At 36.7% G+C, this 72,089-nt stretch overlaps 2 protein-coding genes and 1 non-coding gene across 8 annotated transcripts; all 3 read left to right on the top strand.

Moving 5' to 3' along the window:
* Positions 1–766: 766 nt before the first annotated feature.
* On the top strand, positions 767–1,522 carry LOC140877862 (uncharacterized). The gene has a single exon (XM_073281455.1). The coding sequence runs from the start codon at positions 767–769 to the stop codon at positions 1,520–1,522; it is 756 nt and encodes a 251-aa protein (XP_073137556.1).
* A 19,588-nt stretch (positions 1,523–21,110) lies between these two features.
* LOC140881243 (pre-mRNA-splicing factor ATP-dependent RNA helicase DEAH1-like) lies at positions 21,111–50,891 on the top strand. 6 transcript variants are annotated; one of them, XM_073286400.1, is made up of 30 exons: positions 21,111–21,206; positions 24,164–24,235; positions 24,956–25,059; positions 25,400–25,471; positions 34,420–34,515; positions 34,695–34,825; positions 35,005–35,187; positions 35,303–35,371; positions 35,921–36,007; positions 36,827–36,860; positions 37,881–37,935; positions 38,650–38,709; positions 38,817–38,888; positions 40,542–40,608; positions 40,771–40,850; positions 40,959–41,026; positions 41,114–41,171; positions 41,387–41,444; positions 41,527–41,592; positions 43,476–43,544; positions 43,620–43,709; positions 44,171–44,257; positions 44,617–44,732; positions 44,805–44,871; positions 45,310–46,356; positions 47,263–47,325; positions 48,288–48,512; positions 49,408–49,470; positions 49,570–49,642; positions 50,566–50,891. In XM_073286400.1, exons 5-30 carry the CDS (start codon positions 34,425–34,427, stop codon positions 50,616–50,618), a joined length of 3,132 nt encoding a protein of 1,043 aa, XP_073142501.1. In that variant the 5' UTR covers positions 21,111–21,206; positions 24,164–24,235; positions 24,956–25,059; positions 25,400–25,471; positions 34,420–34,424; the 3' UTR covers positions 50,619–50,891. The 6 variants fall into 6 exon arrangements, with proteins under 6 accessions (XP_073142501.1, XP_073142503.1, XP_073142498.1 ...); XM_073286401.1 differs by lacking the exon at positions 21,111–21,206 and adding an exon at positions 21,270–21,389; XM_073286402.1 differs by lacking the exon at positions 24,956–25,059 and having other exon boundaries at positions 40,542–40,605.
* A 16,397-nt stretch (positions 50,892–67,288) lies between these two features.
* Positions 67,289–67,364, top strand: TRNAD-GUC (transfer RNA aspartic acid (anticodon GUC)). Its single transcript has one exon. It is a non-coding gene; the product is annotated as a tRNA-Asp (tRNA).
* The last annotated feature ends 4,725 nt before the right edge of the window (positions 67,365–72,089 follow it).

Here is a 72,089-nt window from a genome sequence, read left to right as displayed (position 1 = left end):
ATTCACCTCAGTAGCAGCTTAGCTTGAAGTCATGAATAAGAGGATTGAAGAGCTCACTCTAGGGCAGTCTGCGATGCGTATTCAAGAAGTGTGGTGTGAGAAATGTGGTACTGAACAATTCACAAAAGATTGTCAAACATGCAATCCATCATTTCAGCCAGAGGGAGGAATGGTAAACCACGTAGGAAATAAAAACCGCCCTAGGAATGATCCATTCTCGAACACATATAATCCAGGGTGGAAACAGCATCCGAAATTTTCGTGGGGAGGACAGAATAATTGGCCATATAGGAATCATAACTATGGAAGAGAGCCTCAAGAAGAGAATTCAAGCATGGAACAGATGATACAGAAGTTCATATCATCCACTGAGATCCGAATGCAGAATCAGGATGCATCGATTAAGAACTTGGAAAATCAAATAGGGCAGTTAGCTAAAGCGTTGTCCGGTAGAGAGCTGGGTACTTTGCCAAGTGACACGGAAAAAAATCCAAAAGAGCAGGTCAAAGCAGTTGAATTGAGAAGTGGGAAGATAATTGAGGGTGAGAAACAAGGCGAGAAAGAATCAGAACCAGCTACACCAAGGAAAACTACAAGTAAGTCTTTTGATTCTACACAACCACCCACATCACAATCAAATATTGTTATTTCACCACCTTTTCCTGCAGCTCTCAAGAAGGCCAAGCTAGATTCTTAATTTGCGAAATTCCTAGAAGTATTCAAGAAATTGAATATCAGCATCCCCTTCGCTGATGCATTGATGCAAATGCCCAGTTACGCGAAATTCCTGAAGGAAATTCTCTCCAACAAGAGAAAATTGGAGGAGCATGCAATGATCAGTCTAATAGAAAATTGTTCTGCGCTAGTTCAGAACAAGATTACACCGAAGCAAAAATATCCAGGGATTTTCTCTATCCCTTGTGTTATTAATGATGTGCATTTTCATAAGGCTTTGTGTGATTTGGGTGCGAGTATAAACTTAATGTCATATTCTGTCTTTAGAAAACTGAGCTTGGGAGAGCCGAAATCCACCAGGATGTCATTGAAATTGGCGGACAGGTCTATCAAATATCCAAGGGGGATAATAGAAGATGTGTTGGTGAAAGTCGACAAATTCATCTTCCCGGTGGATTTTGTGGTGCTTGATATGGAGGAAGATTTGGACATGCCACTTATTCTGGGAAGACCTTTCCTGGCAATAGGGAAAGCACTAATCGATGTCCAAAAGGGAGAGCTACATTTGAGAGTGGGAGAGGAGAAAATCTCTTTTGATGTGTTTAATGCACTTAAATTTTCACAAAATAATGAAGAGTGTTTTCAGATTGATGTTGTGGACTCACTTTTATATGATTATGTGCAGGATACATTTCAGGAACCACTAGAAGCTGCACTTTTATCTACTCCTCGTGATGACTTAATTAATGTCGAGATAGAAGAGATGACGGCTTACTTGAATGATAACCAGTCATGGCGAAAAGGTGGAAAGCTCAAACTCGAAGATCTTGGTGACCAAAGGATTTAGTCCTCCAGAAACCAAGCCTTGAAGAACTACCAACTGTGGAATTGAAACCATTACCTACCCATCTTAAATATGTATTTTTAGGTGAGAATGGAAATTTACCTATCATAATTTCTTCTTCTTTGACAGATGAGATGGAGACCAGACTGCTGGATGTTCTCAAAAGTCATAAGAGTGTGTGTTGCGTAATTTTGTGCCCGCAAATGCACGGTGTCAAGTTTTTATATATGATGAGTAGAGTATCGTTCCCACGAGGATTGAAAATTTATATTCACACCAAGTCCTGTAATTAAAATAATCTCAACTTTGTTTAGAAAATCAAAGTTTTAAATTTCAATAAACTAAAATAAAATAAAGAATCTAGAATTTGAAGGATGGCTTTGGGTACACGATATGAGACGGGTTCTAGATTCAAAATATCACTCGATTTTCATTCATGCAAATCATATCAATTGATTATATCATCTATTCCAATTTATAGGCCAAGAACCCTTAATTGTTATTTACTGCCTCTCCCGAGCACCGAGTAAATGTTATTATTCTAATGCTCATTTTGATATCCCTATCAGAAATCAAACAACAAAATAATTTATCAAATTCTATGGTTCTCTTTCAATAACCTCAAAGGAACTTGTAAGCCTCCCGACTCTACAAAAATCCTAGGTTGTGTTTCCTATGATCCTATTCAAAATCTCCTCTCCCGAGCGCCAGATTTCAAATAAATATAACAATTCAATTAGTGATCAAGTAATTGAAAGACAATCAAATCAAGAATACACAAATAAATTGTTAAGAACAAATAATAGTAGGCAAAATAATAGTCAAAACATGAAACTCCAATCAAGATCCGTCAATATCTAGAAACAACTAATAAGTTTATAATGAAATAATCAAATACATAGACATATCCAAAAATCTCATCATAAATCAAGGCAAATAATAAAAATCACAGAGTAGAGTTGATTCTCCATCCCCAGATGAATTTCCTCTGTCGTGTGATTCGATTATCCCTTGTCGTTCGCTCCCACGTCTCAAATCCGTGTCCCAAGCCTACTTGAATGCGTAGTTGTGTGGTTCTCTTGTTTGGGTGCCTCTTCTTCTATTCTCAAATCTCTCAAATTTGTGTGTGTTGTTGTGGGGTGGCTCTCCCCTTGATTGTGTCCTTGAAGTCCCTTTTATATGTCCTCGAAGCCCGTCAAAGAAAGCCCGACAAATCGAGAGTTTTAAAGTTGCAAAAATCTGCCAATTTCTCGCACAGAGCGGCGCGGGCGCGCAATAGAGTAGCGAGGGTGCGCCTGAGCCTCGAATTTACTCTTTTTTTCACGTCCAGGGACGGCGCGGGCGCGCCTGAAAGCGGGGCGGGCGCGCCTTCCTCTCGCATGAGGAATTCTGCAATGCGCGACAATTTTCAAAAAACCATATCTCCCAAACTAACCGTGAGATTGAGCTGAAATTTGGACAACAACTTTAAAACATCCTAAACTCTAATATGAACGGTGGAGATTGGATTTTTGAGCTTCAATAATTCCCAGTAATTTTCTAAAGTTGCTGCTCCATAATTCATCATTCCGCTTTTTCTTGCTACTTTTGCGCCAATTCTTGCAACTCACAAAAACAACAACAAATATTCATAATACCCACTCGATACATCACAAAAGTCAATTCAAATTATATATAAATTAAGTGCATAAAATGCACTTATCAGTGTGTTTGCTTGGAAGGTCGCAGATATCAAAGGCATTAATTCATCTATCTACATGCACAAGATATTAATGGAAAAGAACATCAACCCAATGGTCCAACCACAGAAGAGATTGAATCCCAAGATGCAAGAAGTAGTAAAGGCTGAAACGATAAAACTTTTGGATGCAGGTATCATTTATCCCATTTCTGATAGTGCATGGGTGAGTCCGGTTCAATGTGTACCGAAAAAAAGGGGAATAACTGTCATTAAGAATGAACAGAATGAGTTGAATGACGCAACCCGTAAAGACCATTTTCCCCTCCCCTTCATTGACCAAATGCTAGAAAGGCTTGCTGGGCATGAGTTTTATTGCTTTTTAGATGGGTATTCAGGATACAATCAGATTGCGATTGCACCTTAAGATCAGGATAAAACAACTTTCACTTGCCCATATGGTATGTTTTCCTATAGACGCATGCCTTTTGGTCTTTGAAATGCTCCTGCGACTTTTCAGAGATGCATGACTGCTATATTTCATGATATGGTTGAAAATTTTCTAGAAATATTCATGGATGATTTTTCCATTTTTGGTCAGTCATTTGATGCATGTCTGAATAATCTTAACACTGTTTTGATGAGATGTGAGGAAACAAACTTGGTACTCAATTGGGAAAAGTGTCACTTCATGGTGACTGAAGGTATTGTATTAGGATACCACATATTAGAGCAGGGAATCGAGGTGGACAGGGCCAAGGTGCAAGTCATTCAGAATCTACCTCCACCGACGACGATCAAGGGAGTCAGAAGTTTTCTAGGCTACGCCGATTTTTATTGGCGGTTCATTAAATATTTTTCAAAAATTGCAAAACCTCTGTCTTCGTTATTGATGAAAGATACACCTTTTAATTTTGATTCCACTTGTTTGCAGGCGTTTGAATTTCTAAGAGAAATATTGGTGATTGCACTAGTGCTGACTTCACCGGATTGATATCTTCCATTTGAGGTAATGTGTGACGCCAGCGACTCGGCTGTCGGAGCTGTACTGGGCCAGAGGATAGACAAGGTATTCCGTACTATTTACTATGCTAGCAAAACACTGAATGAGGCTCAATTGAATTATGCTACCACTGAAAAGGAGTTGCTAGCTGTAGTTTTTGCACTGGACAAGTTTCATTCATACCTTGTACTCTCGAAAATCACTATATACACTGATCATTCTGCAATTAAACACTTTTTGGCTAAGAAAGATGCAAAACCTAGGTTGATTAGGTTGGATTCTACTCTTACAAGAATTTGACTTAGAGATAAAGGATAAAAAAGGAGTAGAAAATGTTGTTGCTGATCACCTATCTAGACTAAAATGCATTCCTGATTGTGCACAGAATAATACTGAGGACATAGATGATTGGTTTCCGGATGAAAAGTTGTTTTCCATAGAACACTCGCCGTGGTATGCTAATTTTGCAAATTACTTGGTCACGAGCACACTCCCACATAACTTGTCTTTTCATCAAAAGAAAAAGTTTCTGTCCGATGTGAAGCATTATTTTTGGGACGAACCTTTCTTGTTTAAAACCTGTGCTGACTCTATGATCCGGAGATGTGTTGCGGAAGGAGAGATGAAAAGCATCCTCAGTCATTGTCATGACCGTGAGGTAGGTGGCTATGCTGGGCCCATAAAGATGGCAGCTAAGGTACTTGAATGTGGGTTTTATTGGCCCAATCTTTTTAAAGATGAACGTGTTTATGTCATTGAGTGTGATAGATGTCAGAGGACAGGTAATATCTCAAACCATCATGAAATACCTTTGAATAATATTATTGAGTGTGAGATATTTGATGTGTGGGGAATCGACTTTATGGGACCATTTCCAAACTCTTTTACAAAAAAAATACATTTTGGTCGCCGTCGATTTTTTTAAATGGGTAGAGGCTGAAGCTTTGGCAACTAATGATGCATAGGTGGTCCTAAAATTTTTGAAGAAAAACATTTTTAATCGGTTTGGTACACCCCGTGCGATTATTAGTAATGGTGGAACCCACTTTTGTAATAAGCTCTTTGAAAAACTTTTGAAGAAATATGGTGTCAAGCACAAAGTTTCTACAGCTTATCATCCCCAAACGAGTGGCCAAGTAGAAGTGTCCAATCGAGAAATTAAGCAAATTTTAGAAAAAAGTGTGAGTACTAATAGAAAGGATTGGGCACTTCGACTTGATGATGCATTATGGGCCTATAGGACTGCTTTTAAAACTCCTATAGGCACCTCTCCTTATAGACTGTTGTTTGGAAAGACATGTCATTTGCCAGTTGAGTTAGAGCATAGAGCATATTGGGCTATCAAAGCATTAAATTTTGAATTTGCTGCTGCAGGTGAGAAGAGATTGCTTGAACTAAACCAATTGGAGGAATTTCGAGATCAAGCATACGATATGGCGGTATCGTACAAAGAGAGGACCAAGAGAATACATGACCGACGCATTCGTCATAGAGAATTTAAGGAAGGGGAATTAGTTCTTCTGTTTAACTCCAGGTTGCGGCTTTTTCCTGGAAAGTTGAAGTCTCGGTGGTCCGGCCCTTACAAAATCACTAAGGTGTATCCATCGGAGGCTATTGAAATAAAGGATGCAAGAAACGAGTCTTTTAAGGTCAATGCTCATAGGCTGAAACACTATGTAGGGGTGATGTCGACTCAACGCCAATCATCACCACACTGACTGACCAAGACTAGTTTGGGGAGGAGAACAGTCGAGCTCTAGACTCTGAATTGAGAACTACTCTTTTTGCTCTATTTTGCTTTAATTTAATCTATTTTGATTTAAACTCTTTAGTTTCCCGTTCGTTTGATTTTTTATAACATTCTGATTTTCGTTTGATTTTTTTTTACTTTTGAAAAAAAAAAGTTTCAAAAGGGGTTGCGCTCGGTCTGCAAAATTCAGCAGACCGAGCGCCCAACAAAACACGAACTCACTGTTTTGCTCAATAGGGGATGCGTTCGGTCTGTAAAATTCAGCAGACATAGCGCCCACAAAATTCCCAACTTACTGTTTTGATTAAACGGGGGTGCGCTCGGTCTGCTCTTCTGCGCATCGCGCAGGATCAGCAAATAAAAAAACCCGATCCCCTTTCCCCTTTCATTCTCTCTTGTTCTCTCTCACTCTTAACCCTACGCCGCCTCCTCTCCCTCCTATTTCTAACTTTTTTCCCATCAAATTCGCAGGTATCTACCATCTAATTCCCAAAGTCGGCTAAAGATAAGTCCTAAACGAGCCAAGATTGCCACCTCCCGTGCTTCTTCTTCATCTTCCCAAATTATTGATGGCAAGTTCATATCCATGGAGGCCAAATCACGATATGAAGCTGCGAGGATCAATCGAAATCCGATTCCAGAGCGCGACATCGATCTATCCGAGAATCTCACGCTCGCCCTCGGCATTTCGGAGCATGGATGGGCTGAGTTTTGCCGAACACCACAGGCAGTCGTCGTCCCGTTGGTACGGGAATTCTATGCTAATGCCCCGGAACGAACGGATAAAAAAGCATTTGTGCGGGGTAAGTTCGTCTCTTTCGACCCATAAGTTATAAATGCTTTATTGAAAACCCCGGAGGTAGACGATAGAATATTCCAAGAATTCAAGACTAATCCGGATTTTAATCTAGTCTCTGCTGCACTGTGTTATGATGGGAATGTTTGGAAGGATTCGGCTAGATTTATATCTTTTAAAGAAAAGTTTTTGACAATGGAATCGGCATTGTGGTATGCGTTCCTAACACACAGGATGATGCCGATGTCCCACACACACGTCGTGGTGATGAGCCGAGCTTTGTTGTTGTATGTCTTGCACAAAAAATGGCCAATCAATGTTGTCAAGAACAAGAGTATGTAAGATCTTATGGTTGTATGTCAAGTTCCTTGTTTAGTTACTTGGTTAGCTCATGGATTTGCATGTTTTCATCTAGATTTTGATGTTAAATTCATGCTATATATGTTTGTCAATGTTTGAGAATCAAAACAGAGACAAAGAAACCATTTTTCAGCTCTTTGGAAGCCAAATCAGAGGGCCAGGCGCGCCCGCCCAGCCCAGAGGCGCGGCCGCGCCTAACCAAGGCACCTTGGGTGCCCTGGACCGAGCCCTATGCGCGCCCGCGCGTCAAGGTCTACTAAAAAAAAAAAAAAAAAATTTGTTGATCTTTTGCGACGAGTTTTTGCGTCGCCAAATGTATGGTTTTGCGTCGCCAAATGTCCTGTATTATTTATTTGATTTTTAAGCAGATTAATATTCTGATTGAATATTTCTTATTATTAATCGCCCTATAAGATGAGATTAGCACCCGAGGTCCCCACAATGTTCCTTACCAATGAAACGTGGTACTCTGCATCGCAAATGCTAGTCTCTAACTCGAGCGATCCTTATCCTTATTATCGGACGGCTCAATCGACTAGGAACAGTTTAGAATATACAGTGACTATAAGATGTGTTTCATGATAGACATCTTCATGTTCTACCACATCTTACATACACTATAGTATATTCAAGGTCTTTATCAAAACAACAATAGTATATCACAATATAACATTATGAAGAAAGATAAAGTCATTGCCATTAATAAAAGTGTAAATTATATTAAACAAAAGATTGTTTATACAAAGAGTCATCAAAGCCCTTAGCCACAAGTTGGCTCACCGGGCACCTACTCTTTCAATCTCCCACTTGCCCTAAAGCCAACTAGTCATACTACGTAGACTCATTGCTTCGCGATGTTTGTCAAATAATGGTCCTGGCAAGGGCTTAGTAAGTGGATCAGCGATATTGTCTGCAGAGGCCACTCTTTCGACAGTGATGTCTCCTCTTTCCACAATCTCCCAGATGATGTGGTATTTCCTCAGTACGTGTTTGGATCTTTGATCAGACCTTGGTTCCTTTGCCTGAGCAACGGCACCCGTGTTGTCACAGTACACCGGGACTGGACCAACAACTTCAGGAATTACGCCCAACTCTTGGACGAAATTCCTCATCCAAACGGCCTCTTTAGCAGCAGCTGATGCTGCAATGTATTCTGCATCAGTGGTGGAATCCGCTGTGGTGTCCTGCTTGGAACTTTTCCAAGAGACAGCACCGCCATTGAGCATGGACACAAATCCAGAGGTTGACTTCGAGTCATCCACGTCACTTTGGAAGCTAGAGTCGGTATAGCCTTCCAATTTTAGTTCTCTTCCTCCATATACCATGAACATATTCTTAGTCCTTCGTAAGTACTTAAGAATGTCCTTCACGGCTTTCCAATGCATTTGACCGGGATTAGCTTGATATCTGCTCGTGACACTCAGAGCAAATGCTACATCCGGTCTAGTAGATATCATCCCATACATGATACTACCTATGGCTGACGCATATGGTACATGTGTCATTTTCTCTATCTCTTCATCCGTCTTGGGACACATAGACTTGGATAGAGAAACTCCATGACACATGGGTAGATGTCCTCTCTTGGACCCATCCATTGAAAACCGTTTCAATATGGTGTCGATGTAGGTTGATTGAGTGAGTCCTATCATTCTCTTAGATCTATCTCTATAGATCTGTATCCCTAGAATATAGGATGCCTCACCCAAATCCTTCATCAAGAATCTACCTGATAACCATATCTTTGTTGACTGCAACATCCCTACGTCATTCCCAATGAGTAGGATGTCATCAACATAAAGTACTAAGAATGTCACAGCATCCTTAACTACTTTCTTGTACACGCATGGTTCCTCCGGGTTCTTGATGAAACCAAAATCCTTTATTGTTTCATCAAATTTCTGGTTCCAACTTCTTGATGCTTGTTTTAGACCATAAATTGATCTCTGAAGCTTGCATACCTTATGCTCGCTTCCCATGGATGTGTACCCCTCAGGCTGCTTCATATAGATTTCTTCCTTAATGTCTCCATTAAGAAAAGCAGTCTTCACATCCATTTGTCATATCTCATAGTCATACCAAGCAGCTATGGCAATAAGGATTCTTATGGACTTGAACATTGCAACTGGTGAAAAGGTTTCATCATAGTCAACTCCTTGTCTTTGAGTATAACCTTTCGCCACCAATCGCGCCTTGTAGGTCAATACCTTACCATCAGGCCCAAGCTTTCTCTTGTAGATCCATTTACACCCTATTGGAACAATTCCATCGGGAGGATCTACTAAAGACCAAACTTGGTTTGTATGAATCGAATCTATTTTCGACTGCATAGCTTCAAGCCATAAATTTGAATCCGCATCAGAAATTGCTTCCTTGAAGTTTCTTGGATCACATCCAACATCGGGTTCATCTTGATCCCCTTCAAGAAGAAGACCATATCGAATAGGAGGTCTAGAAGTCCTCTCGGATCTTCTAGGTACAGGCGTGTCTATCAATGGTTCCTGAGGTGTAGGATCGTTATTTTGTATTTCGGGTTCTTCTCGAATTTCTTCAAGTTCCATCATCTCGCCTTTCTTATCCAATAAGAACTCCTTCTCCAAGAAGGTGGCATTCCTTGAAACAAACACCTTTGTTTCAGCAGGATAATAGAAATAATATCCGATTGAATTCTTCGGATACCCTAAAAAATAACATAAGGTGGATCGAATATCCAACTTATCTCCCACTGTCTGCTTCACGTAAGCAGGACATCCCCAAATCCTCAAGTACGAATACTTAGGAGCTTTGCCATTCCATAACTCGTATGGTGTTTTGTCCACTGCTTTAGTGTGGACGTTGTTCAACAACAATACCGCCGTTTCAAGCGCATAGCCCCAAAACGAAGGAGGAAGCTCAGTGAAGCTCATCATGGATTGAACCATGTCCAACAAAGTTCGATTACGACGCTCCGATACACCATTCAGCTGAGGTGTCATAGGAGGAGTCCACTGAGAGAGAATCCCATTCTCTTTCAGATAGTCCAAAAACTCGGTACTCAAGTATTCTCCACCTCGATCCGATCGAAGTGCTTTAATACTTTTACCTAGCTTGTTTTCTACTTCAGCCTTAAATTCTTTGAACTTTTCAAATGCTTCAGACTTATATTTCATTAAATATAAATACCCATACCTAGAATAATCATCAGTAAAGGTAATGAAGTAGGTGTGGCCATATTGAGTGTCAACTCTAAATGGACCACAAACATCTGTATGGATCAAATCCAACAGATTTTGACTACGCTCAGGTTTCCCCTTAAAAGGAGATTTAGTCATTTTTCCTTTCAGGCAGGATTCACAAGTAGGTAGAGAGTTAATATCAGACATATCAAACATGCCCTCTCCCACTATCTTGTTCATCCTCCTTGAGGAAATATGACCTAGCCTAGCGTGCCAAAGGTTTGCCGGGTTTTGACTATCGATTTTCCTTTTGTTTGTTGTTGCCGGTTTATCAACATAATTTATTGGAACGTCTTTTAGTTTTAAGTTATATAGATCATTTTCAAGTTGTCCATTTCCAATCAAACATTCATTCTTGTAAATATTGCAAATCCCATTCACAAAATTGCAAGAATAACCATCTCTATCAAGCATAGAAACAGAAATAATGTTTTTAATCAAATCCGGAACAAATAAAACATCTCTCAAAAGTAACTTAAAACCGTTCTGCAAAATTAAATAAATATCTCCCACAGCTTTAGCTTCAACTCTGGAACCATTTCCGAGCCTCAGCTGGGTCTCACCCATTCTAAGCCTGCGACATCTTGTCATCACCTGCAAATCATTACAAATGTGAGATCCACATCCGGTATCCAATACCCAAGAAGTAGTATTAAGTGAAACATTTATTTCAATATAGAACATACCCTTCGCAGTTCGCAACTGCTCTAGATATTCCTTGAAGTTACGCTTCCAATGACCGGGCTTCTTGCAGTAATGGCAAACATCCTTGGACTTTTCCATGTTTGAAGTCTTTGTCTTGTACTTCTTCTCTGGTTCGATTTTCTTGGGTGGGGCAGAACGTTTCTTACCCTTTGTACTTGGCCCCTTCTTAGCAGAAGAAGAGGAGCCCACCAAGAAAGCCGGTTTATCCTTCTTTAATGTGAATTCATATGTCACAAGAATATTGACCATCTCTTCAAGGGAGGCCTCTATCTTGTTCATATTGAAATTCACCACAAATCCGTCAAACGAAGAAGGAAGAGATAGAAGTAGTAAGTCCACGTTGAGTTCATGCTCCAACACCAAATCAAGGGTTACCAACTTCTGTATGAGCCAAATCACTCGTACCCCATGATCACGGACCGAAGTCCCTTCACGCATGCGACACGTCATTAGCTCCTTTACAGTAGCGAACCTTTCAGCCCTCGATTGAGCCCCAAAAAGTTCCTTGATTGTACGTGAATGTCAGCAGCATTCACGGTATCCTCAAATCGCCTCTGGAGTTCATCAGACATCGAGGCTTTCATATAGCATTTGGCCTTGATATCATGGTCCCACCATGTATCAAGTTTGGCTAACTCTTCCGGACTTACGTCAGCTGGTGCTTCCTTCGGAGGAGATTTTTCTAACACGTAGAGCATCTTCTCCGAAGTCAAGACAATCTTCAACTTACGGAACCATTCCGTATAGTTTGCGCCAGTCAATTTATTTTGTTCGAGGATCGAGAAAAGTGGATTACGCGAATCATCTTTATGAAATACTGAAAAGAAACAGACAAATATCAGTGATTGTTTAAGTAATTTACTAAGACATAAAATAGGCGAAATTTATTTTATGAATCTCACTCCCACTATTTTAACGATTTCACTACCCTCTAGTGAAAACGGGAAACTGTTTTTCTTAGTGAGAACATGGAGTCCAATTGACAAACTATGGTCCCGAATAATATCAGCCAACCATAATTTTCAAAAGGTAGAGCCCAATTGCTTCCAAAGCAACCTCCACGTTTTTACCTCATGTCCAATAAGGGCCCAATAATATGACGCCGTTTATTGTGACATGTCAAGATGACCCATCAATATTAAGTTTTGATGGACGGTCGCCATGTGGATCCCCCAATAATATGAGCCGATCCCATGGGAGTTCCACCCAACTTACAACATGTGTCGATCCAATGTACAGCTTTCCGACGAACGGGCCCCCCCAATAATATGAGCCGGACCGTATCCGCGGGTAGCATCTCATACATTGATCGTTGATGGAAGGTAGGAACATTTAAACAAATTTAAATTTCCTTTATTTATCTTGATATCAATTTTAATATATTTAAAATGAGGGATTTTAATTTTGAAAATTTGTCTCATCATTTTTAAAATTTTTGTATGCTTGCCGGATTCACACAATTTTGTCTAAAACATGCATACAACAATAATATCACATATTATATAGGATGATCGATTCCATTTCTAATCGACCCGTGGTTGCCAATCACGAGTCTTAGTCCAATCCTAGGTAATATGCAGTATGCAATGCAATCCTATTACATTGTGCTTCCAATTTACATTTCTTCTGTCTTTATTGTCTGCTGGGCCCACCACCGTCTTCAAATCTTCATCTCCCACTAAATCTAATGTATTTACAATAAATAACAATGACAAGTAGGGGATACATTTTTAAGGGGTGGGAACGGGCCATAAACCAAGCCCACTTTTATTACATATGACAATTCATATTGGGCCATAAACCAGACTCATTAATAAATCCAACAACAATAAAAACAAATGTAAATTCCTAACATACACCTACAAAATTGGTCATGGCAATCGATCATCCTTATCCAATAACATTTAATTCAAAATTAATTTATTGGATAACATGCAATGGCAATTTAAATTTAAAAGGATAAAATCATATTCCATATATAAAATCTTATTTTAATTACATACAAAATCATATTTTATCTTTTTATCAAATAAAATCATATTTTATCTATAAAATCCAATTTTATACATAAAATCATATTTTACTCAATATATCCATAAGATCATATCTTATCATCAATTGTACCAAAAATAATTAATTTCAAAATTCAATTTAACGGATAAAATATTTAAATTTTCCAAAAATTCAAATTTATCCAAAAATCAATTTTAAAATTTTCGGACTCGAACAATTCGATCCGACGCCTCGTGGACCAATCAAAAACAATTTTCGATTGGACCAAAAATAGAATTTTAACATATTAAAATTTAATTTAAAATTAAAAAATTAATTTTTTTTTCCGCGGGCCGCCCGGGACATTCCCGGGCTGCCCGCGCCCCCTAGGGCTCGGGCCGGGCAGCGACGATCGCTGCCCTGGGCAGGGCAGCGATCCAATCGCTGCCGGGTTTTTGCCCGAAAAAAAAAAAATTATTTTTAAATATTTATTTTGTTTCAAAAACCGAGGCTTAAAAATTTTTGTACAATCGATTAATTTAATCGCTTGATCTGAGCAACCTGGCTCTGATACCACTGTTGGAGAACGCGGCGATCAGATCAATCAGGATTGATACCCGGTGCAGCGGAAGTTTAAAAATTTTATATGGAACGATTCCATAGTGGGTATCAAAACCTTACGATTAAATTGTGTGTGTAAAAATTAAATAACAATTATAAATTTTTACCTTCAATCTCGAATCGAGATTTTGGACACCAACAGATTGCTCTGCTCTTGTTGTATATCCCTGGAACTGATGGACGAACTGTTCTTCAATCAGGTCCACGAACGGATATTTAATCCCTCTGATAGATTGCACTAGAAAATCTATCAGAAGTTTCTACGAAGAGATTAACGAATTTGATCCGTTAAACCAGACTGTAATTCAAAATTCACAGACTGGATTTTACCGAGCAGAGGGGAAAAGGGGCGGCCACTTCAGAGGAAAAATACTAGGGTTTTTCGAAAATTTTGTGACCTGTTGTGTGTAATTTCTGTACTGCAATAACTTATTTATAATGTAGGCCGCTAACAGCTTAGGGCCCATTAGTCATAAGTTCAAGCCCGACAAGCAAAGCCCGCATGTTCAGAAATTAATATAAAATTCATCATGACTCCGATTGATAAACCGATTTCACCAATGTACACAGAAACCATTTCTGCACCTTTTAAAGTCAAGATAAATTTTTCTGAATCCGAATTCAGTGGTTTCCAAAAATGCCCATCCCTATGTCATTTTAGGAAATCTTACTCCTCTACTCTTAAATAAGAAGTCCAACTTCTTTGTTCATTAAATTTAACTCTTTAAATTTAACTATCTCAACGGGGATTAAAAATCCATTACTCTGTGTGACCCTCAATGGTTCAGGGATACAGCTAGCCGTGGGCTCACAACTCCTTGTGACTCGGAACAACAATTTCCGACTTGCCCATCGAATCATGGTAAGAGCGCCTAGCAACATCGCCCCATGATTCCCTAGGTATCACTGATAGTGCCTGCAAGAACCAATAGATTTTGGTTAGCGTACAGTACGGTCCCTTCATCCAAATATCCCGATCGAATCAACAACCATTGGTATATCGAGAGTCGTTCGAGATTCGATAACTATGCAATACATCTTGAAGATCAAATAGTGACATCGCATGTGTTACTAAGAAACCATTTCTTAAAACACATCATGTACTCTGGCCAGAGATTCGTCACACTAATATCTCCTCAGATCGCATAGGATATCCACACTCCCAAGTATGTGGTGAATCCTTGACAACAAAGCATCGACTCCTATATGTGTTGTAACTGTACCCAATCCCGACACCTGATGACCCCAATAGAGTCGGTAAACGAGTCAAAGCACAGTACTAGCATATAGAGTCTCAATGATGTTTCAAGTAGTAAGGACTAATGGTGTACAACCAAAACCGCGGACTTTATCCACTCGATAAGTGATAACCACTTGGAAAGTCCGGATAGGGTAGTTCGATCATTCATCGTATGAATATCCATTTGCATGCTTCGAACATCTCTATGTTCCTTACCAATGAAACGTGGTACTCTGCATCGCAAATGCTAGTCTCTAACTCGAGCGATCCTTATCCTTATTATCGGACGGCTCAATCGACTAGGAACAGTTTAGAATATACAGTGACTATAAGATGTGTTTCATGATAGACATCTCCATGTTCTACCACATCTTACATACACTATAGTATATTCAAGGTCTTTATCAAAACAACAATAGTATATCACAATATAACATTATGAAGAAAGATAAAGTCATTGCCATTAATAAAAGTGTAAATTATATTAAACAAAAGATTGTTTATACAAAGAGTCATCAAAGCCCTTAGCCACAAGTTGGCTCACCGGGCACCTACTCTTTCAAGTACAATTTCTACATATTCATCCTCTGAATCACTACTGGATAGGAGAAATATTTCAGTTGGTGAGGGGACATTGTCGTTGGTTGAAGCTGGTTTGGAGGAAGAGTTTTTAGAATCAGCCATGGTCTTTGGTGAATGCTTTACCTGCGTTTATACAGACATATATATAGAAATATGGTATATATACACAATTATATATATATATATATATATTAATATATTACAAATGGGTCTCTAATTTAATGAGATCAACCACCCATTCATAAATGATACATATTCACAAATTCATTGTCACTGACGTAGATTGAGTGTTTATAAATTTGCACAAGTTGGTGGTTGTACATCATATCTTTAATCAATTCCAAATATATATCATCTTGAGTCCAAGTTGACAAAAAATATTTACAGGGCCAACAATATCATAATGAACAACAAAAATCACCAACTTCACTGTTTTTTTCAGTGAATCAGGAACACAATTTCACTTTCTTTTGCAATGAATCATGAACACAATGTATGACAATGATACGTACTCATCTAACACCAACAACTAATTAATATGATCGAGGGAAATTAATCAGTTACTAAGTAGCAGAAAACTAATGCATAAACTGTTAAATATGTTGTAAATAAATAAACTGGTTTCAAGTTTTAAAATTTAAACATGAGATAAGAGTTAAAACTTTAAATTCGTAAGCAACATGGTTTCTGGATTTTAAACTCTGCCTAAAATAAAGCTCATATAACAAACAAAAGATATTAAATTAAATAACACAGGTACATTGTTGCTACAAGAATCTCTTGCATACACAAGGTTGTTAACAGGACATAACACAAACATACTACCCAATTTGTTTCTGGAAATCATACACAAAACACAAATTTCAGAGCGCCAAGCAAGCTCAACATTTGAATTGCATAGATTACTTAGCATCGTCTTTCAAGCGAATAGACCTCAACTTTTTTCTCTATTCCCTCGTATATCTCTGCAACCCTTAAGGCGTGTTGTCATTGCTCATGTGCCAACTGTATCTGTGCATCAATAATTTGGCTCAAGGTGAAAGATTCACTGCCTTGATATGAAGTTGAAGAAGCCGTTGAAGCAGATCCCACATTTTTTGGTGTACAAGGGCTTTGTGTTGAGTGGCGCTTCTCCATGTATTTAGAATAAGCCTGCACTGCTTGCTCTCTAGTACGATAAGAGGTGTGCAACGCGCCATTGAATCCGACAACTTCATCTTCTGTTTCTTCCCAACTACTGTAAATTCTCGGGTGTCGTCCCTTGAAAACTACATAAGTTTTCCCCTGAATGTAAAAACGTAGGCAAATGTTAAATTTGGTACACAAACTAAATTACAGAGGAAATTCATTGTATCTGGGAATTGAAAACATCACCATATCAGATCACAACACGACTTCTGTGTACTCGAATTTGAAAAATCGCAAAACAAATCACTTACTCCGTATAATAATGGTATAAAATCGAAGTAAAAACCCAGGATTGTTAAACAATTGGTTGTGCTTCAAAATTTGGGGTTAATATGTCTTCACGGAACATTACTGAAGATATCATTGCTTTTGTAATGGACTGGGCTTTTCTCTCTGCTGGCCCAACCATTTTTTGCTACTCATGGCCTTCTCCCTACTGTCTAGGGGAGTTTTTGCCCTCCCCAGGGATCGAACCTTGTACCTTCAGGCTTAAGTACAAGCCTTCTGATCCCTAGTACCATTGAGCTACCAGCCATTTTTTGCTACTCATGGCCTTCTCCCCACCTGGCTAGGGGAGTTTTTGCCCTCCCCAGGGATCGAACCTTGTACCTCCAGGCAGCTCAATGGTACCAGGGATCAGAAGACTTTGTACTTAAGCCTGAAGGTACAAGGTTCGATCCCTGGGGAGGGCAAAAACTCCCCTAGCTGGGTGGGGATGCTGCCCAGCCATTTTGCTACTCATGGCCTTCTTCCCCCTGTTGGGAAGTTTCATGCCCTACCTAGGACTCAAAACTTGTAACTCCAGGATAAGTACAAAGTTCTCTCAATCCTGTTACCATTGAGCTAGTCTTATCCTAGAGTTACAAGGTTCGAGTCCTGGGGAGGGCATGAAACTTCCCAACAGGGGGAAGATGGCCATGAGTAGCAAAATGGCTGGGCAGCAGACTAGCTCAATGGTACCAGGATTGAGAGAACTTTGTACTTATCCTGGAGTTACAAAGTTCGAGTCCTGGGGATGACATGAAAATTCCCACCAGGGGGAAGAAGGCCATGAGTAGCAAAATGGCTAGGCAGCAGAGAGGCCCAGTCCATTACAAAAAGGGCGCCCTTTTTGTAAAGGATTGGGCCTCTCTGGCCCAATCACTCTTCTCATGGCCTTCTCCCCCCCTGGTGGGGAGTTTCATGCCCTCCCCAGGACTCGAACTTAGACTTCCAGGCTCAAGTACTGAGTTCTCTAAATCCTGGTACCATTGAAAGCCTTAATGTGAGGACCTTGATTCTAATCATCATTAATCAACCAAAAGGCGAAGAATAAGCCAAGAGAAATAATCGCAAATTTTTTTTTTTTTTGGGAAAAATGCACGGACCCCGTGCCACCTCCGGATAAGGGTCCGAACATACGAAAAATTTCAAAACCAAAACAGAAGACCCACGGACCCTTACACAGACCTATGCACGGACCCCTGCACGGGCCCCGTGCATACCTCCGTGCTAAGGTCCGTGCCTATGAAAATCGGCCAAAAGACCTGCACGCGAGATAGAGGACACCCGGACCCATGCACGGAGGCATGTCCACGGTCCGTGCCCTGCTGCAAAACCAGAAAAACAAGGCAATAACAGAACCGAAATCATGCAATACAATTCCAAACTCAACCAAAACATAAATCATGCATTACAAATACAATCTCCTAAAAAATACATGAAGTTCTAGAGTTGTACATTCATTCGATCTAGTAGAACATGCTTCGATTTTAGTTATACAATCCAAAATACAATACAAGTTCGAATTACAATTCGACTTCTAAAACACCAAGTCCTCACTATATCGTCACATCCCATCTATCCATGCGATCTCTGACTCGGTCCTGCCCCTCCTGTTGCCAAGCACACATACAAAACAAGACAACAACCGGATAATCCGATGACAATAATATTCCCAGAATAATCAACAAACATGCAACTTATTCAAAATATCAACTAATGATATACAAATCGCAATCATGCAATTCAAGAAGTAATCTAAAATGAAATGCATGTCTTTAAAACTCTGGGATTATCAAGTGTGGATAATCAAAAGGTGATCTGGTTCTTCTCTTTCTCTATGGGATTCCGAAGCTGAAACATCACACCAGTCACACCTACTTCTCCACTCGAGGCGGAGGGTGTACGTTTCAAACCTCTAGACTCTGAAGCAACTATAGGGAGTTACTCAGCTATTGTAGTAAATCGCCTACAAAGCCCCTACCTATAATTCTCAGAACATCTAACTCAAAATAAAACGAATCATTTGGCTCAATATGAATGCAATTCAAATCATAACTCAATCAATTCTAATAATAAATTAACATGCAAGTATGTGGTTTCTCCGGAACGCTCGAATCAAGTCGGATTCGAGTCACTCGTTCCATTCAACTCTAAGTTGTCTTATACCTCTTCTCGATGATTCACAAGCTTCAACTCTGTAAAACAACAAATATTCCATTTCAAAAGTCATTCAAACTTCCTCAATCGATAATAAGAAAAATCGATACTATACCTGCTCTAATCTTCAGAACAATCTAACTTCTGCAACCTCGCAACTCAACGGCCTTCAAAACAAATCTGTAAAAGAAGTAATAAAGGCTCGAGATCATAAATCGACATTCAAACTCGACTTAAAACGTCTCAAATCAATCCAAACCAAACTATAGTCCAAAACTCAAACCGGCGGCATAACGTCTATACTCTGATCAAACCAGAAACGCAGACAGCAGTACAATATTGATACAAACTCATATCAATACCAATACAACAAATAGAACTCAAACCCATCAAATCTCAAAATCCATATTTTCGAAAATCACTTCAAAAACCATAACAATTTCGAATGACACTATATCTCAAAACCGACTGAGAATAAACAATAAGAACTCTGTCAAGAACAACATAACCGAAACTCAATCGATTCCAACAACATCCAAAAAATAAAAAGTATCCGATCGAAAAAAAACTTACGATAGAACGAAGCTCTCGCAGCTGTGATTGCTAATATTCCTTCAGAAATAAATTCCAACGGACGGATCGAGCTCGGGGAGAAATCTGAAAGCTTGGGAGGAGTTTTCTCGCCTTCCATGGAGGGAGAGGCGTTTGATGAAGATGACAATGAAGTCAAGAAGTCAAAACCTTGTATAAATATCTAATAAACTCCATTTTTGCATTTTAGTCTCTGAAATTTCTAAAAATTGCAAATTAGTCCCTGAACAAATACAAGTTGATCCTCGAATTCTAAAATATCTGATTATCTCAAATAAAGTCAATTAAGATAAATTCGGGACGTTACAATTGCTTTGTTAAATGTAGCTGTTGAAATGGTGGCATGCGATAGGAGTTATAAAATTTTTCTGCTTTTGACCTCAATTTTTGATTAGCACAAGTAAATACATTAATATCTTCAAAACACCTCAAACATTAGAATTGGGGATTAGGTCACAATAAACTGGGAAGCTAAATTAATGGCACTCAAAAAATCCCACCCAAAACACTTGACACAACAATTATTCAAAACTACATGACGTCAAATATTAAACCTACCATCGTTTACATATGTATAGATTCGGATCTCGAAGAAGTGTGAAGAATATAACCCAACTTGTATTAAAATCGAGAAAAAAATAAAAGAAACGCAACCAATATGGAACAAAATGTATTTACCGTATGAAAAACCAAACGAAAGCAGCCGACTTTCTTGATCTGTGATGAACCTAAAGCCTGAAAGGTAGAGGAACAAATCAGAAATGAAAAGAAACGGTGGCTGCGAGATAAAAGAAGAGTGAGTTGATTGAGGGCATCCTTGGCAAATCACTAGTTAATAATATCTATCCAATAATTTATCCTTGTAAACAAACGTTGGTACATATTATTTATCTGACTTTATCATTCACACCAAATAATACACTTTATAATATAAAATTATAATTATCTTTGTCTTATCCACCAAATTATCAATCCATCAATAATCCTATCACATGAACCAAACGCAGCCTTAGTATATATGTTATATATAAATATTCTATTATTTTCAATAATTTTTAAAATTATGTTTTTTCATTTTTAAAATAATATAAAAATAAAATTTAAAGTTGCTTATCATTTTATCCTATATATAATGGTTAGTTGAGAAAAATATGTAAATATATAAAGAAAATCTATTTTACTTATTTATATATATAATGTAAAGGGTAATTTTGGAAATAAAGATGATATTTCCTTCTAAAGTGCTCAACTTTTGTATATAGTATGCTCAACTTTTATATATTAGATAGATAAATATTTCTTTCGTAATTCGATATTAAATGTATATTAATTATAAATTTGATATAAATTTTTTAACATATTTTAAAAATTAATAAATAATAATAATAATAATTTAAAGTTTTAATTTATTAAAATAGATTCAAGGGTGAAATACTAGTACGGATCAAAGCGGGAGTGGTTTATGGAATTAGGTCATCAGTTCCTCTTTTGTTCTTCGATTATAATTACTTCGACGGCTCTCGATTTCGGTCCTCTTCCGACTAGGTAGGTTCGCTTCTCTTGTTTTTGTTTTTGTTTTTGCTTTTTTTTCCCCCCTCCCCTGCTCTTTCACGTTCTTTGTTTAGTTTTATTTACGTTATTATTTCCTCTTTTGTTCTTCGTTTCTTATTTCTTGCACTTTTTTTAGATTGCTTAGGATTTTATCGACTTCGATCCTTCTTCGATTGGGTTGGTTTGCTGCTCTTGTTTTCGTTTCTTCTTCTTTTTTTTTTTCCCCACATTTTTGGTGTTCTCTCTTTTCGCTTTCGTTCAAAAGTCAGTTGAGATAATCTCGAAATATTTCAATCCTTCTTCGTCGCCTCTTCTTGTTGTGATTTATACGGATTTGTTGGAACTTTATTCACAGTACCTCTTTTTTGTTTATTTCAAGTAACATTCTTTTTACTTTGTGATGTGTGCATTTTATTCCTAATGTATTGGTTTTCATTAGAGCAATTATACTAGGACAATTGGAGTCTGAAGATTTATTGTTTCATTCCCTTAAAATGGTCATTTTTTTATGTGTTTCTATGAAATCATTGAGGCTATTTTTCGGCAATATTCAGTCACTTTTGTTTGCTCGAGATCTAATGTCTTTTCATTAATTGGAAGAGATTGATGAGAATTTTGAATTATTATTATTTTTATGTGATCACTTTGGTTTGACGTGTTCGCATACTTCCATGTATATTTACTACTTTTACTTTATCTTTCGTTTTTTTGTTGTTTTGATCATTACTGAACTATATTTTCCACTGACTCTAAACTCTCGAGTCTTTGCTAATGTTTCGATCCCCAAAGTTGTTTCATTTTTTGGTGCGATAAATTAACTTTATGTATATAAAAAAAATTCACAAAGTTTATTAAAAATCATAATCAAAGTGCTACACCTATCCCATCTTATTACTTCAAGCACATCGGTAATGGAACCAGAACTTTTCGCTTGTTCTTGATATAAACTGAAAGCAAACGAGGGACCACACTACTTTGATGTCAAATTATTAATTTGATATTGTATGAAATTACATAGGTCGTTCACCTGTATATTACTACTGTGTATGCATATTTGACCCGGACCTGGACGTTAAAATTTACATAAAAAGTTTCTACTGTTAATAAAAATAGTTTTAATCATAATTTTTGTCCGGTTGCAGATAAACATAATTACATGCGTTGTGGGCTTCTAGCTTCACCGCTGCAAGTTAAAACACGCATCATGTAGAATAAACCTGGCTTTTACCTTTTTTCCAAGTTAATAATAGCTACTGCATAAAATATAATTCGAGGAAAATGAGGTAGTCTGGGTTTTTTGTGTCATTAGGAGGGGTTCTCAATTTTTTCTTGGTGACAATTTGATATGTTAGATATAGAGCAGAGAAAAATAATACAGACAGGACTACGGAGATATACCATACAACATGGATTAAAACTAAAGGTATTACAATAATCTGAATGAAACACTGAACCAAAGGATTAGGCCCTTTTTCCAAAAACCTTAGCTTAAGCTAATGACCTCACTGAATAAAACGTGAATAATGCTTATGACATAATCTGTTTTTGGGTGAGTAACAGTTTCTACTCTATTTTCGTTAGTTTTCATCTCTGGTTTTGGTTTTTATTCCTTTATTTTTGTTGTTGTTTTGATATTATCGTGACGTATTTTTTTTTGAATCAGACTTCATCAGAGCAATTAGAAAAAGAAAATTGTAGTTTTCCTCAGGCTTTTTTTTTTAACTCCCTTAAACTGGTTAAAATATTTTCTTCTTGCTGAAAATGATTAAGCTGTTATTTTGGTAAAGACTTTAGCCATTTAAGTTGGTTTTAGTGCTTCGTAATCTTTAAGTGATGAGATGTTACTACCTACATATTGTATCATGTTTTTATTTGGCATGTATATCATATGGATACTATACTCTTGTATAGCAAGGATGTTCCAAATATTAATGTAAGATCTATTCAAATTTAAAATTTGGAATTAAAGAGATTGTTAAATAATGAAATATGACCTGATTTCCTATTCTCTGTCCAGTGTGTTTTATATGGCCTCTTCTTACTTTCAGTCTTCATTTGTTTTTTTCTCTACTTTTTGTCAATGTTTGGTTTCTTCATTTGGTCTTTTGGCATTCTTACGATGTGTGTGTTTTTAATTACTATATCAGACCTCACGAGAGCATTTAGCAAAAGAAAATTGGAGTACTCAAGATTTCTTGTTTCACTCCCTTAAACTGGTTGAAATTTTTGCATCTTGTTGAAATTGATTAGGCTGTTTTTGAGTATAGGTTCAAGAAGAAATAGTTTCTAAAAACCTTTGTGTCCGCATAAAATTGATTACACTGTTTTTTGAGCAGTAGCCTTTGCCATTTATGTTTTAAGTTGGCTTTAGTGCTTTGTGATCCTTAGAGGATGAGCAATTATTACATACATACCATATCATATTTTTATTCGGCATGTAGATCATATGGATAATATACTCTTGATACAACAAGGATATTTCAAATGTCATATAAGATCTACTGAATTTTAAATTTTGGAAGTCAGGGGGTTGTTGAATAACCAAATATGATCTCATTTTTAAGATTCGTAAGTACAGTTTTCCAAATATGTATCATTGACTTTCCAATTGTAGTCTTTAATATAGGCAGCCTGCAGGAGATGGAAGTTGCCTTAGATTCCGTAACCATACTTATTTGTTGTTGCTCCATGTGCTTGTTTAACTTTTGATCTCAAAACTCCAGCACCTATCGTTAATAGAGTCCATTAGTGGAACATTCTACATTGAAGTAAATTAATGTTATATATTTGCAGCCTCCATCGAATAATGTTGGTATTTAGTTGGTCATAGACTCATAATACGTCTGGCTTTCTTACAATAATAACAGTAACGGGCCACCGTGTTACTGCTGTATAATATCGTTTGACGATGGCCTGAATATTTTCCTTTTTATCTTGTTTTTGATTGACAGCAATCTTCCAAGTTCAGTCAATCGTGAAAGGAGCTTTGTACCAAGAAAAAGAAAAATGGTTGGACGTGAAAGGTGCATTCTGACATTCGTTTTAAATTTTGATGTATCTCCAAGTGTGCATAAATGTAAATGTTACCATCTCACTTTTGCTTTTAAAATTTCCACATACCAGACGCTTTTAAATACGCCTGCTCAGATTTTGAAAGGATTAGTACAACTAAAAATGGATTTTTACTTTGCTGATTATTTATACTGCTTTCTTCGTAGGAGTACTTGGGTGTTACTGTATCAAATCATACGTCCTACACTTACCAAAGGGTGATAAATAAAAAATTTTGAGTTCTTCGACTCGGCCATCATATAGATCTGGTTCTTTGTTACAGTTTTATTACTACTAGCTGTTTTGTATATACATGTTTCCTCTGTCAGTTTTTTGTCTAACTTTGATAAGTATTCAACTGTTACGCATAGTTGTGTGTCATAGTGTTTTATTTTGTAATTTTGAACAAAATTAAACCTAAACATATTTAGGTGACACTGTTTTACCTTGTAGTTTTCTGTTTAAGTTTAATTAGTACTTAACTATTAAAATTAGTTTTGTATTATAGTGTTTTATTCTATAGTCTTAAACAAGACTAAACTGAAAAATATTAAAGTTAGGCTATTTTACCTTGTTTAGTCATTCAAATTGCCAAATTGGTTATAATGTAATGCCCCGAAGTAGAAAAGAAAACATCTTAGAAGTTAACAAGATAATGAATTCTCATAAAAGGAAGTATTCTTGTTTAGAAGATCGTGGATTGACAAAGAATATTCGGAGAAGGGAACAGAGGCAAATGCCAATCCTAAGTACAATTGATACACAAAATCTTGAGGCTGTCCCATTAAGATATATAGTAAGTAGTCCAGATTTATTGACTACGTGCCAATGTTAATTTTGTCATGCAAAACTTATTTATTAAGAACCACCGAAGTTCTGCTGTTCACTAGGAGAAATAAATATTTTGCCTTCAAAAATATCTTCCGAGTCAGTATAATTATGTCTTGGGAATGCTAAAAAATTCAATAATTGTGTTTGTAGTTGAAATAACATGTTTGCATATGGATTTATTGTTAAAATATGCACTTTGATCTTCTCTTCTCCTTGTTTGGGTTTTTAAATTAATATTGTTGCTTTTATTTGACCGTAATTTTAGGTGTGCAATTGAAACTAAAATTTTAGACGTTCAATTTTAGGTGTTCAATTGACCTTGAGTTTGGGGAGAAAAACATTCATTATTTGTAAAGTGGAAAGACATTGAGGCCAAGGTATTGTTTAATGTATTAAAATTGCCGTTATCTTTATGTTGCACTCCAAGATCAGGTTTACTTTTATCAAACTATCCAATAACAATCACTATGAAGAAACTTGAAATGCTATGCACTTGCATACTTCCTTTGCTCGTTACCACCTTAACCTCTTGACACTGGATTTAATTTGTTATGCTGCTTTAAGCTTCTTAATTATTACTCAACTAAAAATATAAAAAGAAGAACATTGATGTTAGACAGTACTCATTTGATATACAAATAAACACCGCTGAAACGATCATATGTTAGGCTACAAATCTGGGTAAACACCGTTGAAATTATCATATATTACACTACAAACTTGGGTAAACACCTTAGGAAATGAGGTCACCCTACCTCTAGTAATGGGTCAGAATATAAAATAATTGGGCCACATCTTTTGAAGTAGAAATTTCTAGTACTCTCGATCATCTTCAAAAAATTAAAGTTGATCTTGAGTAGGGGCTTATGATATATACTAGTTTAATAATGATTAAGTTTAATAAGGATGTTGATTAAACATATTGAGTGGGTGACAAGTTCATTAAAACCCATGTGATTTGGCCCAGAGAACTGGGCCCACAACTTCAGAATGCCCATGGCCCATTTGAAAGCAAACTCTATAAATATGAGACTTCTCCCCATTCTTGAAACAAGAAAGCGATTATGTAGCCCACAGGGGAATATTCGAGTTGGTAAGGCTTGAGTTGACGTGACAAGAAATTCTTCATCGTTGCGGGTTCGATCCTCGTGTGGAGTTTATTCCTCATTGAAATATTTGGGGGTATGCTCTGGGGATTGGACCATGTTTTTCCCCCCCTCGGGCCCCTGCCTACTCGTACACATCCCTCGATTTAACCACTGCATGAGCCAATTGGTTTCTGACTCATGTAGGATGGGGTCGCTTTCGAGGTCAACCCTTTTGAAGAAAGCAATTATGTATAAGAGTATAGATTTATGTTGAGAATTGATGAGCGGTAACTGCAAACTTACACAGTGTTATCACATATTGAACTACAGTTGGCTGCGAATATCCCAGAAGTGAAATCAAAACAAAAATCGAAAACGAACCAACTAACACCAGCAGCTACTACGCCAAAAACAATATTAAAATAAGCACGGTAACAAATAATCAAATTGCTGAACTATGATGTCATCGAGTTGGATTTGACAAATCACTGCAATTTCATAAGAGCAGTCATGGCTTCATGCCACCAATTGATGCATAATAAAAACTTAATCTTTCGACCTAGAATAATTTGGAAAACATAAGCACATTTAGAAACAATCAGTTGTGGTTTTTTCCCACCAGACAGTCGAACCGCAATCATAACTTCAGAAATCCAAGATATCCAAACAATATAACTTACGTATTTGGGAACGAGGGCTCGAAGTGGAGAAAATAAGTGCTGAACTTTGGCAGTTAATGTAGCACCAGGGGTGGCATCGACAGAGGTGTGTAAGGGGGCAAGGGCATGATTCGATTCGGTCCGGTCCAGGTTCTCGTATCGGATTGTTTGCTAGCCTAAAAAGTAAGTAAAATTCAACGATAATAATAAACCAAATAGTTTTAAAATTTTATGAGGGGATGTTGACTGACGTTAGCTCTTTTTTTTTTCGATAAGAAACATATTATATTCATAACTATAAAAACAATGTACAATATGCGGACAAGTGGTCCGCCATCGCCGAGAAGGCTCTAATGATCCTATCTTTCATGAACCTATCCCTATCAACAAAATGCAAATGCCCAGTCTCGCAATAAATCCGAGATGGACACACTCTGAAAATGTACATGAGATCCTATCCACGTAGAAACTTTAATTTTGATCCTTTCCCAGACGAATGGACTCTTCAAGTTCTTCAAAAGTTCTTCTATTTCTCTCCAGCCACACTGACCAACAGACGCCATGAACGACCACCCTCCAAAAGATTATCCCTTTCTCCCCCAAAAGATGTCTGAGATCTATAGCAAATAAGTCTTGCGTGGATCTCGGAACCGCCCAAACCAGCCTCATCTATGTCAAGGCCCATGCCTTAAGCCCACCCGCGAAAGTACAATGAATTAACATATGCGTTTCTCTCTCTTTCCGACACAGCACACACCAATTAGGGCATAGAGCACAAGTAGGCCACTTTTTTGCATCATATCCGAGGTCGGCACCTTGCCCAACACTGCGGTCCAGGAGAAAACTTGAACCTTTGTTGGAACCGGAGCCTTTCCAAATGGCATTGAAAAATGAAAAGCAGGGAAAACAGTACTCGGAAAGAAGAACTCGAAGAAAGACTTGACTGAAAAGACACCTGAAGAATCCCCATCCCACACTCTTATGTCGTCCACCCCTTCAACAAATCTCACCCTATCTAAAACACCTATCAAAAGCATTTAGCTCATCTAATTCATCATCCCTCAGAACCCTTTTAAGATGCAAATCCCATGAAAGAGAGGATGAATGATTTTCAAATGAGGCAAAAAAAGAGATAGGTAAATTATGAACCGATGAAATTTGATATAAAGATGGGAATAAATCCCGAAAAGAAGAATCCTCCCACCACTTATCTTCCCAAAACCTGACCTTTGTACCCCCCTTAACCACTGTCCTCACTAATTGGTGAAAAACCAAGTAAGATCTAGAAATAAATTTCCACGCACATCTGAATGTGACATTCTTCGCTACCCCCGCATCCCATCCGTTCTCTTGTAACCCGTATTTACTCAATATGACTCTTTTCCACACCGGTTCATCCTCAACATAAAACCTCCACCACCATTTTCCCAACAAAGCCCTGTTCCTCAAACAAATATTCCCAATGCCCCAGCCCAAACCTGCTCCCAAGCAACCCAGTGACAATGTCGGTCGCCATCAGCCCCATCCCAAAGGAAATCCCTCATTATCTTCTCCATCGCCTCCGCTATGCCGTTGGTTACCCGGAATAAAGACATGTAATACATCGACATCGCACTCAGAACTGCATCGATCAAGGTTAACCGCCCCCCTTTTGACAAGAACGCCTTCTTCCAACTAGCCAACTTCTTGGATAGTTTAGTTAACACAGGTTCCCAAAATGATGCTTGTAATGGATTCCCTCCCAACGGAACCCCAAATATTTGATGGGCCAATTTTCCCAGCTGCACCCAATCTGTCGTGATAACTCTTCCACTATTTCCTCTTCACAATTGATGCCTAACCGGGCAGTCTTCTCCAAGTTTATTCTTAAACCTGACATGTCGCAAAAAATTCTGACCACTTCTACCAGAAACCGAAGATGACCCTCGTCCTTAACAAAAAAAAGAGTGTCATCCGCGAATTGAATATGAGATATTTCAACCTTTTCTCTGCCCACCTCCAATCCCCGCATGAGATTCCTTGATTTAGCCTTATCAATCAATCTCCCCAACACATCAACCACCAAATTAAACAGGAGCGGTGATAATGGATCCCCTTGTCTGAGTCCTTTCTAACCTCTAAATTTGCTCCTAGGCCTCCCATTGATCATAACCGAGAATGAGACACTCGAGACACAACCTTTGATCCATCTTCTCCATCTGTTTCCAAACCCCTTCTTCATTAGGACGAAATCCAAAAATTTCCAATCCGCATTGTCGTTAGCCCTTACGAACCTTGGCCCATTAAAAACTTAAAATAGGCTCAGACTCATAGGCCTCGAAGCCCGGGCCCACCTTTTATATAGATAGAATATATTTTTAAAATTTTCTATTTTTCTTAGATTATAATTTTAAATTTAAATAAAATATATGAATTTTAATTAATTTTAAAAATACCATTATTAATTTATTGGCACTAAAAACAAATCAATTAGATTTTGGTTATTAATTTATTTTTTGATGTATATATAAATGTGTATGATTAGTTTACTAGTCCCCCAAAAATTCCTCATGACAATATGATATATTCTAGTTTAATAATGATTACGTTTAATAAGGATGTGGATTAAACATATTGAGTGGGTGACAAGTTCATTAAAACCCATGTGATTTGGCCCAGAGAGTTGAGCACACAACTTCAGAAGGCCCATGGCCCATTTGAAAACAAACTCTATAAATATGAGACTACTCTCGTTATTTCAATTTTTGCTCTAAAAGCTCTCTAGTTTGTATTATTGCATATTTTGAGTGAATCGTTGACTTGAGCGTCGGAGGGTTTTCGCCGGGCATCCCCAAGCGCCTCTTACATCATTTCGTGACGTAGGTGACGACCCTAGTATTACTAGATTGGATACGTAAAGAGCACTGGACTTCCTAAAGTTGTGATATACTCTAACTGACTGGAGCACGTGGAAGACCCTTTTCAGGGTAACAAGGTTTCGTGCAGCATCAGTTTGGCGCCGTCTGTGGGAACGGGTCACCTCATCACTGAGAGAGCAAACGCGATCACGAGCAACTCGCAACACCCGAGAGGAACGTGAAAACCACCTCCGGCCCCTTAGCAGAACCAAGAGTTCTTGATCACCCTAGAGGCTCTGAGGGCTTCCTTGGAAGAAACAACATCCAGGGCTGCAGCCGAAGCTGTGGCCCGGTACCTGTGTCTCAGCATCAGGGTGGCGGGAACCAAGGTGCAACAGACGGAGGATTGCCTTTGCATCACTCGGAGAGGGTAATGCGGGAAAAAAGGTGGTCGGAACTAACGAAGTACCACCTATAAGCACGAAGAAATGGACAATACTTCGAGAAGATGAGGCAAACAGCCACGCACCACCCCTCCGTCAGGGATTACGCTGCGCCAAGGGAGACGAGGGTTCTTTAGCCATTTTGCCCGCTTGTCGCAGTCCATTCACCACCGCTATCTTGGCAGAAGTACTGCCAACAAGAGTCAAAATAGCGAGTCTGCTTGAGTTTAATGGGACAGGGGATCTGCAAGATCATCTAGATAGATTCTAGGCAAAGGCTGACCTCTATGACTTCAACTACACTGCATATTGTAAAATCTTCCAAACTACCCTGTCAGAATAAGCCCTCACATGGTTCAACAAGTTATCCTCTGGGACAATAGGAAGCCTTGAGATACTTACCAAGGGCTTTCTTCACTAATTTTCCATTAATCGGAAGTCTCCAGAGACTGCAACATACTTGTTCTCAATAGTCCAGAAAGAAGACAAACCTTGAGGGAATTCATGCAACAATTTACCCGAGAAGTTCATGAAGTCCCGCATGTCAACCATGAGTTGTTAGCGGGGATGATGCAGCAAAACCTACGCAACAGGAACTTCAAGGAATCAATAGCTGGAAAGCCTCCAAAAACTTTGGAAGAGTTACTGGAAAAAGCATGAAAATACATTCGTATTGGGCAGTCTGTTGATCATTACCATCTAGGAAAAAGGAAAAGAGAGGAAAAATCCTGAAATATAGAGAGAAGAAGAGGAAAAATCTCATAGTACCCATCTTCAGTACACTCCATTGACAATGAGTTTGTCATTCATAATGATCATAGCTGAACAGCAAGGCTTGCTACACCCTCCGCACCCAATGAAAGAAAATCCAAAGCGTCTAAGATCTGACAAGTATTGTCATTTTCATAGAGACAAGGGACACACAACTGAAGATTGCCACAACTTACGAGCTGAAATAGAGAAATTGATTTAACAAGGACTCTTGAGAGACTTTGTTATTGAAGATAACCAGCGAGGCGAAGTGCATCCTGAAGATATTTGGGAAGAACCCATGCCCACCGGAGGAGTAATTGCAGCGATAACTATGGGGTCAACTTGTGATGACATGACGTGTACGAGAAAAAATACTGGCATGGCTCGAGAATGTTGCACGGTTGCAGAGGATTCCTTGGAGAGCAAGAGTCCCAACACTTGGAACCCCATCGAAAAAGTTCTACGTAATCTCTAAATGGAATCAGTGATGAAGTTGTTCAATCGTAAACAGTTCAGCTACCAGAGTGCAAGACTGGAAAGATAATTATCGGCTTTTGCCTTAGTTGGTTCATGTATTGCCTAGATGTTTTTCTTTGGCTTTATTTATTTCAGGTTTTGCTCATACTCTCAATATAGCCTCCTTTATTACGAGTTCAATGAAAATTTCAGTCTGCATTATCAGCAAATCCCCAACTAGCATAAAAATATTAATCTAGCATAAAAATATTAATCTCATCTGCGATGCTTAACTAAAAAGTCATAGACCCGTGAAGTCGGTAGATGTTATCCGTGCATAAGAGGCCAAACAGGTCCTGCAGGAAAAAACTAAGCTACCAACTCTGTAGGAGTTCACGACAATAAAATTAAGTCTCGGGATACCTTACCACCACCCAAGTGGTAGGATTGGGACTTCCCGTGAGACAAAATATCGGAGTCTAATCAACTATCAAAGTTCAATCACGTTAAGTATCACGATGTTACTCTTAAATCAACAAAATACACATCAAATCGTTACAAGACTTCATAGAAAGCAACTCAGACGAACATGTGTCTCTCTAGGAGAATGAGTCAATTCAGGTGTACACGCCGTGCCCAACAAGGAAACCACCCCCCAAGAGGCTTGGCTAGTAGGAGCTACCCTAAGAGGTCTCTACCCTAAAAAATGGACCAAAAGACGTCGTCTCCAAGGGTTTGGTGAGGTGATGCTACCTCCAAAAGCATGGCTAGAAGGGGCTACCCTAAGGGGTAGCGTACAGATGCGCCGCCCACGCTACCTTACGTAGAGTAACATAGAGACGCCACCCCAAAAGGTGTAGCGTTACCCCACAAGGTAGCTTAAGTCATAAGAGGCATTAACCCCAAAAGATAGCGCAGAAGTGCCACCACGAGGATTAGCAAGAAAGTGCTACCCAATAACTAAGTATATTTTAGCCCAATCTCCAAAACCCTCACCAAGAAAATAAAATCTGACCTATTCCCAAAACTCAATTTGGTTAAACCAAAGGTACACAAGCCCATTTCCCAAAAACCTATTAAAACAAACACAAAACCAAGTAACCCAAGCCCGTAGCCCAAAACCCAAACCCACCAACCCATGCCCATAACCTAACCAGCCTCTGATCCAGGCCCGTCATCCAACCAATCCAGACCCAAGCCCATAACCAACCCAAACCCAAGCCCATAATCCAGCCAACCCATGATCGGGCCCAGATCCCCAGCAGCCCTTAACTCAGTCCAGAGCCCAAAGATCATGCCCAACCCAGCCCGCCCGCATCCCAAGCCCAAGCCCAAGCCCAAGCCCAAAAGCCCAAAACTGCAAACCCATGACCCGACCCATCAGACCCAAACTCGTGAACAGACCCATAAAACCCAAAACCATAACCCGTGAACCGACCCATAGAACCCAAGTCCAAACCCGTGCAGCCCCCAAATCGATCCCATTTCCGGCGAACTCTAAAGCTAACACTTTACAAGCATATAACGCCACCACACCTACCCACTGGAAAACACTCAATTCACGAAGGCCGTACATTTCCCCTCAAAACAAGAACTCATGCCCAACCCATAAAACGCCCAGAACACACACAATCCACCTTTCCCTCTAAATCAAGAACCCGTCGCTCGAGGAACAAGTTTTTTGCAAAGATAAAAATCGAATTAGAAGCGAAAATCGGAGGCACCCAGTAATCGCAATAAGATGTTAGCTAGGTGGAAACTCGAAATCGAGTCAGAGCGTCGCATCTTAAAGCCTCGGACGAGCCGTAAAGCATGGGGCGTAGCATTACCTGAAGTCCTTCTCGACTTTTACTCCGTCGTGTGCAGACCAAACGCGAATTGTACAACCAAGAATCTCGAGGTTTCCTCCGAGAATCGAAGGAGCGAAGAAGACAGATACATACAAATAAAAATACATGCAGAAATGAGCTAAAGGAAGATAGAGAGTAAATTTAATTTACGTAACATTCCAGCTGATCTTTGAGATAATGATGTAATAGAGTGGGCCCTTATATGGGGTGCCAAAGTGTGATCTATACGATGCATTGAAGATGTCTTTAGAACGTTTCTATCTATATAAAAGGAGGGCCCGGGCTTCGAGACCTATGAGTCTGAGCCTCTTTTAAGTTTCTAATGGGCCGAGGTTCGTAAGGGCTAACGCCAGTCGCCATCCCCTCATAAAATTTTAAATTATTTGGTTTATTATTATCGTTGAATTTTACTTACTTTTTAGGCTAGCAAACAATCCGATACAAGAACCTGGACCGGACCGAATCGAATCGAATCATGCCCTTGCCCCTTTACACACCTCCGTCGATGCCACCCTGTGACGCTACATTAATTGTCAAAGTTCAGCACTTATTTTCTCCACTTCGAGCCCTCGTTCCCAAATACTTAAGTTATATTGTTTGGATATCTTGGATTTCTGATGTTATGATTGCGGTTCGACTGTCTGGTGGGAAAAAACCACAACTGATTGTTTCTGAATGTGCTTTTGTGTTCCAAATTATTCTTGGTCGAAAGATTAGGTTTTTTTTTATGCATTAATCCACGTGAAGCTTAGAAGCCACTATTTAATTGGTGGCATGAAACCCTGACTGCTGCAATGAAATTGCAGTGATTTGTCAAATCCAACTCGATGACATCATAGTTCAGCAGTTTGATTATTTGTTTTCGTGCTTATTTTAATGTTGTTTTTGGCGTAGTAGCTGCTGGTGTTAGTTGGTTCGTTTTCGTTTTTTCTTTAGTGACGACCATCCTTATCGAAAGTTTTAAGATCAAATCGCAGTTCAAACATTTCGCATAAATAACCCTGACCTATGAGGTTTCCTTGAATTAAATCATGAGAGCTTGATCAAATAGTTTTCGAGGTCTTGAATCTTGGGGCTCCTAATATTTTGAATGGATTGGCGTAACATGATAGAAAAGTTACAATTAGAAGTTCAGTTGCTTTCTGCAGATGTATACCTTGAAGTATTGACATGATAAATGCCACTCTATAATAGTTTCGCATGTTTGACTTATGATGCTGGTCTATATTATCTATGCAGGAGAAATGGATGATTTGAGGACATGGGTGTCTGACAAATTGATTTCACTTCTGGGATATTCGCAGCCAACTGTAGTTCAATATGTGATAACACTGTGTAAGTTTGTAGTTACCGCTCATCAATTCTCAACATAAATCTATACTCTTATCCATAATCGCTTTCCTGTTTCAACATGTGTGATGTTGTGTACTTGTACTGCCTTGATTTCAACTTGTAGCTCTCGGATTATATTAATTTAATATGCAATAATTGTTAATTCCACCATTTGTATGCAGCTAAGAAAGCTTCATCACCCTCTGAGATAGTAAATCAACTGGCAGATTTGGGAATGTCATCCTCTGCGGAGATATCTTTGTTTGCTAAAGATATTTTTGCCAGAGTTGAGCATAAGAATTCAGGACCAAATGTGAGTGTTTTTTTTTATTTATAGCACCCTAACACAGATATAAATTAGTGTAGAATCACATGATCAGTATATGTAGTTATTCTTGGTTTTGTGTTAGCTGTATCAACAGAACCCTGACAGAGATATAAATTGTAGAATCACATGCTCAGTATATATTGTTACTCTTGGTTTTGTGTTAGTTATATCAACAAAGCGAAGTGGAGGCTGCAATGCTTGCCCGAAAACAAAAGACCTATAAACTGTTGGAGGCTGATGATGAGGAGGATGATATGGTTCCCGTGGCTTACCGTCCCAAAAAGGAAGATACAAGAAGTAAAAAGTTCAGAAAGAGGAGTGACCTTCACGATGATACAGATGATGAGGCATAATGTTTACACTCTTATTGATAAAATTTGCTTTCCTTTCTTGTGGTAAGATGCTGTATCAGTTCCTTTTTCGACAAGATCATTTTTTTCACTCTTTTAAATGATTTCGCAGGTTGTCAGAAAAGGGAGCCAAGATAGAAAAGTACGAAAGCGAACTTCCCATGATGATGATGATTCTGAGGTATTTTTCTAGATTGACATTATTATGTGGAAAAGATGGCTTTTCATGGTTCCGTGTTAATGGAATGACGATATAAAGAACCCCTGGCAAAAGATTGTTATTAGAGTAATTATCTACTATCTGTGAAGTAACAGGAGATAATTTTCGAAGGGATCTGCCTATTAGAATTCTTGCCTCGTCAAGAATTGGATGCTAGCCACCTAATTCTTATGGACATTGATAAATAGAAGCTATGTAATGCATCATAAGCCAATCACACTATTCTGTCACTTCTGGATTGATAAGGTATTGTTCAGCACTTCAGCTGGTAATCGAATAGTTAACTGTACTTTTAGTGAGGTATAACACATGGGCCTCGAAAGAATTCTTCCATTTTGACATTTTATAGATCATGTTTATTATTCCTATCCCACTTCTGGCCTCCATCTTCTATCCTTATTGTATAGCGAAACATTTACTTGTTTTTGTGTTTCCCTTTTTCTTTAAATTTTTAATTAGGGTCTACGGCTGTTGTGTGCTGAAATAAACTTTTACTTTTGTTAATTGTAGTCAGAAGAACAAAGACTACGTGATCAAAGGGAAAGGGAGGAGTTGGAGCAGCATATCAAGGAACGCGACGCAGCAGGGACTAGGAAGGTAAACAAAATTAAATTAGCTTTACTTTAAATTTTGTCTTACATATCTCATGTAGATTATCATTTTATGCTGGAATTTCAAATTTTCAATTGGCTGGATATTCACTTCCATGTCTTCCCATCCACATACTCTACTATGTGATGACACGATAATCTAACATCATGCTATGTTTGGTTGCAAATTTTGCAGGCCAATCATAGTTCCCTTGTCCATTGTTTTGGTTTGATTTATCATATATCGGGTGTGAAGGATTGTTTATCACGAGGTGTTGACCGGAGGGATTTAGTGAATTAAGGACAACATAAGATCTGTCCTTGTTTTCTGTTTCTTTGGCATCTGCAGTGGCTGTGAAGGTGTAGCGTTGATTCTGGGTTTCAGCGGTTGTAGAGTAATAGCTGCATAGTGCACAGGCAGTGGTGGTAAGGGAGAATCAAGCGAAGAGAAATAGATGTGATGAATATCAAATCGTGTTTCATAAGGTGAACGTAATCCCCTTGAGGGGTAATTTTAGGTATAGAAGACATAAAAAGGAAAGAAAACGAGGCAAAAGAAAGGAGAAGACACAAAAAAAAATGGGCAAAGGGGAAGAGAGAAAAAGTTAGAATATGGTGAAGAATGAAATAATATGTTCTAGTTGGAGACGTGGTGAGAAAAATGATTTAACTACCATATTGTTCTCACCAATTTAAAATTTTAAATTAGGTAAGAAAATGTAAAAAGCTCAAAGTAGTTAGAGTGCGCATATGCTTAGTGTCTGGGGGTTAACTGCAATTAATTTTTACCGTTTTTCTTCTAATCTTCACACTTTTCTTTGTGCAGTTGACTGATCAAAAGCTTTCGAAGAAAGGGGAAGGTAATCATTTTGATTTTATCTAGCAGATTTTTTTTCTTGTCGTATTGATAATTTTTCTCGCAACTGTACTTTTTCACGAGTTCTTCTTTCTCTATGTAATGTGCTAAACAAATTTCATTTGACTTGAATGCCTTTCTCCGAATTTTCTGCACTTAAGCAAGCTTTGTATTACCTTGTCAAGAATGTCTAACTTTTTTCTAGTTGAATCTTTGATAAATTTCTTCTTTATTCTCTCGCTCATTAATTCTGATTTCGATATGTTGCTTTCACTTTGTGCTTTAAGAGTGAAATCAGGCAATTGCACCAGTGCTCTTGGTAATATAATAGGAGGACGTGGTTTAGGATTTTTAGTGCCATTCTTGGTGTTAGAACCTTCTCCGCAGGTGCTTTATCCTCGTTTTTCTGTTGTGGCTAGTTATCATCTTTCGTGCAACTAGTTTCTATCGTAACAATTCTTGAAAAGATACAGCAGATATTGCCTGTCTAGAACGTTAGTAATTGAAATCTATGGATTACCTTTGTTTGATATTGATGCAAGCACGTTAGATGATGAAATTGAATCATAAGACAAGGGGACCAGCTAATTTCTGAATGTTTAATTGTGTGTGTTGAGGTTGGTTAGACGGAGTTGGAAATTATATATCTTGTGGACAATGTCTTATGTGGGTCCACGTACATTAAAAATGTGATAGAGTTGGGAGGAAATGACAATGGTATGGTTGGTGGTGATTGCAACATGAATGAGAGGTGGTGTTGAGAGTAGTGTATTTAAGTACGTCGGCATTTGTATGTGACATTACTTTCTTGCAGAAAATGAAAACTGGCTTATGTACCAAAGAATAAACCCAACCTGTTTCCTTTTTTATATAACTAATCCATTAGAAAGAAGTATCAAATTCATATTTGGAAGGAATGGTTAGTGGCGAAAATCATTGGCAAATTTTGTTATTTGTTTACTTTTGTGGCTTTTAATACTCATGTACTGTGGGTTGACTATTCATTTTTGTGTTTATGCTTCAGAAGAGGCAATTCGGAGATCTAAGGCGTTGGAGGATGATGGCATTGGGACATTGAGGTTTGTCACAGAAGTTCCTAAATTTGTATTTCCGAATCACATGTCTCTGGGTAATTGATTCTTTATCACCTGGTTCTATTAATGTTAGTCTTGTTTGCTATATTATGTGAGTTAGAGGGCTTTGGTTTCTTTCAATTGAGCAACAATCATGTAGGGTATGAAGTAGTAACACCGAGGTGAATTTTTTTAGGAGATGAACGAGGACTGGAAACTCCGCTGAATGTATCATCTAACTGTAAGATTCATTCTCCCCCCTTCCTGTAAGGGAGCTCGAGGTGTGGTAAACCTCGGTTGCTCATCCTTTCACCTTCACGCCCCTATGGAAGCGATTTTGGTCAGTAGACGCATTGCGTGGTTACACTGTCTCGTCATGAAAGTGAAAGCTCTGGTTTGGTAGTTTGGGATTTTAAAATTTAAAATGATGTACAGTTTCCACGTGTAGTAATAAGTACCAAAAGTTAAGAGACCAGTAAGAAGAGTCTTGCCAGAATATGAAGAATTAGTTAGGCTTGATCCAAAAGATCCTCAATTGATTAGCCAATTCTGAACATTTAATCCTCGGAATATTTATTTTGTTAATTGCATCCTTTTATTTTTTTTTCTTACGTTGTTGGCATGATCTGCGACTTGAGGCTCTCTCTCTATTCTTTATCAATCTTCTTTCTTGTGCACTCTGAATACCACTTTTATTGAGCTTCTTCTTCTTGGTAACAGGAAAGTGTCCAGACAAGAGTATTTGAAAAAACGAGAACAAAAGAAATTAGAGGAACTCAGGTAATGGAACATAAAAAAATAATTGCCTTCAAAGTGGCATTTATTAGCTACTTAGTTACTTTGCTTACTCTTGCATTATGTTGTCTATTTCTTTTATGGATATCCAGAGATGATATTGAGGATGAACAATATTTATTTGAGGGAGTCAAACTGACTGAGGTTGAAAAACGTGAGCTAAGGTATGCCTATCTTTATCTTCTTCTTGTCAAAAAAATCTAATGTTTTGCCAGTTCCATCTAGGTTTGCAATGGAGATTTTGCTCCAATTTTCCCAGTTTTACTCTATATGCTATAATGCAAGAGATTTTGTTTATCATTTTAGTTTTATGAAGATTTCTTTCTTGTGATAATTTGGTTATCTTAGCAAGAGAGAGGGAAAGGCGTAAATATAACTTTGTTTTAGTAATTTCATTTTCTCGTTCGAATGCAGAATGAAGTGGTAAGATGCGCACAGACATATTGGTATTAATATATTTTTCTGAGTTACATAACTACATTTAGTTATAGTTATTGTCATAAAAGGAAAACCCAGCTTGCTTGAAGCCCAGGTATAGCCTGGGCTGCTCAAGTGCCTAGAGGCTAACCCAAGTTTAGTAATTCAATAAGATGCACACCTGGGGTTTGTCTGCAGTGAGGCTCCAGGCATGCCTGTTAGAAAGAGAATTATAGCTGTTCTTTCTTAAAACAAAAACCCTCAGTATTTTTTAACCATTTCGGCAACAGGGGTGCGATTGAGACATTTCTGATACTACTAATGATGTTCTACTACTGGCTTTGATAATCTGAAGTTCAAACGAAACAATTTTTATGTCATTTTGACAATTTTAACTTTTTAAGGTCCATGCCTGAAAGCGATAGAGGGAACCACCAAGGGGCAGGACAAAATTATGAAAGTTTTGTTACACCTAGCTTCAGTTGCATCCACATCTTTTTTTGTGCCTAGCCTCAAGGACACATCACCTTAGTGCTCCTCAGGCCCTTAATAACTATGTATTTGATGAATTTTCTGTCACGACAAACTATTTTATTTCATACTTCCATGCGAGTAATGAGATTTAAGCGCATCTATAGTGACCAAAATATGCAGATAATTTGATCATGGATATGGAGTAAATCATTGTTTAGTCCTTTACATATAGAAACATATAGGCACGAACTTCCTTTATGGAGTACTATGCTCCTTTAGATCTCAAATTCTACCAACCATTTTTGGTGAATTCGAGGATATTATTATTTTTTGTTGCCTCATATAAAGAACAACAAGCAGATAAGCCTTTGATATTTCAATGATGTCATATTTTCGTGGAACTGTTAAGGTGGAGAAGATGAGGATTTATTTTTTAGCTTTTGCTATTTTAAGTTCTTTTTCCTATGGAACTCTTTCAGCTACTATCTTCCTCTTTGGTAAAAACCTTCAAGTGGTTCTACGTGCGACCAAATTTCTTGTCTACTTTAACTTTACTTAGGGCTGATTTTACGTGCTGGTTATCTTAAGAACCCGTCAATAGTTCAATCAACTTTTAAGCCACTGAAAATTCATCAGTTGGGGAGCATGAGAATGGAATTTGCTTATTCAAATTTTAATCTGAAGAAATATTGCATTGCTTGGTTCAAAATGATTTCACTTTTGCCTTGTCGTACGAAATTTGAATCAGAACTATTACTGCCATGGCAGTATTTAGTACTCACAGAACTTTACGTATGCTGCATGCTTTGCTTTGAATTAGTCTAAGTTTGTTTCATTTCTCAAATTTAAGCTGAGTAACATCGTGCAAGGTTTATTTATGACCGTGGAACGATTCCTGGACTATGAGAAAATTTTCGTTTCTGCAGGTATAAGAAAGAGATATACGAGCTTGTTAAAAAACGGACGGAAGAATCTGATGACACAAATGAGGTGGTAACGTTTTTTCACTTCTTATTTGAAGTAGCTGTTACTATGATTATTTGTTCGTTACTGGATGCTGTTGTTTTTACTTGCATTCGATTGTCTCTGAGCAGCTAGGAAATTTCATAAATAATTGAGAAAGTTACGACTTGGATTAATATTTTGTAACTGCAGTATAAAATCCCTGAAGCATATGACATGGAAGGTGGTGTAAATCAAGAGAAGAGGTTTGCTGTGGCCATGCAGCGATATAGGTCTATTAGAACTTCAAATACATTTCTTCCCTGACTGCTATACACACAAAAACACTCTGCAGATGAAATCAAGTGCCTTTAAAGTTGTTTCAACTTGTCATTTTCCAGGGATCCTACTGCGGAGGAGAAGATGAACCCCTTTGCTGAGCAAGAAGCGTGGGAGGAGCATCAGATTGGTAAATCTTCGAATTCATTTATATTCACTTTGATACAGTCAATTTAGTATTTTGAGGCATACCAATTCAGTTGGTATTTTATTTCAGGAAAAGCAACTCTTAAATTTGGATCTAAAAATAGAAAGGAAAAGCACAATGATTTTGAGTGAGTTGTATTACGTTGATGCTGCATTGTGTTTATGTTGGTTTGGCTCGTAGATCTCTTCTCAATTACCCCACCCCAATTAAAAAGCGTACTTTTAGCTTATAATTGCACAGTGATATCAACTGAGATTGCTTGTATGTCTTTGATTTTGTTAACCTCCTCTCTGAGTGGCGTGTAGTCCAAAAGTTAAGTCTTTACACTTTTTTTGGTTGTAGTTTTGTCTTTGAAGACCAAATAGAGTTCATACAAGCAGCAGTTATGGATGGTGTGAATGTACGTGTATTCAACATCACATTTCTTAGACAGTAGTCAGTGCATTTTTCCTTAATAATTATTACTTCACTTTGGTTTGCAGGTTGAGCAAGACTCCATTGAGTTGATCGAGGCATCTGCTGCCAAATCAGCTTTTGAAAAACTTCAGGTGTGTATTTGTGTGTCATTCATTATGTGGAAGGCATGCAAGGCGAGTTGAATTAATGAAGTTGATAATATAGGCATTTTAGGTAGATAACATTTCTAGTCGTCTGTCAATTTGTGTCAATTTGAGTTAAACACACACACACGCCTTCGTAAATCCTGCATGAAGATTTAAGAAAAAGTCCTATTGGTTTTACAGAATCAGTTTTAGCATTGAAGGTGACCTATGACCAGAGAATTTATTGAAGCAAAAAATTAGTTTTGGTAATTGACATGAAAATTGGACTCACTTTTTTGCCTGATAACTGGCGTATGCGAGAAAATGATTTTTCAGGACTATCCAACATTATATACAGTTTGTTTCTCTACACTATTTCCAATATGTTTTCCCATGTTTTCCTGAAGGTTGAACAAGGTTATGCATGGGACGTGTCCTTTGAATTAATGGACATCTTTCACTAACAGTTGTGTTGGTTTGACATTTGCCCAAGACATCAAAGACAAAGCAATTTTTACTAAAAGTTGTGTCGGTTAAAGAATTTGTCTATAATAAGGGCGTTGGATTAAAACATTAATGACCTCTTTGATTTTTCAGTTTCTTATCAAATAATAATCTGCTGTTTCAATATCTATTCTTTGGGAGAAATAATAAGAGTGTTGCTTTGATGTCTAAGGGCTTTGTTATATCCTGAGGTAATTTGCCTTTTATTTCTAACATCAACTTTATAGTTGGGGCAAATATTATCTTAAAGAAAGTGGTTTCATGCCTCAAAGCCGATACAAGTTTTCTGGTTCGATAGATTCTACACCATATTTTCTCAACACTTAGATTGTTAGGATTTTAGTATAGGTTATGTTGATTTAAGGGTTATTAAAGGAAATAAATATTAATTGTTATTTTTTATCAATTATTTAATTGTTTGCATTATTAATAGGCATGCGAAGTGCCCTCTGAATAAATGGACATCTTTCATCAACAGTTGTGTTGGTTTGACATTTGCCCAAGACATCAAAGATAAAACGACGTATACTAAAATTTGTATCGGTTAAAGAATTTGCTTATAATAAGGGCGTTGGATTAAACGTCTAATATCCTCTTTCATTTTTCAATTTCTTATCAAATAATAATCTTCTGTTTCAATATCTATTCTTTGGGAGGGATAATAAGAGTGCTGTTTTTATCTCTAAGGGCTTTGTTGTATTTTTGGGTAATTTGCCTTTTATTTCCATTAGCAACTTTATAGTCGGGGCAAATATTACCTTAAAGAAAGTGGTTTTACGCCTCAAAACCGTTACAACTTTTCTGGTTTGATAGATTCTGCACCATATTTTTTTAAATAACTTGTATATTTTATGAAGTCTTGAGGATGTTTAACATTTACCAGATCTGTCTTCTTACAAAATTGAAATTGTCCGCATTTTGTACTACATAACTTTATCATAATTAATACAATATTGTTTCTTATAAAAAAAATCCATATTAGGAATTTAATGTCATCAACTGGTAGTAAATAAGTTGCAACATTTCCTTATGTTTGCTATTAAAATATCACAGATTTCAAAAGAAATACAAGAGCAGCTCTTATTTGAACTTGTTTCCCATCCTTGGTTTGAGATTACGGACTTGCCGTTTAGGTAATACAAGAACAAGCAAAGAGCCCTTTCATCAAATTATATACAACAAATAAAGCACTTTATGGAATGCATAAGAAGTTTGCATAAGTTAGAAGGCTGTTCTTAAATACATAGTTCTTGAAAGGACATGATTCTCGGGTCACAAATGCTCCATATTTCCATGTAGTAGTTAGAAATTGATGTTGATGTCTGCTGATGTCAAAATGTTGGTTGTGTTGACCTCTGACTTATTTTTCGATCCTCAATTTTCAGAATGACAGAAAAACGCTGCCAATCTATCCCTATAGGGAAGAGTTGCTCAAGGCTGTTCGTGATCACCAGGTTTGAGATTTTCTGTTGCTGTCTTCACTTGTTTAATCTACGCTTAGTAAGTCTTCACAATTCAGTAATTTGCAGGTTCTTGTCATTGTTGGAGAAACTGGTTCAGGAAAGACTACGCAGATACCTCAATACCTACACGAGGCAGGATATAGCGAGCGTGGAAAAGTAAGAACTCTCAATCCATTTTTAGTTTTTACAGATACATAAAAGGCCTGTTCAATAAAATCTTTGTTGGTGCCATATATATATTTTTAAAATTTCCAAGGATTTTGCTGGATGTGTGCATGTTTTTTTAAAATGAATCTGGAAATACTCTAAGACACTAGAATGAATATATTTTTTAAAATTTATGTAATTGTGACGCAATCTATTAACTGTCCAACCTTTTGATCCCAAATTTCGGTTGGAAAATTTGAATTACAGAATTAAGAAATGATTGGTACTCCTATAAACCTTGTCATTTTCTCTATAAAGATCTTATTTGGGACACCGGAATCTGTTGATCTGCACGTCTCACCTATTCATTATTTTCCTGTTAACGTAATGTTAAAAATGGTAAAACCATATGATTATGGAAGTTAGGTGGAATGTCAATTTGTGATAATGATGACATCTCTCATGGACAGATTGGATGTACCCAGCCACGCCGTGTTGCAGCAATGAGTGTTGCTGCTCGAGTTTCTCAAGAAATGGGAGTAAAACTTGGGCATGAGGTATTTCTTAGTAATCATTACTATTGGTTGGTTTCCATAGTGATGTCAGATGCACGTTTAGACTTTATGTTGTCAGCAAGTTGTTGAATGGTAACCGTAGCATATAGACTCATGGTTCATGAACTTCACTTGTTATGATAATTGAACTAAGATCTCTCTCTTACTTTTTTGTGCATGTCATCGAGTCACATGTAAACAAGCACTCTCACGATTGTATTGTTTTCTTCCTGTTCGATGTGTTTAAATATCAATATTAAATGCCAATTTATTTGCCAAAATTATGTTTGCATGCTTACTCATCTTGATAAGAATATTCAGGTTAATGAATTTGATGTGGTTACTCATGTTTTGTATTTCAGGTTGGTTATTCTATTCGTTTTGAAGACTGTACTTCTGAAAAGACAATTATTAAGTACATGACGGATGGAATGCTATTACGTGAATTTCTTGGAGAGCCTGACCTTGAAAGTTACAGGTGCTTGTTGTACTTGGAGTAACATTAATGGTTTTCTGTTCGCATTTAAAATAGTTTTACAAAATTTTCCAGTGTGGTGATGGTAGATGAAGCCCATGAAAGAACACTTTCCACCGACATTCTTTTTGGCTTAGTTAAGGTAAATTTTTCTTCTCTCCATGATTTTTGTAGCTGTAAAATAGTCTCGATAAAATCAAATTGTGGTAATGCATGTGTTTATCATCTGAAAACACAAAAGAAATTATTGTGTTTGTTCAAAATGGGTTCCATTGGGAATTATTTAGGACTGTATATTTTGAATTATTTATGATTGTATCTGTTTTAAAATGAGCCTTAATAGAAGCTCAAAAATATCCGAATTTGTTTATTTTGATTCAGTTTTTTGCTTCCCTTTTACTAATTGCATTAATGAGCTTTCAATATTGTTTGCAAGAAACTATGCTTTTAGTCCACTAGTGCTTGTTTGAAACAACTAATTGTTGCATGAATTCGATGCAATTTCGAGTAGGATCTATGTTTCTCACAATCCTTGTTTGACACATTTTTTTGTCTTAACCCTTTCCTTTTGGTGCATTAGGACATTGCTCGGTTCCGCCCTGACCTCAAATTACTCATTTCAAGCGCCACTCTTGATGCCGAAAAGTTCAGTGATTACTTCGACTCTGCACCAATTTTTAAAATACCTGGAAGAAGATTTCCTGTTGAAATACACTATACTAAGGCACCTGAAGCTGATTACTTGGATGCTGCAGTAGTTACTGCTCTTCAAATCCATGTGACACAGCCACCAGGAGATGGTGACATACTTATTTTCCTTACTGGGCAGGAGGAGATTGAGATGGCCGAAGAGATTCTTAAGCATAGGACTAGAGGATTGGGGACAAAAATAGCGGAGCTCATCATATGCCCAATTTACGCAAACTTGCCAACAGAGCTACAAGCTAAGATATTTGAACCCACTCCTGAAGGGGCACGGAAAGTCGTCCTAGCAACGAATATTGCTGAAACATCATTGACGATAGATGGGATCAAGTATGTAATTGATCCAGGATTTTGCAAGATGAAGTCGTATAACCCTCGGACTGGAATGGAAGCACTCCTGGTCACTCCTATATCAAAAGCATCAGCTAATCAACGAGCAGGTCGATCGGGAAGGACAGGGCCAGGAAAATGCTTTCGGTTGTATACTGCTTATAATTATCATAACGATTTAGACGATAATACCATCCCCGAAATACAAAGGACCAACTTAGCCAACGTAGTCCTCAGTCTAAAGAGCCTTGGCATCAGCGATCTATTGAATTTTGACTTCATGGATCCTCCACCATCTGAAGCTTTACTGAAGGCGTTGGAGTTGCTTTATGCTTTAAGTGCAGTTAACAAACATGGCGAGTTGACAAAAGCGGGTAGAAGGATGGCCGAGTTCCCCCTAGATCCTATGCAGTCAAAGATGATTGTTGCTTCTGATAAATACCAGTGTTCTGATGAAATCATCTCTATTGCTGCTATGCTATCCATTGGAAATTCTATCTTTTATCGTCCCAAGGATAAGCAAGTTCATGCGGACAATGCTCGCTTGAACTTTCACATGGGAAATGTCGGAGATCATATAGCCTTGCTCAAGGTCAGTGGGTTGTGTTTCTTGAATGTGTTTTTTCTGCTCTGGTGTTTTGTTTTGATTTTTCTTGATTCTACCAAGTAAAGCAAACTACATAATCCTTTAGCTCTCAAGTGTGCGTTTGGCATCCTAAAAGCTGAAATATGTATCGATGTTTTGTATCTTTCTATGTATCGATTTTTTGTATCTTTCTATCACCTAATAATTAGCAGAACAGTGGTTGAATGAGTTATAACAGTAAGGTTTTTGTTTTTGCCTTTTCTCCCATGTTTTCTTTTTAAACAAGTATTAAGGCTATGATCAGGAGAAAAGACATCCCTATGAAGAAATTGGCATTTGTGCTTTTAGAATACAACAATCTATGAACCGCCAAATTTTGATTCAGAAATGAGTTTTTTTTTCATTTGCTTCTCTTAGGGAACCGTTTCAAACAATTTATATGGAATAACACAATTTTTGCTTATTGTCGACTGATGAAAAATGTTAAAAATGCATGAACTTAATTGCATATCTTATTGATCAAGTGCATGTGTTATTCGATTATTAGTTTATCTCGTTTATCAAAGTAATAACATGTTGTGCATTTCTGATTTTTCCCTTGCTTCAGCGATTTGGTGTGTCATTCTTTTCTGGATTGTTTTGTTATTTTGAATTGCATTTAGTTGTCAACAGGAACTGTTTTATTCGTTGGAGAAATTTTTCTTTTTGAGTTAAGGATAAGAATATTTTGGTGATACTCACTTATCATCACTATAATTCCTACATACCATTTCTTTATGAGGTTGGTGGGATATTGGAATGCGAAGATGGAAGTTGATGCACATAGCAGAATATATTGGCTATGCAGTAAATAATACATTTCAAAGCTTATGTGCAAGTTTAATTTTGTGATGTTCTTGGACATTTTTTCAGGTTTATAACTCGTGGAAGGAAACCAATTTTTCAACTCAATGGTGCTATGAAAATTATATTCAAGTAGGTTTGATATTCCATTTTTCCCTTTAACATTATGCCATCTCTGTTTGGCCAGTTTACTTGAAAAGAGAGGGTCTGCTTGTTCTGTTATCTCTATTAGCTGTTCAGATTATGGGGTCTGATGTCACTGTTCAGTATTCACCACTCAGAAATGTGATACACTCGGTGAATTACTGACATAAGTTGATGGGTTTCAATCTCCTCTATCTCTCACCCATAGCCTGACAAATTTGCTTGTGATCAAATAACTCCCGACTTCCTAAGAACTCTTTCTCTTTTTCCTGTTTAGTCAAGTCCAAATTGACTAGTAGTTGATCATGGTCCAATTTTAGTATCTCAACAGGATGGGCCATTGCTTATGAAAGTGAAGATTGATGAATCAGGAGCATATTCACTTGAGTGATGTAGAATATTGGAAAATATCCTTGTAGCTATTAATTAGCTAACATGTAATCTAGGATATTTTAGAAAATGGTCAAGAGTTCTCTTACTTTGTATATTTGTTGGTATTACTATTTTTTGGGAGATTTTATAGCATGTCATTTCCTTATTTTTTAGATGTATTACCACCTTTAAATTAGGGTTGTACAGTGCTTTATTTTCAGAGGAATAAAATTTAATCTCGTCAATTTCCTCAAGTGATGTTTCTGAACTTTAAAGGACAGTGATTATTGACTTTGAACCTTTCGGAGATATCTAGGTTTCTCACTTCTGAGTCCCTGGCATGACACTTTGATTGGGTTTAGTTCATATGTTGTAGCCTGTGAAAACATGATTCATTACTATCAATTGATGACAATTGTGAATTACATGTGCAAGATGCTAATTAAGTTCTCTTTATCTTTTACATATCATGTCTATAGAAGAAATTTTAAAGCTAACTGCCATCATTTTCATTGTTTTGTTTCATAGTACAATACTGAACTTTGGCTCATTGAATGGTTCTAATTTATATATTTCAGGTCAGGAGCATGAAGAGAGCTAGAGATATACGGGATCAACTGGAGGGGCTGCTTGAAAGGGTTGAGATTGAGTTGACCACAAATTCCAATGACTTAGATTCTATAAAGAAAGCCATAACTTCCGGATTCTTCCCCCACTCAGCGAGGCTACAGAAGAATGGATCCTATAGAACTGTGAAACATCCGCAGACTGTTCAAATTCACCCTAGCTCAGGTTTAGCTCAGGTAGACTAATTAATTTTTTAAATTTCTGAACTTAATGTTGACTAGAATTTTTCCAGGCTTGATTCAACTCAAAAATCATAGAACGAAAAAACATCAATTTTGTGAGAATGTGTTCGGCACAGTGGTAGAAGAACTAGTCGTTAGTAGCTTCTAAAATGCCAAATCGCGTCGAACACATATTTTATCGCACTGTAAGATATTTGAATATTAGAAAATGTGAGAGTTTTGAGGGTTATACTTGAAGGTGCAGTGCAGTTTTGTGGTGAGGTTTGACTAGGTGGTTGTGTTGAGATGGTGAAATCAAATTATCATTGAAGAAAAGAACTATTAATTTCCAGCTTGGAAGAGGGGGAGAAGAAAATGAAAGAAAAAAGAGAAGGAAACCAAGATTTTGTGCGTGGAATAAGGGAAAAATGGGAAAGAAAATATATTTAAAAAAAAAAGGGGGAAAGGGTTTATGTGGCATGAATTTGGCCTTATTGATAGTTTGATTTTGTTTAGACAATTCATGTTTTATTTTCTTTAGTTTTCCAGGATGCAATAGTGTTTATGATTAACAAGAAGATCAATGTATGGTAGTTTGGTAGATAAAAATGCGAAAGCAATGAAATTGCTCCCAAAATCTCCATAGCGCTTTGGTATTCCATATATTAAATTATATATAAGATGCTCCCAATTCTTGAAAATAATTTTTCAATTGTTATTTTTTAATTAACAAGTTATCCTTTCTCTCTTTACTATTTATGAATGTGATAAAAATAGTATATTTCTTTAAACCAATGGAGGATTTATTTTTATTTACTATTGGAAATTAAATGATAGTTTATCTACATTTAAATATAGTAATATTGGAAAATATATAAGATTGTATCACATTCTCTGTTGTCCTTGGCAGGTGCGACCAAGATGGGTCATCTATCATGAACTAGTTTTGACAACTAAGGAGTATATGCGACAGGTAAGAATCTTTGGATACTTGCCTTCCTACATGAGATCTGAAGCGGTATAAAGCTGTCGGCTTGTCATTATGGAACTCATGAAAGAATTATGAATATAGGTGACCGAACTAAAACCAGACTGGCTTGTTGAAATAGCTCCTCATTACTATCAGTTGAAGGATGTGGAAGATGGTTAGCAATCTCTCCCTATCTTTACATGTCATATCCAAGTGGTTTGATGTGCCTGTCATTATTTTAGGCAAGACTTCTGTATATATATATATTCCTAAGCTCTGCTTATGTTTGTTATAGGGACCCGATGCTCATGAAATTTGTGTGTTTTTTTGGTTCCAAATGCTGTTTATCCTTTTTTTTAACAAAAGATGCAGATTATACTCTACTAGGTTTAAAGCATCATATAGGCTTTGTTTGGACAAGTACTTATAAAATATTTTCATGTGTTTATTTAAATTTTTTTATAAAATGTTTTAAAAGTTGTTTTAAAAATAAATGTCATTTTAAACAAATATTCTATAAAAACGTTTTTGCGATTAAAAAAATTATTTGTTTTGTTTTCCATCATTGCTCTCAATTCTAAAGACATTAAAAATACATTTTAATTGTTCTCTAAAAACTATACTTGAATAACAATTTTTTAAAAATATTTTTCGAAAATGTTTTACAAAAATATTGTCTAAACACATTATTAATTTTTGTTTTCACTTATAAAACACAACATTTTTAAAATACTTGTCCAAACGGACCCATGATAATGACCTGGTCATTTCTCCCTTACATTCAATACTTTGTGTTGGAACAACATCCATTACTCGAAGGCTAGTATAGTGACGATATTGATAGAACGGAATTGTTTGTCCTTGCTTCTATCTTTTGGGCTTCATAAATTCTTCCCGCGATTGTCACCCATTCAGATTTTACAAGGAGACACAAGGACAAAAGTTGCATCTGTCAGTTATTCGTTAAATGTTTTCGTTTGGATATATATCTTGGTGATATATTGATAATAACATCAAGTCGAGTCTATTCTATTCCGCAGACTGATTATGTAATTCTCAAGGTAGTAAGTCACCTACTAACGAAAACTGTCTTTGCAGTGGGATCAAAGAAAATGCCTCGTGGTGAGGGCCTAGCATCAACAAATGGTTGATGATTTCACTGGTGGATACGGGTGCATTGCTGCAAATAGCCGTGTTGAAGGTGGCTCGATATGTTTATGAATTAGCTGTGCCACTGGAACAGGGGTTTAGTGTATTTGACCAATGTATGTACAATTTTGTAGGGTTCACTGAACCATTGTTTTCCAACTTTTAACTTTATTTTTAACCTCAATTGTATCATTGTATGTAAGAAAAAGGCAGGATATTCATATCCCGAAGAAACAACTTTGATAGTTAAATGATGCACAACTCGAGTTCTAACATGAGTCATGTAAGGGACTGAATGCAATCTCTAAAAATAATTGTTTATTTATTTACAAATTTGTTCAGAAAAAAAAATCCATAATTATTATTTTTAGAGTTTACCGACACTAGTTAAACATTCAGCCTTCCTACAATTTGCAGACACTACTTAAGAGCTATTAGAGTTGACTCAGCCTTTCTAGTTTCTACGCTAATGTTTACACCTTTTATTGGACAAAGTTACTTTTGTAGCAAGTGATGCTTAGTGTTCAGGCTGTTAGCGACACATCTTAATCACGTTAAAATTTTGAATCAAAATATTAACTCAACTAAAAGCATTTGTAGAAGCTACGATTCATAGAGTTACATCTAAAAAACATACCATTTCAAATTTGGTATAAGCCCGCATCTTGAAACTTAAAAAGGGGTTTTCTTATGAAGGAACAATTCGCAAATCTAAAAGGTCCGAGTTTCATATTAATATCATTTTGTAATAATGTAGAGACACTTCGTCGCGAATGTCAGTAGTAATCACGATGAACTTGTCATAAAAAGAAAAAAAAAAAAGAAAAGAGGATTCGATATTCATATTTTAAGAAAATGCACTTTGATTTTAGAGCTGGTGCATTTGATTTTGCATACTGAAGCCAAACACTAAGACAACACTTATTAGATTAAAAGAAATTTAAAGGCAGCGGACGGCCCAAAAATTGTGGTGTTCTATGCTACACCGGGTGAAACACTCCCTATCTCTCCTTCACATGTTCGCGCGAACATTACGCTAATAAACAAAAAAAATAAAAATAAATGGGATCCACATAATGTTTTTCAGCAAGATGTTCACGCAAACATACAAAAAACACAAAAAGAATGTATTTCACTCGGTGTAGCATAGAATCTCCCCAGAAATTGCCCCAACATCAATTTCATTAGGAATTTGGTTCTGCTTTGCAGATATTCCGATACCAACTCCAAATTCAAATATGGTCTTCCATGGAATATTTTTATCGTCCCTCCTGTTTAACAGAAAACAACATTTTACATTTGAGCTTCACAAAAGAGTCATAATCAGATACAAAGAGCCAAAGAAATTGAACTTGAAGCATTAGACCCGAAATTACAACTGTGAGACTCAAATTTCCTATTGAAACCCAACAATGCTTGAGAAATTTCTGGTTTTTGCTATAAATGATGTCGGCATCCACGGTTTTGCATGCTTAATTTCTTGTCATGTTGTGAAATTAAGCATCCGACTACCGGAAGAGTATCCTGATACATGTTCGGCGGCACAAAAAGAACTTCAAAATGAATTAATTTGATCTAAAAATGAATTTCAAGAGGCCCATTTTGAGTGCATTTTTTATTTTACTTTACATTCATCATTACTATTATATTTGCCTAAAGCAATATAGGATGGACTTGCAATCACCTAATGTAAATTCCTTCCCAAACCAGTGTTTTTATAACCGGACTGGTCATTGAACCAGTCTACCTAAAAAACGGTCGGACCGTTTTAACGGTACAGTTGAACCGAAAAACCGTTTATATAATTTAATATAATAAATAATATATTTTAAATTTTAAAAACTCCAAAATTATATAAATAGACAAAAAAATATAGAGAAAATTGCATATATCACCCCTGTGAAATCCCGGCCTCGCTGATAACTCCCTGTGAAATTTTTTTGAGCTAAAAGCCCCCTGTGTCTCCGGATCGATAGCACACGCAACCTTCCCGCTATGGTTTGTAGTTCGCGCGCTATGCGATGCGGATATCGAAATTTTTTTTGTTATAAAAATTCTAAAATACCCTTTAATGACTGATAAATTCTCAACACAATTGTTGGATAATGTATTTTCTTTCTTAATTTTTTTAAAATAAATATTGTATTATGGGCAAATTCTCGATAAATCCCCAAAAGGAAAATTAAATGTTTCCTCAATCCATGTGTAAGACATTTTCTGTTCCAACTCCTTGACAAATGCCTGCAATATGTTTGAACTCTCTATTTGTGGTCAATTGTCCAAACTACCCTCAATTTGTTTGATAACCCAATAATACCCTTTCTCTATTTTTGAAATACTTAATATTATCATAAGTTTATTTTCCTCCATCATCAACCGATTCTTCTTCGAACACAGAAAGCAATGATCTTTGGCGACAATCTTCTTAGTCCTGACGATGACACTGATGACGAGGAGAGGCAAACATTCGAAAGAAAAGTCAGGTGCAGGCACTGCTAAAGTGAGGAATGGAAAGAAATCGCCAAAAATGATGAAGAAGAAAAAATCAAAAGCAGGTTAAAAATGTATTTTATTATTGAAATCGAACACAATATATTATTTTTCGCGAGTAACCCAGAATTTTAGCGTTTTGATGAATAATTTTGGTCTCATTTCTTAAAATCTTTGATAGTTTCGTTTTGTCCCAATTTTTTAGGGTTTTGTTGTCAAATGTGTTGCTACTTTTCTATTTTACATAATTTGTTATGTTTTGATTGATATTTTTGTCGAAAAATTTGAATGATTATTCTGAAATTTCGTATTTATTTGTTACAGTTCTTCATGATATATATTTTATCCCCAATTGTTAGGGTTTTGTTCTTGAAAATGTTTGTTAAAATATATCTTGGTTTAGAACATCAATCTTCTAAATGAATAACATTTTGTTATAAAATTTGACGGTTTTGTTGTTGTGAATTTATATTGGATAGTTTTATATAGCTAATTTGACAAATGACCAATTTTTATAAATATATTCTAAATTGTTTCCAAATATGATTGTATTGTTATTTACCATCCATATTTTATTCTTTGATAATGATAATATTTTGTACAAATTTTTAAATATTAGAAATGACCTATGAAGAGGAAATAAGTGATGATGTTGAGTTGATAAATAGTGGGAAGGTAATATTTACACGATGTTCCCCTGCTTATTGTAAAAAAAAATTATGGAAGAGTTGAAGCCGATTACAGGGAATGAACAACTGAGTAGGATAAAGGATACTCCAGTTGGTAAATGGATAGACATGTCAGTTCTTCCTGTGAGTAGTGGCAGAGTAGACTATCTTTTTAAAAGATTCTATAGCCCTTCATGCTCGTTCATTGTTGGTGATGATATTTCATTCCTTTCACTTCAAGAGACTTCTTCATTGTTCTTGGTTTGCATCATAAAGGGCAACAAGTTGATTTGGACCTTAAGTTGAAATCAAGATTCTTGTCTCGACACTTTAGAGAGAAAATAAGCAATGCTCATAGGATTGTTATTGAAGAGAAAGCTTGTTTCACTTGCAAGGAGTGATGTCCATTCTGATATTGATGATTTCGTTCGGATGTTTATTTTGTTCGTATTCAATTGTGTAATATTCTTCACCTGTAATTATATTACTCATGGTTTTATTTTTCCTTATATGGATGATCTGAGCACATTTTTTAAGTTTGTTTGGGGAGATGCTGCGTTTCGGTTTCTTTATCGAGAATTAGATAATCAAGAAAGCAAACTTTACTTGGATGGTTGAACAGTTGGATTGATGGTGAGTATTAAGTTCTATCAGTTATTGTGTTATTAATTTTTTGAATTTGTTTACCTATATAATTTTTTGCTTACGCTTGGTTATACGAGATAGTGTCATCATTAGCTGTACCACGTGGTGTTCATATCTTCCCCCGTTTGTTTCATTTTGGAAAAAAAAGATCCATTTGGATGCCGTCAAATCTGAATCGATTTTCGATGCCATATCTTCAACCAAGGTATCTTTCATATTACTTATCCTATTTTTAATGTAGGATCATTATGTATATATATTTATTTTTGTATCAGGTTTTGTCAATATATCCCTTTTCAGAGGAGGAAATGTTATTGGACAACAAGGTAATTCTAGTAGCATCTTTTATTTAATATTTTACAAATAAAAAAAACAATTTTTATTAATTTCTTTATTATTGTAGTTGGTGCTGCCGATTTTGAAGGAACAAGGAGACAGTCTAGATAATTGTGAACTCGACAAAACGGTGAAAAAAAATGGATAAGATAAAAATGTTGAAACGAATTTGTGCACAGTTGAAACGTGAGAGAGTTGGAGCGAATAGAAAGTTGTTTGATGCGAAAGAAAATGTGGTGTTGGGGGAAGGAAGTTGCTCGAAATCACAAAGAAAAAGATGTTGTAGTTGACTATGTTCCGAGTTCTGATGACAGTGTTGATGAGGTCGATAAGACAATTGAAGAATAAGAATAGATTTTGAGACATGACCAAGGTGGTAATTTTTTTGATTTTTTTGATGTGCCTGTCCATAATTCTGTTGATTACTCGTTGAAAGAAAAAAGAGCAGATGGTGACCAAATGGTTACGAGTAAAAGTGTTGGTTTATCTGAAAATTTGAATGCATAAGGTGAGGATGTTCAGGAATTGATTGAGACCAAAATTCCAGATATTGGTGAATTGAAGATGGGTGAAGATGTATGTGCTAACGGATTGGATAAGGGAAAGGGTGTGACTGGTGCCGAGTTTGAGATGAAAAAAATTATAGGTGTTGATGACTTGGGGAATGGAAAATGTGTTGTTGGTGCTAAGATTGAGAGGGATAAAAATGAAGAAAATGTTGACATGGGAACGAAAAAAATCAAAGCCGATGGAGAGTATTCTCTTAACGGATCATGTGACGGTAGTAGTGAAGATCTAAATGAGATTGATCAATTGTTGGATAATATTGTAACGAAAGTGGTTAAAGAAAATAATGTTTTTGTGGGTGATATTTCAACCAATGCAGTAACCAATGTGATCGAAAGTGCTATTGATGATGATACTTTTGTTAAAAGTGGTAGGATGGACGAGAGTGATGATAATTCTGAGAAGGTCGAGAAAATCACTAATTTCCAATCTTCTATAGTCGATAATATCAGAACGAGGGGTGATCGGGTAAAGAAAAAAAAGCCATCAATGTTTGTGACACCATCCAGTACCATACCAAAGAGGAAGAGATGAAAAAAGATTTGACTTTGATCGGAACCATCTTTAAGCTTGATTATTTGAATTTGAAGTCCTATATTTTACTTTGTGTTACTGTTTTTGACCATGTTTGTGTATTCTCAGGTAGGGAAGAAAAGTAATTGATGTTGAGAAGCTACTTGATAAATATTTGAGTACGAGTTGGACCAGTCAATACCAAGGTAGAACAGATTTCTGTGGACATGAAGAAGCCACAGTCGAAGATAAAAAGTTGTTGACGGAATATCTTTCGAGGGATGATATAACGTATGAATTTCTATCTGCAAGCTCGTTTTATTTTCTTATCACTTTTTTAGGATCTTTTTTAATACAAAATAATTCTTATTTTGTTGTAGTGTTGAGGTTTGACAAGATGAAATTGTCCATTTATCAGGCTTTGTGTTCTGTGATTTCTTGTTTGGTAAGCTTGTTAGTCATGAAATTATCAATGTTCAAATGTGCATGATGGAAAAATACAGCGTGGATAATGGAAATGAAATATTTTGCATGGACACTTTGGTGCAGGTTAGTAGACTGTAAAAGTTTTACGTTTGATTTACTATACATTTGAATTAGTTTTTTGATTTTTCGTATTTGTTTTGTTTTGCATGGACACTTTATTGTGTCATGTTATGTGATTTATACGAATGTTTTTTTAATAATGTTTATTTTTGAAGGCACATTTTTTTTTTGGTTGGTTGGGTTCATCATCATTCAAGTTTCGTCATATCCGACTCTAATGTATTGAGAGAACGTATGCGTCATTAAGGTGAATCACTGATAAGTGCATTTCATGCACTTAATATGTTTTTGATTTTAATTGTTAATTGCTTTGTTTCGAGCAGATTTATGCGTTGTTTTGTTGTTTGTGTGCACGTAGAAAAATTATTGAGATTGTGAGGAAAAGAAGAAAAAAAGGGAAGAAAAGAATAAAAGGCAGAAGAGAAGAAGCAGAAAAAAGAAAAGAAAAGAGAAAGAAAGAAGGAAATAAGCGATGTAGAAGAGAAAAGAAGCGCTATAGAGCTTATTTGTAGCGCTAATGAAAGGGTCCGTGTCCTAATTTAATATTTAATGATCAAACAACCAGGATTAATTAATGTAAACAGCAAAAATGAGTTAAAAATTTGTGTTTTGGGCCTACAGAAAATTCGGCATGACCTATTTGTAAATAAGACATCCCAAAAAAACTGTACAACACAACCAGCAATATATACTCGAAAATAGAGTCACAACACCAATTTAAAAACCTATAGTCGCACTGGCCAGGACTAAACATATGCAGAGCCGGCAAGGCTCGATCACACCAACAAAGTAAAAACTATCAATACATATACACAGGGCATTCACTGAAAAATATAAAACTCGCTAATCTGATATATACATATATCTGAGAACTTGACTCCACGCTCTACTCACTGGGTACCACTAGATGACGCTCCACCAGATGCGTCAAATCCCCCTGGATATCCTGCTATAGAATCACAAACATACACAACATAAAAAGAAAATAGGGGTCGGACCCCAGTACGACGAACTAGAAAAATTACGACAAATATAACTGACATGAATAAAATCAAGTACAATGCAACGAAATGCAATGTAATGCGTGACAAACTTTTAACGTGCTTATTTGACGAATATCCCTTAATATTTCCAATAAAAATGTATTTGAAATTTATTTTATTTTATTAAAAAAATAAGGATTATTCTCAATTCTGCACATTAACAATCAATGTAAATGAGTGAATGCAATCATATAACTCACATAAGCACATAAAGCACATTATCACTCATTACAAAATACTTAATATCATTACATGCCATTATAGGCGTCGTAATGTAAACAGCTCATACGTACCTCAACCAACACTTAATTTACCACAGAAATATCTCAAGTAATTCTCGAATAGTCCAATCCTATGAAAAACCATTTTATATCATATTAATTCCTATTCATGACCAACTATCGAATATACGACTATACAAGTCAAAATACCCAAAATTCAACAATCTGACTTTTCTAAAAATTCCTACAAATTTCAAAATTTCGCATTTATATTTTCTATAGCATCTAAACACTCAATTACTGAATAATCAACACTTAAATTTGAAAATCCCCAATATTAAAAATCTGGAAATTTGAAATTAATCCCAAATAAATTCTGAAAAAATATCGAATACCTTCAATCGAGTCCAATATAGTACCTACAACCAATAATAAATCAAATATCAATTAACGGAAGTAATTGGAATCGAAATTCCCAAAATTCGAAACCTAAATTCGAAATTATACCTCCCAGACCTCGAATATGGCTGAACATACCTAAAACCACCTTCTCTTAACCTAGGCGGCGATCAGCGGCGACTGGACGGCGGCTGTCGAAGTCGGGTTTTTGAGACAACAACGAAACCTTACGAAATCAATATCAAAAGAAAGCTTACGTCGCTAGGATTCCAGAACTATATTTATTTTCAAAAATCGGCCACAAACGAAGGAGATACGACCATTTAAAGCGACGTGAAGATTTAAAAAAAAAAGAATGGGAATCGGCTATGAAGATGAAGTTTGTGGAGAGAGAAGATAATATAATATATATCACATATATCGATATCTATTTAAGATATGTATTAGTTTAATGTGTGTCTTATTTTATTCATTCGGGGTTAAAACTTGATCCGGTTTGATTTATTTTAATTCATATATGCTCTATAAATAAAATATGCATTTTAATATCGGCTATAAACCGATATGTATTAATACATATTTTTAACACACAAATTAATTAACATATTAAAATATTGTCCTTATAGCTAAGAAGAGGGATTGAAGCGCTATCGTGCTTAATTAAGCGCTATCGCGCTGTTTCTTGTGAGCTTTGGAAAATAAAAGACGTAGCATGTGTGCACCCGCGCCGTTGGTTTGAGTGCCCGCCCCATCGAGATAACAGAGTTTAAAAATTTTCGGGAAGGAAACTTTAAGATTTTTTTGGGCTTCTTATTGGGCTTTTGATGCAACGTATAAAAGGATATAATTGGAGAATTGAAAGGAGGAAGCGGCCGCATACATCAGACATAATTTGGAGAGGATTTTGATCGTGAAATTTTGAAGGGAAAATTTGCACTTAACGTGAAGAACAGAGTTGAAGATTGCGTTCTCCGGACACGGCAGTGCATAATCGGCTTTGTTTTCTTTCTTTTATATTTATTAAATTCTGAATTGATGTTTATTTTTCTGAATATGTTTTGGTTTTATCAAAATTTTATTATGAACTAAATTTTTAGAGTCTAGAGGTCGGATGGAACCTTGTGTAGACACTTTTACTAGTTTTTAATTTTATTGGATTGAATTCCCTTAGATTAATTGTTTTTCTGGTTTTGATTGTCTTTTCAATTACTTGATCAATAATTGATTTGTTATATTTATTTGGAATCCGGCACTCGAGAGAGGAGATTTTGAATAGGACCAATAGAATTTACACTGTTAATTGTTTATATAGCTCGGGAGAGAATATAACATTAATGGAGCCTTAAAAAGAACATTATTTTACACATATCACTAATACTATATTTTTAATAGGGATATTGAAATTGAATCTTAGTTGATACACCCTATTTGTTGCTCGGGAGAGAGAAATAAAATAATCTAAGTGTTCTTGGCTATTAATTGAAAGAAATTCATGAAAATAAATTAATTAGGAGTGATTGTTGTTGAAACCAGGTGAAATCTAAACCTCTAGACCATTTTTCCTCTGATTGATATTTCGCTGAAAGTTGTGTGCGTGATACTAAAAATCCATTGATTATTTTATTTTTCTGCAAACCTTTTAAATTATTAATTTTCTAGATAAAGTTTAGACTATTATAATTAAAAGTACTGAATATTTTCACGTTACTCCTCGTGGGATCGACACTCTATTTATTACTATATTAAAACTTGACAATTGTGCACTTGCGGGCACAAATTTCGCAACAAGTTTTTGGCGTCGTTTCCGGAGAGTAATTTTTGAATTTATTTTAGTCTTGTTACCAATTAGTCTAGATTTTAATTTAGAGCTTTTCTTTATTTTATTTTTAGTTACTAATTAATTTTAATTCTTCTTACTTGCAGTTCATGCGACGATCTCAAAGCGCTAATTCTCTACTCTTTGATCCGGAGATCGAACGTACTGCAAGAGAATTGAGACGACTGATAAGAGAAGAAGAATTAAACAGAATGGCTGAAGAGAATATACAACAACCTCCCATGGCGCCAATCAGAGATCATTTCAGGCCGACGATCCGGCTCACTATTTTGGAATCGCTCGAGGGACTATAAATGTCAAAAACTTCGAATTGAAGCTGGCTTTGATCAACATGGTTCAACAGAACCAATTCAATGGGAGCGCCACAGCTGATCCTCATCTGCACCTGCGGACTTTCTTGGAAATCACCGATACGGTAAAGATGAACGATGTTCCTGAGGATATTATTCGCTTACGTTTGTTATCTTTTTCTCTCAAGGATTGGACAAGGAGTTAGCTACAATCGCTGTCATTGGGAAGTATAACTACATGAGAGGATATGACAGTCAAGTTTCTTGCAAGGTACTTTCCACCCGCCAAGTCCACCCAACTGAAAATCAAAATCAGCACCTTTAGGCAGATGGACTGTGAACAGATCTACGAGGCGTGGGAAAGGTACAAAGATTTACTTAGACGTTGTCCTAACCATAATTTTGCATATTGGGAGCAAATTGAGTGGTTTTATAATGTACTGAATGCTCCTACGAGGATGTCTGTGGACTATGCTGCTGGAGGTACCATCTTTGCTAAGGACCCTGTACAGGCCTATGATATGTTGGATCAAATGACGATCAATAGTTTTCAATGGACATCTGAGCGTATGGGCATCAAGAAGCCTGTTGGAGTGTATAGCGTTAACCCTCTTACCTCTATCACTGCCCAATTATCTACACTGACGACGCAAGTAGCTCCATTGAATAAGGTGAATGTCGCAGATTCAACGGGAGTTTCAGTCGCTATTGAAGGATCTCATCCCCCAAAAAAAGTTAATTATATCAATCCTAATGGCTACCGAGGATATGGAGTCTATAGAGGTAATCCTGTTCCCAATACTTATCACCCAGGTTTGCGCAATCATGAAAATTTTTCTTACGCTAACAATAAAAATGTGTTAAATCCTCCTCCGGGGTTCAATACAAATAAGGGTGAAGGTAAGCCTTCTTTGGAGGATGTTGTTAGTACTTTTGTGCATGAATCGAGCAAGAGGATAACGAGGACTGAGTCTTGCCTTGACATCTTAGAGACGCATGTGGCCAATATGGGCGCTGTGCTACAATCTATGGAGACTAGTATTGGGCAGCTGGCAAATGCCTTGAAAGATAACAACAGAGTTCAATTTCCAAGCAATACAGAGATAAATCCGAAGGAGCAATGCAATGCTATCACCTTAAGAAGTGGGAAACAACTAGGTAATGAAGAAGGCAAACGTGAGGGCAAGGCATCTGATAGGACTGAAAAATTTGCAGTTGAAGAAAAGGAAGTCGAGGAGAAGGAGATTGAACCTGAACATAAACCGATGTACAAGCCTTCACTTCCATACCCCCAAAGGTTCAAGAAGAAGGCATTGGATGAGCAGTTCTCAAAATTCTTGGAGATTTTCAAGAAGATACATATCAACATCCTTTTTGCTGATGCTCTTGAACAAATGCCGAACTACGCAAAGTTTATCAAAGAGGTGATGTCTAAGAAAAGGAGGCTGCTAGAGAACGAGGTGGTCAACTTAACTGAAGAATGTTGTGTCGTGCTTCAAAAGAAGATGCCACAAAAGCTTAAAGATCCAGGGAGTTTTACTATTCCTTGTTCTATTGGTGGATCTCATATTAGTAGTGATTTATGTGATTTAGGGGTCAGTATTAATTTAATGTCATTGTCTATTTACAGGGCCTTGGATTTGGGAGAGATGAAATCAACCACGATCACATTGCAATTGGCGGATAGAAGCATCACATATACACGGGGTATTGTTGAAGATGTGCTAGTCAAGGTGGATATATTTATATTTCCGGCTGATTTTGTGATATTAGACATGGAAGCAGATCATGGTGCTCCATTGATTTTTGGAAGACCGTTTTTGGCTACTGCTGATGCCAAAATAGATGTCAAGAAGGGTGAATTGTCGATGAGTGTGGAAGGCAAACGAGTAATTTTTAACATATTCATGGAGGCACCTAACCCACCTTTTGAAGAATTATGCATGATTGAGCTGGTAGTGAAGCTGGAGGGTTGTCAAAAAGCTGTTATTGAGGTTGAATTGCCAAAGGAGAGAGAGAGCCAAGTTTACCAAAGAAGAAAAACCTAAAAAAGAAGGCGAAATTTAAAAAGCGGTTTGTAGAATATATTTGGCGGGTGAAAGAGAAGGGGAAGACCCCAACCAATGAGACAACCGCCTAAAATCGGTGAAAGTCAAGCTGACGACTATAAACCAAGCGCTTTTTGGGAGGCAACTGGTAGTGCTTAGTCGTGTCGCGCCCAAATTAATCCAACTCAGATTAACTAAATAAACATGTAGTAGCGAGAGTATGGATCGTTTTCACGAGGAAAGTGAAATTTATTTGTGTTCTTAAAAATACTTAAAATAATTAAAAGGGGTTTGTTGGATTTTATAAACTACTATGCAATAATTAAAATAAAGAAGATCAAATAAAGAACGAGACTTGGTATCGGTAAACTATACCCTTGAAATTATTCATTCGATCATCGATTCCCTAAAAATAATCAATTCACATTGAATATTCATCATTGGAAATTTAATTCCTGTTTCACCTTAGTTTTAGTTAACTAGACACCAGCGTTCTAAGTTAACCCTTACCCCATAAATTAACCCAATACCAGCGATTAGATTTAAATCCACGGTAGCATTTAAATGAGTAAAACTGATGAATCTAGACAACACATGCACCAGTAGATGTATTTAATCTAGTCAATTGTTGTTCCTACGATTTAACAAATTCAACAGCAGAAAATATTAATCATAGTTGCTTCACAAATCAGATGATTAAAAAAATTATGGATTTGAGTTCTAATTTATCAATAGATTGTATAGCAAAATCCTAAGGTGATCAATCCTAAGATCTCACATACAAGCATGAAAATCAATCCAAAACAACTCTTGATACGCAATTTGGAATTAAACAATGAAAACTGAATCTCACAAATTACATAACTCAAGGGTTTGTCTTCCTCAACAAAGTACTAAAACTTAGCCACAACGATTCATGAATTTTCTAGAAAAAATCATGAAAGAAAATTAAATCTAAGGAAAGAGAGAAGAAACCTAGCCGCCAAGAAAGTTCTTCCACGTTCTAAGCCTCCCAATCTGATGATTGAATGTCTAAAAATCGGAATCAAGACCTAATAAAAGTCTAGAGTCTAAAATAAAAGAGTTCCCAAAAATAAAAATTCTTCCCGAACAGACCCGCTCGCTCGATCGGTAAAATGTTGCAGATCGAGCGAGCATATTTTTTCCAGCTACTGTTTTCATAATTTTTTGGCCGCTCGATCGGTAAAATGTTGCAGATCGAGCGCGCAGCTTTTTTTTTCCAACGAGCAGCGATTTTGAAAAATTCAAATCCGGAGATCTAGCCGTCGGATTGAGCTGAAATTTGGACAGCAACTTCAAAACATCTTGAATTTCATTCTGATTGGGAGATCGGATTTGAAGCTCTCTAAAATTAAAAATTAGTTTTGGATCATTGCTGCTCCGTAATTCTTTTCTTATCTTGGCTCTTTCTTCCATCTTTAGCACCTTTTCTTCACTTTTCCTATATCAAATCACATACCATGATTAGAAACTATAACATGAATTTAATCAATCAAAATACACCTAATCATCACAAATTAACTCAATCAAACATAGGAAAATACCATCACATCAAATTCCCCCTACTTAATCCTTGCTCGCCCTCGAGCAACACAAAACCAAGAATAAGTTCGAACTCATAATCCATAAAAAAAATAACCATGATCTTCACATTTGTGCCTCAGGAATAAATTCAATGCATGATCAATAAAGGCGTTAAAATTCTAACAACGGAACAAGTTCAATATCCAGACATTTCAACTCGAGATATAGCCCTGAACGTGTGTGTGTGTTTGGTCATTAGCAAGTGTCATGCACACTTCATAGATCCATTCAATGTAAAACCCCACAATAGCTCAAGTTGCACACCAACAAATCAAATTAAACCATTGAGAAGTTTTATAGTATTTTCACTTGTCCGAGTAATTGCACCCGGTTATCCTCAGCTCCATACATTCTCCTCCATATTTAGCTCTTGGAATTTATAGGACTAGAATTTCAATCCCCATTCCAATGCCTTCCCTCACCTTACTAACTCCATTCTTTACTCTTTTAATTTTTTTATTAATTAAGCTCAAAAGGGAGGTTGATAGGCTAGCGACTTCCTAAGACTATCACAAGGCTCACATGACCTTCACTATGTCATATACAATTCACAAGCCATGACTCATGCGTGCTTAAGAATATTCAAGAACCACATCAAAGTCTAATTTGCATTGGATATCAAAGTGTTCCAAGGTTAGCAAATCATCTATTTTCAAAAACATTCACGTCATCAATTAGATATCATCACGGGCTAGTGAATTTCAACAGTCAAATTCATCACAAACTATGAGCTCTAAAATATATTTTTTTTTTAAAAATGGCTAAATTCTCTCAATGACTGGCTAAGTCCTCTCCCCCATACTTAAAATCTTACATTGTCCCCAATGTAAGAAAAAAAATGAAAAACAAAAATAAATAAAAACTAAGAATGGATGAAAATATTCCCCTTGGGTTGCCTCCCAAGCAGCGCCTCTGTTTACAGTCGTCGGCCTGACTGCATGCTTCAGTTCATCAAGGTGGTTCATATCTAGTTTCCTTGTCCACCTTCACTCACTTGAGTAATTTTCCAGTTAATTTCGTCCCATGCTTTCTCTTCTTGGATTTCTTGGGGATTCCTTTTGATCTATCTAGAGGAAGTTTCGGCTCAGTTTTAGATGCCTGCAAATCAGAAGGAAAAATTTTAGAATTCGAATTCTCAGCAGGTCTTACAACAATCTTCTTCAACTTATCCTAAATTACGTACAAAGTGTTTTCGTCCTTGTGATAAGTGATCATTGACATCAAGAATATTAACATCACTTTCACAACTAGGATTTTTCAAGGTATCAAAAATATTAAACTTAGCAATTTCCCTATCAAATTCCATAGTGAGAGTACCATTATCAACATCTAGAAATCAGCAGGAAAAATCAAATTACCAACTTGCACAGAAACATCCTCTATCACTCCTCTAGGAAAAATAGTAGATTTATCAGTCATCTGAACAACAATGTCAGTTTCAAGCAAGGGCCTTAGTTTTAAGGAAGCATAAACAGAGTATGACATAACATTAATCGATGCTCCTAAATCTAACATGGTTGTATCACTCTGAACATATCCTATCTTACAAGGAATCGAGAACATACCTGGGTCCTTGCATTTTGTAGGTACCTTTCTTTGAATTACGGCGGAGACCTGTTCTCCCAATTCAACTTTCTGACATCCCTTCAGTTTTTGTTTTCTCTTCATAGTACACAACTCTTTTAAAAATTTAGCATAGCGAGGTACTTGTTTAATAGCATCTAACAGTGGAATATTTACCTCACATATATGAAACACTTCATACAACCCCTTAATTCCTTCATCCTTCCTAGACTCTTTCAATGCTAATGGAAAATGGGCTACAGGTTTATACTCAGAAAGAGGACGAAACTTACCTCTTGGCGCTTTTTGAATTATTTCATTCCCATCCATTTTGGATTCCTCCACCTTTTTCTTTTTTACCGGTGTTTGAACCTCCTCCTCATGGACCTTCAACTCTCTTCCACTCCTCAAAGTTATGGCACCACGTTCTCTCTTGGGTTCACCACTGTCTGTGATGGCAAAGCGTTGGAATGTTGTGCTTCCAACCTATTTATTGTTGTTGCCAACTGCCCCACCTGAGTGTTCAAGTGTTGGATACTTGCTCGAGTTTCATGTTGAAAAGTTACAATATTAGTAGCAAGATCCTTAACAATGTTTTCTAGAAACTCACCAGGCGTTGGAACTTGAGGACGTTGTGGTTGTGGAGGATACGGTGGCCTATAAGCTTGATGTTGCTGAGGTGCCTGAGGTCCAGGCTGATTTTCCTGTTGGTTTCCGTATCTCAGATTCGGATGATCCTTCCAGCCAGGATTGTATGTGCTGGAGTATGGATCATACTTTCGCTGTGGAGGTCCAGGAAAACCACCAGTAGCATTCACATGTTCGACCGACTCCTCTTGAAGTGTGGGACACATGTCAGTAGCGTGTCCCATCGCATTGCAAATTCCACAAACTTTAACCATTTGTCCATTCCCTACAGCCATTTGACACACAAAAGACATCAGTTCAGTCAATTGTTGTTCAAGGGAAGAAACATTTATCTCATTGCCCCATCTGGGCGCATGATCACTCCTGATGGTTCCAAATTGTTGAGAATTGACAGCCATGTTCTCTATCAGATTTCTCGCTTGAACTGGAGTTTTATCCATAAAAACTCCTCCACTGGCTGCATCTAGCATACTCCTGTCATGAGGCAACAAACCTTCATAGCACAATTGAATTAATTGATTTTCACTTATCTGATGTTACGGACAACTAGCATAAAGCTTTTTGAACCGCTCTCAGTACTCATGAAGTGATTCCCCTGCATATTGCTTGATCACATAGATCTCCTTCCTGATGTTGGCTGCTCTAGAAGCTGGGAAGTACTTCTCCAGGAAAATTCTTTTCATCTCAGTCCAAGTCGTGATGGATCCAGAGGGTAAATAATATAGCCAATCCTTAGCAGCACTCTTCAAAGAGAAAGGAAAGGCTCTCAGTTGGATCTGCTCCTCTGTCACTCCATGGGGCTTCATACTCGTGCAAACCACATGGAATTTCATCAGGTGTTTATTCGGGTCCTCACCTGCAAGATCATGAAAGGAAGGTAATAAGTGAATTAATCCAGATTTGAGCTCAAAAGTAGCATTATTTTCTAAAGTAGGAAAAGTAATGCATAAAGCTTGTTGATTGGGGTCCGGAGTTCCCAATTGTCGAAGACTCAGATTCGCATTGTCAGCCATCTCTTCTATGATGTTTTCAGTTTGATTTTCGTCCTCCTCCAATTTATGTCGAGCTTCCTTACTTCTTCTATGGAGTGTTCTCTCTATCTCTGAATCGTAATGGAATTCTTTTTCAGAAGATTCTCCTGTAAGCATGAACAAACCAGAGTAGCACTGGGAGAAAAGAATATAAATAAAAAATAAAAATAAAAAAAAAAAACAAGAACACAAAATAAATTAAACGCCTTCCCCGGCAACGGCGCCAAAATTTGTAGTATAGTGGTGAGTATTCCCGCCTGTCACGCGGGTGACCCGGGTTCGATCCCCGGCAACGGCGCCAAAATTTGTTAGCGCTTAGTCATGTCGCGCCCAAATTAACCCAACTCAGATTAACTAAATAAACATGTAGTAGCGAGAGTAGGGATCGTTCCCATGAGGAAAGTGAAATTTATTTGTGTTCTTAAAAATACTTAAAATAATTAAAAGGGGTTTGTTGGATTTTATAAACTACTATGCAATAATTAAAATAAGGAAGATCAAATAAAGAACGAGACTTGGTATCGGTAGAATATATCCTTGAAATTATTCATTCGATCATCGATTCCCTAAAAATAATTAATTCACATTGAATATTCATCATTGGAAATTTAATTCCTGTTTCACCTTAATTTTAGTTAACTAGACACCAGCGTTCTAAGTTAACCCTTACCCCATAAATTAACCCAATACCAGCGATTAGATTTAAATCCACGGTAGCATTTAAATGAGTAAAACTGATGAATCTAGACAACACATGCACCAGCAGATGTATTTAATCTAGTCAATTGTTGTTCCTACGATTTAACAAATTCAACAGCAGAAAATATTAATCATAGTTGCTTCACAAATCAGATGATTCAAACAATTACGGATTTGAGTTCTAATTTAGCAATAGATTGTATAGCAAAATCCTAAGGTGATCAATCCTAAGATCTCACATACAAGCATGCAATCAATCCAAAACAACTCTTGATACGCAATTTGGAATTAAACAATGAAAACTGAATCTCACAAATTACATAACTCAAGGGTTCGTCTTCCTCAACCAAGTACTAAAACTTAGCCACAACGATTCATGAATTTTCTAGAAAAATTCATGAAAGAAAATTAAATCTAAGGAAAGAGAGAAGAAACCTAGCCGCCAATAAAGTTCTTCCACGTTCTAAGCCTCCCAATCTGATGATTGAATGTCTAAAAATCGGAATCAAAACCTAATAAAAGTCTAGAGTCTAAAATAAAAGAGTTCCCAAAAATAAAAATTCTTTCCGAACAGACCCGCTCGCTTGATCGGTAAAATGTTGCAGATCGAGCGAGCATATTTTTTCCAGCTACTGTTTTCATAATTTTTTGGCCGCTCGATCGGTAAAATGTTGCAGATCGAGCGAGCAGCTTTTTTTCCAGCGAGCAACGATTTTGAAAAATTCATATCCGGAGATCTAGCCGTTGGATTGAGCTGAAATTTGGACACCAGCTTCAAAACATCTTGAATTTCATTCTGATTGGTGAAGATCGGATTTTAAGTCTCTAAAATTAAAAATAAGTTTTGGATCATTGCTGCTCCGTAATTCTTTTCTTATCTCGGCTCTTTCTTCCATCTTTAGCTCATTTCCTTCACTTTTCCTATATCAAATCACATACCATGATTAGGAACTATAACATGAATTTAATCAATCAAAATACACCTAATCATCACAAATTAACTCAATCAAACATAGGAAAATACCATCACATCAGCAACCCAAAATTTTTGTGTTGTTTCATTTTTATTTTTATTTTTATCTAATTTATGCTTTATTTTTATTTTTTTCATTTCTGTTAATGAGTTAATTATTATTTTTGAATGCATTATTGGAAATTTTGGAGGCCTAATATTACAAATTTTTGAATTTTTTTCAGGTCTTGAGAAGCTCTGGCCAATGCACGTGCGCGCCCGCACAAGTGTTAGAGTGCGCCCACTCTAATTTGTGATATTAAATCCGAAAGTCATGTGCGCTCGCTCCTCACCTATTCCGCGCCCACGCCCCCTCTGCACTTCACGGGTGCAAAAGAGCGCTCCTCTCATGTGCGATAGCACTTCCAAACAGTGCCTCCTCATGCACAACAACGCTCCTCAATAGCGCCGCAACCTAGCTCGATAGCGCCTCTCAACAGCACCAATTCTTGCGCTACTGTGCTTCCCAACCTCACTACATCTTGCACAATTGCGCTTCGGAAGGGCACCACTTTACACGCAATACGTTGTCTTCAGAGATTAAATTAGGCATTAGGCTCTTTTTTCAAGTCACTCTCTCACTTTCACATTCTTATATCGAAGCACAATGGTCGCCTGATGAACTGTAGATGCTGCGACTTATTTTCAAGGAGATGATGATGACATCGAGTCCTGATGCTTGGTGTCAAAGGTACGAGTCCCTTGTTCTTTTTTTTGAATTCAATCATTGGGAACAATGATCGTATCTAAGTTTGGGGGGTGAATAATCATTTTTGTACACATATGTTTCCTGCATGCCTGAAGTTGAAGTTTTTGATGTTAGTGAATTTTTTATGTTGAAGTGCACTTGATATGATATTTATGCACTGCTTGTGTTTTTATTTTTGTTTAGTTTTTATGTTTTGTGTTCTTTTTAGAAAAAAATTGAAAAATTAGAAAACAAAAAGAAATATTTATACTTGACAAAGAAAAGAGATTTTTAAATCTAGTGTTGGTGAAATTTTTTCTTGAGTTCTCACAAATTATGCACTATGCCTTGATTGTCTAGTCCCTAGTGATTAGAGAAACTTTGTGATTTTGTGAGTGAATTGGATGATTCGATTCTTAATTTTGGTCATTTATACTTGACACCGAGGTAAACTTCTACAAGCTTAGAAATGATTTAGGCAACATTTTTATTGAATGATGAAAATTTGCCAAAGCAACATAGAAATTTTTTTGTTAATAACAACTCCATCCGGGCATGGAAAGGGATTGAAATCCTAATCACCGATCCATGACTAAGTTTGCGGATAAAATGGGGTTGATGCTCCATCCGGGATATAGACGAGGGGATTGAAATCCGAATCCTATCTTTAGTTATAGCTAAGTCTGCGGGTAATTATTGGGGCTAAATAAAAATCGGGTGCAAAATCCGGTGATTTTAAAAATAAAATGTAATATAACTTGAAAAGTCCTTTTGATCTTAATGAGTAGAAGTTGAACTTGGTGGAGAGTTCTTATAAACTAGAGAGCGGAGTTGATTCTATGAAACGAACTTGTTGCATTAGTGTATCGAAAGCTAGGTGGATAGACAAGATTGGTAATTCACACACGCACGAGAACTCTTGAGAAATCTAACTACACATGGATTATTTACACATGGATTAATTGTTGGATATCTAAGGCTGGTTGGGTTGCATAATTTAATTTTATCTTTTCTTGTGTGATGTTTATTTGTTTGTTTGTTTTATTTAGTTTTGCTCGGGACTAGAAAACATTTAAGTTTGGGAGAATTTGATAAGTGCATTTTATGCACTTAATATGTTTGTGATTTTAATTGTTAATTGCTTTGTTTCGAGCAGATTTATACGTTGTTTTGTTGTTTGTGTGCACGTAGGAAAATTATTGAGATTGTGAGGAAAAGAAGAAAAAAAGGGAAGAAAAGAATAAAAGGCAGAAGAGAAAAAGCAGAAAAAAGAAAAGAAAAGAGAAAGAAAGAAGGAAATAAGCGTTGTAGAAGAGAAAAAATTGTTATAGCGCTTATTTGTAGCGCTAAGAAGAGGGATTGAAGCACTATCGCGCTGTTTCTTGCGAGCTTTGGAAAATATAATGCGTAGCATGTGCGCGCCCGCGCCGTTGGTTTGAGCGCCCGCCTCGTCGAGATACCATAGTTTTAAAAATTTTCGGGAATAAAACTTTAAGATTTTGTTGGGCTTCTTATTGGGCTTTTGATGCAACGTATAAAAGGATATAATTGGAGAATTGAAAGGAGGAAGCGGTCGCATACATCATACATAATTTGGAGAGGATTTTGATCGTGAAATTTTGAAGGGAAAATTTGCACTTAACGTGAAGAAAAGATTTGAAGATTGCGTTTTCCGGACACGGCATCGCATAATCAGCTTTGTTTTCTTTCTTTTATATTTATTAAATTCTGAATTGATGTTTATTTTTCTGAATATGTTTTGATTTATCAGAATTTTATTATGAACTAAATTTTTAGAGTCTAGAGGTCGGATGAAGCCTGGTGTAGACACTTTTACGAGTTTTTAATTTTATTGGATTGAATTCCCTTAGATTAATTGTTTTTCTAGTTTTGATTATCTTTTCAATTACTTGATCAATAATTGATTTGTTATATTTATTTGGAATCCGACACTCGGTAGAGGGGATTTTGAATAGGACCAATAGAATTTACACTGTTAATTGTTTATATAGCTCGGGAGAGTATATAACATTAATGGAGCCTTAAAAAGAACATTGTTTTACACATATCACTAAGACTAGATTTTTAATAGGGATATTGAAATTTAATCTTAGTCGATACACTCTATTTGTTGCTCGGAAAAGTAAAATAGAATTATAATCTAAGTGTTCTTGGCTATTAATTGAAAGAAATTCATGAAAATAAATTAATTAGGACTGATTGTTGTTGAAACCAGGTAAAATCTAAACCTCTAGACCATTTTTCCTTTGATTGATATTTTGCTGAAAGTTGTGTGTGTGCTACTAAAAATCCATTGATTATTTTATTTTTCTGCAAACCTTTTAAATTATTAATTTTCTAGATAAAGTTTATATTATTATAATTACAAGTACTGAATATTTTCACGTTACTCCTCGTGGAATCGACACTCTATTTATCACTATATTAAAAATTGACAATCGGGCACTTGCGGGCACAAATTTTGCAACAATAAATTGATTGTGGTGTTTATGCATGCATGTGGGTAGAGTGTCTAGACCGTGACTCAGCTGAAATGTGGACATATCAGAATACAGTGAATATGGACACTTACTGTGCTCGATTGGCTTCAAATATTTTATCCG

Source organism: Henckelia pumila, chromosome 2 (genome assembly GCF_033568475.1).
Source record: "Henckelia pumila isolate YLH828 chromosome 2, ASM3356847v2, whole genome shotgun sequence".
Lineage (NCBI taxonomy): Eukaryota > Viridiplantae > Streptophyta > Magnoliopsida > Lamiales > Gesneriaceae > Henckelia > Henckelia pumila.
The sequence above is the reverse complement of the archived record's forward strand: the minus strand, read 5'-3'. Positions and strand labels throughout refer to the sequence as shown.

What these genes read in the sequence shown, in the direction of transcription:
- LOC140877862 (XM_073281455.1), top strand. Translation starts at nt 767, where the DNA reads ATGCCCAGTTACGCGAAATTCCTGAAGGAAATTCTCTCCAACAAGAGA.
- LOC140881243 (XM_073286397.1), top strand. Translation starts at nt 34,425, where the DNA reads ATGGATGATTTGAGGACATGGGTGTCTGACAAATTGATTTCACTTCTG. An exon ending in GTGGGAGGAGCATCAGATTG is followed by an intron (nt 41,027 to 41,113) that starts GTAAATCTTCGA and finishes ATTTTATTTCAG; the next exon opens with GAAAAGCAACTCTTAAATTT. An exon ending in GTTGAAGGATGTGGAAGATG is followed by an intron (nt 49,643 to 50,565) that starts GTTAGCAATCTC and finishes CTGTCTTTGCAG; the next exon opens with TGGGATCAAAGAAAATGCCT.